Source organism: Antedon bifida, chromosome 6 (assembly GCF_963402885.1).
Source record: "Antedon bifida chromosome 6, ecAntBifi1.1, whole genome shotgun sequence".
Lineage (NCBI taxonomy): Eukaryota > Metazoa > Echinodermata > Crinoidea > Comatulida > Antedonidae > Antedon > Antedon bifida.
Window position 1 is genome coordinate 1,080,635 of NC_136231.1, and position 72,089 is coordinate 1,152,723.

General features: G+C 32.3%; 4 protein-coding genes across 6 annotated transcripts in view; 2 read left to right on the plus strand and 2 right to left on the minus strand.

The window, feature by feature from the left end:
* Window positions 1-901: 901 nt before the first annotated feature.
* On the minus strand, window positions 902-33,338 carry LOC144845063 (protein sidekick-1-like). 2 transcript variants are annotated; one of them, XM_078702197.1, is made up of 18 exons: window positions 33,305-33,338; window positions 14,966-15,045; window positions 13,138-13,413; window positions 12,372-12,495; window positions 11,941-12,086; window positions 11,306-11,466; window positions 10,984-11,134; window positions 10,504-10,580; window positions 9,914-10,040; window positions 8,113-8,211; window positions 7,555-7,696; window positions 6,922-7,079; window positions 6,338-6,463; window positions 5,830-5,994; window positions 5,182-5,451; window positions 4,543-4,893; window positions 3,618-3,751; window positions 902-3,135 (listed from the first exon to the last, which is right to left on the minus strand). In XM_078702197.1, the coding sequence occupies exons 2-18, from the start codon at window positions 15,027-15,029 to the stop codon at window positions 2,350-2,352; spliced, it is 3,357 nt and encodes a 1,118-aa protein (XP_078558323.1). In that variant the 5' UTR covers window positions 15,030-15,045; window positions 33,305-33,338; the 3' UTR covers window positions 902-2,349. The 2 variants fall into 2 exon arrangements, with proteins under 2 accessions (XP_078558323.1, XP_078558322.1); XM_078702196.1 differs by lacking the exon at window positions 33,305-33,338 and adding an exon at window positions 31,810-32,067.
* A 29-nt stretch (window positions 33,339-33,367) lies between these two features.
* On the plus strand, window positions 33,368-39,225 carry LOC144845105 (tartrate-resistant acid phosphatase type 5-like). The gene is made up of 6 exons (XM_078702256.1): window positions 33,368-33,548; window positions 35,414-35,634; window positions 35,815-35,939; window positions 36,538-36,741; window positions 37,259-37,406; window positions 38,264-39,225. The coding sequence occupies exons 1-6, from the start codon at window positions 33,494-33,496 to the stop codon at window positions 38,507-38,509; spliced, it is 999 nt and encodes a 332-aa protein (XP_078558382.1). The 5' UTR covers window positions 33,368-33,493; the 3' UTR covers window positions 38,510-39,225.
* An 89-nt stretch (window positions 39,226-39,314) lies between these two features.
* On the minus strand, window positions 39,315-47,663 carry LOC144845094 (mitochondrial enolase superfamily member 1-like). 2 transcript variants are annotated; one of them, XM_078702239.1, is made up of 14 exons: window positions 47,503-47,663; window positions 46,663-46,771; window positions 46,060-46,175; window positions 45,645-45,731; window positions 45,103-45,129; window positions 44,604-44,644; window positions 44,076-44,146; window positions 43,887-43,969; window positions 43,442-43,564; window positions 42,686-42,820; window positions 42,218-42,389; window positions 41,406-41,505; window positions 41,061-41,142; window positions 39,315-39,874 (listed from the first exon to the last, which is right to left on the minus strand). In XM_078702239.1, exons 1-14 carry the CDS (start codon window positions 47,581-47,583, stop codon window positions 39,767-39,769), a joined length of 1,335 nt encoding a protein of 444 aa, XP_078558365.1. In that variant the 5' UTR covers window positions 47,584-47,663; the 3' UTR covers window positions 39,315-39,766. The 2 variants fall into 2 exon arrangements, with proteins under 2 accessions (XP_078558365.1, XP_078558366.1); XM_078702240.1 differs by lacking the exons at window positions 46,663-46,771; window positions 47,503-47,663 and having other exon boundaries at window positions 45,645-45,727; window positions 46,060-46,102.
* Window positions 47,664-62,060: 14,397 nt separating this feature from the next.
* Window positions 62,061-72,089, plus strand: part of LOC144845108 (thiopurine S-methyltransferase-like) — a 10,869-nt gene continuing 840 nt past the window's right edge. The window contains exons 1-7 of the mRNA XM_078702259.1: window positions 62,061-62,211; window positions 66,932-67,234; window positions 67,633-67,725; window positions 68,326-68,458; window positions 69,500-69,630; window positions 69,839-69,969; window positions 70,625-71,878. Of these exons, the coding sequence (XP_078558385.1) occupies window positions 66,975-67,234; window positions 67,633-67,725; window positions 68,326-68,458; window positions 69,500-69,630; window positions 69,839-69,969; window positions 70,625-70,737 (861 nt within the window). The 5' untranslated portion in view covers window positions 62,061-62,211; window positions 66,932-66,974 and the 3' untranslated portion in view covers window positions 70,738-71,878. The remainder of the gene's footprint in view (window positions 62,212-66,931; window positions 67,235-67,632; window positions 67,726-68,325; window positions 68,459-69,499; window positions 69,631-69,838; window positions 69,970-70,624; window positions 71,879-72,089) is intronic.

A 72,089-nucleotide genomic window follows, 5' to 3' on the forward strand; every position in this document is an offset into this window, starting at 1 on the left:
ATAATAATTGGATTTTAAAAAGGTCGAAATTTGGGTGATTTTTCAAAAATTCCCTGTACTATAGTACATGGATTTTCTCGAAAAATGACCAAATTTCGACCTTTTTATTTTTTGATATAAAGTGGTCCAATTACACTTTAAGATGATGATATGGCACTATACGTGCACATATAGCAATATTAGTGCATAATAATTGGATTTTAAAAAGGTCGAAATTTGGGTGATTTTTCAAAAATTCCCTGTACTATAGTACATGGATTTTCTCGAAAAATGACCAAATTTCGACCTTTTTATTTTTTGATATAAAGTGGTCCAATTACACTTTAAGATGATGATATGGCACTATACGTGCACATATAGCAATATTAGTGCATAATAATTGGATTTTAAAAAGGTCGAAATTTGGGTGATTTTTAAAAAAATCCCTGTACTATAGTACAGGGATTTTCTCGAAAAATGACCAAATTTCGACCTTTTTATTTTTTGATATAAAGTGGTCCAATTACACTTTAAGATGATAATATGACATTATACGTGCACATATAGCAATATTAGAGCATAATAATTAACTTTTAAAAAGGTCGAAATTTGGGTGATTTTTTGAAAAATGACCAAATTTCGACCTTTTTTATTTCATAAGGTCGAAATTTCCCTGTACTATAGTTTAGTGAATTTGTCAAAATTTGGGCAAATGTGGACGCTTTTATTTTTGGACAAAACTTTGTTATAAGACACCATAAGATAATCATAACACCATACATGCAAATATAGTATTTTATAGTAACTTATTTTTAAATGTAACCAATTAAGTAAAAAATGAAAGGGTCGAAATTTCCGTCTTATTTTTAACAAATTTTCATCAATAAAATCAATAAGAAAAATTGCAAACAATTTTTGAGAATACTTTTTAATACTGATTTTATTGTCACAAAAATTATACTATGAATTTGTCTGAAAATACCGTAAACACCTTAACCTACCTACAAGTCAAACTTACGCCTTTACGAACAATCGTTTTAAACAATTAATATTAACATATATGGAATGTATTACGAAATCATGTAATATAGACAATTTATGGGGAAAAAGCATAGAACATATAAAAATATAAATATTTACAAAATAATTTATTTATAATTCTAATTTGTTTCCCCAGATCATTGTTATTTACAATATCTATGCTTCAAGATCTATTTTGTCTTAATATTTAATTTGTGTAATTTCAGATTACCTTGTTCATTATAATAATAGCAATAAAATGAAATACAGTATACGAATGTGTTCTACATAATATTGGCCTACATATAAATGTATGTGTACATATTCTTTATGTAAACATTCACATCAAATTTCAACAAATATATTATTATATACTTAGTACTGAAATAAAAAAAAATTGCAATGTAAAATAGAATATAAATTTGTATTTAATCTTAGCATGGTGTTGATGCACAATATACATTTTAAACTACAAAAACAATATTTTTTTAAGGTAATATGCCTAAAATCTTAACAGAAAATAAATTTAAATTTTACATTTTGCTAGCTGCAGATATTCTTCAATTACTAACACAAAACTAAACATAAAAAATATCCTTTTGACACTAAGACTAAACACACACATTGAATATAATACCTGCTTTGTTTAATCCTTTGCATTGTTCCAAATCTTTTAATCGTATATTTGCCATCATATATATATACCTTTTGTCTTTAAAATATACAAAATATACATATATATGTTCTGCTGCAATGGAATGAAATCTTCGCTAATTAGTAAATTGCATGCATAAATCATTTTGAAGATTAGCTGACACATTTTTGCTTGTTGATAAGTTAAATGCTCAATTATTTCGGGGAGTGATTACATGTCAGGTTTGAGGTTGCTTGGGATTTCCCAATTATTCTTAAAAATTCATTTTTTCAGACAATACGCGCCGGCCGACTGGGTGGAAACATCCCTAATTCGTTATCACACTCCTCAAATTATCACGCCCATGAGGCATTAAAATATGTAGATCCAGTGTAATATAGGTAAAGAAGGTGAACACAGGTCAAATGTCAGCAAGTGTATTTATTAGAGGGTAAATAAGGTAAAGGTCCCGTATTCAATTCTGAATATGAGCTCATTTGACAAGCCTCGGCATTATGTGGTAGGGTGGCCAGTTCCCTTCCACGCCACCTTATCCTCCCTAGTATTTTCAATCAGGTATTCATTTACAGCTGAGTAGACTGGGAGTTGTCAGGAATTGAACCCGGGTCTCTCTGTATGACAGTCAAGTGTCCTCACCACTTGACTACACAACTCCATATTAGGGAGCAAAATACCCTCTAGTTGGTAGAATTGTTTCATTCTTGTATGGTGCTAGGAATATTATCAAGAAATTTGGATAAAATCTCCATTTGTGAATAATCATCAATTTCACTGGCTGTATCGGTGAAGTCATCGGCCAACGTATTTGAAACTGTGTGCGGAAATCTACCATCATTTGTTATGTAATCCCCACTGATTGGCTCACTGTTGCGGTCTTGCACAAGCGCATTGGACTTATCCACATACCCTAACACGTTATTATCGCTATTAAAATAATGTATTTCCTTTGCCTTTGTACTAGGTACGTACCCGCTATCTTCATTGGCAAATGGTCGAGTTGAGTTCATGCTGGTTGGTGAAATGGGAACCATTTTGGTATATTGATCAATGTTTGAAGTATCATCAGGCATGGAAAAAACCAACTCCACTTTTGATCCTCTCTTTACAAGATGCTGATATGGTATCTCACCTTCCACAACGTTTCCTTCATAATTCTTGTTAAAATACTCCTGTCGCGTATTGTCTGAAGGAGTTGCACCACTTTTGCACAGCATTTCTTTTTCTGTCTTTTTCTGTTCTTGTGGATAAAATGCATCATCGTCGTCAAGTTCTTTAAAGGAATGTGATTTACCGACAGTATGCTCTTTGTCATCTTGTTCTTGCGTTTTCTCTTCTATTTGAAAAACGGAATTTGACATATCATGGAATCCTTGATCAGAGCTTGTTGTGCTTCCGATTGAGCTTTTGTTAATTGGTCTCTTCTTAAGTTCATCAAATATCTCTTTTTCTCTTGGAGGAGGGGACAACTTTGGATCAATCACCTTAAAGTATAAAACATTATTATCAATTTTACAAAATTTAAAAGTTCTATATACATATCCATTTTACCATAATAAAATACTAATTATGCAAGTATATCATTAATTAAAATTATTACTTTTAAAATAAATATTTATTATACAGTATATATGAAGATTACGAATAAAGCTAATTATTATTAAAGTTGCATCATTATTTACATTTTAGCATGTATTGAGTAGATAAACCATATATGGCACATTTGTAACTATTTGTACACTGACGTTTTTAGGCTCTGTCTACACTATCAAACTTTATGTGACAACAAAATGTCATGTGCCCATATATGGACATCATGATGTTATATCACTACCATATTTTAGCATATAACTACCATATTTTAGCATATCAATACACTTTTTTTGTCAAACTAATTTGATAGTGTAGTCATGAGAGCTGTAGAATAGACTCCAAGTGTAAATAAGTGTTTAAATAGTATACTTACAATATGTAAGATTTTTGGATCAGGCCATGGTTTAAAATATTTAGCGTGGTATTTATGTTTATAGATGTAGACAACAAGGACAAACGTCAATATTATGACACCTGGTATCAGGATGACTGTAGAGATTCCTGGAACTAAAAAAAGAATTGTTAAATATAGTAAACAGATGATGTATTTTCAATTAGGCTAGATTAATTAGATTGAAATTGAGTTGATTTACAGTCGGATATTTTGATACGCACATTCTAATGGAACTGCTAAATTACATAATATACCAAAGATATAATATATAAAACACAGGACTAGTTTGTACTATACTGTATACATAATGTACATTTAATAATAATAAATCCAAAGGCAAAATTGCTGAAAAAAACTGTGGGTATCAGTGGCTGGATCTCAATAGAGATACACATAAAATAAGCACTGAAAAAATGACAATGCTGTGGGTATCAGTGGCTGGATCTCAATGGAGATACAAAATAAAATAAGCAAAAAGCTAAATCAAAACGATAAAGTAAAACAGCCAGAATTAGCAGAGCTTTCGAGCAACACTAGTCCTTCATCAGTGCAATTACTAATAATAAGGAAATCTTATATTATTTTTGATGATAAAGTCGCAGATTTAACAATTGGAAATTGGTTCCAAAGTAATGGAGCAGTAAAAGTAAATGACAGTTAACCCAAGATTTGGATGAAAATATCGAGCAAACATAACAATTTAAAAACTCAATTAAATTAAAAAGTCAATAAAACTGTATTTTTTGTCAATAGTTTGTCTACTAACTAACAAAGTTTTAAGTTGTCATTTGTCCTGTTTATATTGCACAGGTAAACAAGCCTGTGTACAACTGACTGGTAAAAACCTGTGAATGACACAGGTTGCTAAACATTTACAAACTTGTGTCAATCAATGTATACTTACAAGGACTATTGTTACTACTGCTACTACTATTACTACTACTAGCTTCAGCATGTGGAGTGGAAGTACACAGGATACTTTCATAACAAATTTTTGCAGGTCCCCTGATCTCGTCTCCATTTTCATCCTTATTAACTGCCTTAACACTGAATGTATACTGGAGATTTTTTGTATTACATTTAACATCCACATCTAATGACCTAGACATAGTTCTACGTTCCTCCTCTTCATCATTCTCTTTTCCATATGCGACTACATAATGGTCAATTTTAGGTCCATTTGGATGCGTTGGTTCGCTCCAATGTAACTCATTTGTGTCTTTCAAAAACTTTACATCTTGAGGTTGTCCTGGAACTGAAAACATATAAAAACACTCAAAATGTTACATAATAAACAAATCAGATATTTGTGACACTTTACATCAAAAGCCCATCAACCAACAGTATCATAGGCAAGTTTGATAATAATATCACCTCACATTTATCACATGTGATTTCTGTATCGTGGAAGGTTAGGTTATAGGTTATGAAACAGCTGTCACATGTTCTGTCATAGATGCTCTATCACAGAATTTTCTTATGATGCTAGACAAATATAAATACAATGCCAAAATCAGCTGAATAAATTGATATAAATATTTACCTCCTATCAATGTTGTGATATAAACTTTTGCTTCTTCGCCACACGGTTTAACCAAACTCTCGCTGCATGCAGACACGCTCACCTCATACACTGTGTATCCAAAGAGGTTTTGAAAAACAATGTTTGTGTCTGTGGTATTCTTAACCTCCAATGTTTGGTTCAATTTAACAAGATAGTGAATTAATCCATTTTTTTCAGATGGTGCATCCCAAACAATTGTAAAACTGTTGTTAGTTGAGTTCTGTTTGATATTCTTCGGAACACTAGGAGCTGAAAATAAAAACAAATAAGAAAAACCTTTAAATTTAAATATTATGTCAAAGAAAATTGAACTTTCATCTGTAAGGCCTGCCTCATCTGGTATATATTGTTTTTAATATTCATAAACTATTTATTATCGATTAATTCTGACTACACACATAACCACAAGGGATTTTATTTATGTGCTATACTTACTATAGGGAAACATTTCTTAAATTTTACAAATAATTAATTTGTCCTCAATTTGAATTATATTCTTAAATCCAAGCATAGTATTTAACACTGATTTGCATAAACACAGGTGTACCATGAAGTCAGGATAGTGCTATCAATAATACTTTTTTAATGTGAAAATTAATAAATTTGATTACGGTAAAATTAACTTACTTCCCTGGCTTGTTTTCTTGGTAACATGAACACTGCTAGGCCCCTCTCCTTCGTTGTTACTTACTGTCATCCACACCTTGTATTCAGAGAAGGGTTTGAGGTTTGCAAGGTTATAACTTTGTTGTTTGGAATTCAGAGATAGAAAATTAACATCACCATTTGGATCTAACATCAAAATACAAAACAAAACATAGAATAATTCTTACAAAATGTGAACAATTTATTTTTATTTTCTTCATTTTTCAGTTTATTATTATTTCCAACTAGCATACAGTTACCATCAATCTACAACTATGTAGGTAAAAAATACATTTGAATCGACATTATGATTAATAAATTTAATTTTGGAAGCAGATTAGTTTAGAACAGAAGGCGTTTCATAATCAAATTATCAATATATTCATTGAATTCAGAAAAAAATGTTCATTTATTTGCACAACTATTCCATCATTTCCAGGCTCATTTTTAAATATTTGATTACCATAATAATGGTATGTAAAATACTTACATTCTTGGTAGTGAATGTTATAGTCCATTACACATTCTGGTTTCTTTGGTGGAGTCCATGAAATACTTAGTAAAGTTGAATTCATCTTTTCTGGTTGTACTGATATTGAAGTTACATCACCTGGAACTATAACCACAATAATGACATAATTTTAAAACAAAATAATTACAGTGGCACTATAGGCTGGTGGTTAAATTTCTTGCTTACAAATCCTGGGTCCAAATCCTAGTCGCAATACACACATCAGGATTGTTGTAGTCAAAACAGCACACTACCTACTGTAAGCCTAGTAAATAAGGACTTATTATGCTCAACTGCTACTGCTGCCTATTCCTATTATTAGTCAACAATTTTATACCGGCCGACTGTACATGCAAGCAGGAAACATGTAAATAGTGATGGGTCTGAATTATAGGGCGCCTGTATAATATCAAGCAAAAGGTCAGAGTTCAGGTGTACTTTGGGGAAGACTACCCATTTATATTTTACTTTTCTACAATTTGCCAGACAGACAGTTTTTTACAAAAGAAAAAATAAAATGGTTAATTCACTTAAGTTGTTGAATTGAAAAAAAAATAGTATACCAGATTGCTTTGTCGATTCATTTAATATAGAAAATTCCCCATCGCCATGTTCATTTCTTGCTTTCACTTTGAACTCGTAAATGGTGCAGGCTTCAAGATCTTTTACATTGTACGATATCTTTTCCGTAGAATTAGAATCAATTGTTACATTTTCAGGACTATAAAAAAAAATGTATTTAATTTCAGTCATGAGGTACTGGGTATGATCAACTAACGTTCTTAGCCACACATTCTTAGAAAGTACCGATGAAGAAGTCTATCTGTACGGCGACTTTACAAAGATTTGAAGTGACAGGCTGTGGAAGTACTGTAGTTAGCTTCATCATTTTCACTAATTATTATTACTGTTCATACTTTTATTATGAAATTATTCTGTAAAAATCTTCATTATAGCAGCCTAATTTGTTTATTTTAAATATCAGTTGTTTATGTTAGACACACTGCCTGCGTATACCATAAATAATATCTGAGATAACATATGACAGACCATTGCAATATAAACATTTAGATATTATAACATGTTTGTGTAATTTGCATATTATAGTAGTATCTAATCAGATTTACTTCCATGTTGTTACTTAATGCTCTATGCAGTCATTATGTTATAAAAACAAATAAATGAACTGTGCTTACGACACTTTGCTATCAATTTTTCTCCATTCCAGTACGTAAGTATTAAGATTCAAACTTCCAGGTTTACGCGGGAACTTCCAACTGACATGTACTTCACTTGTGGACACGGCCGTGGCTTCAAGCTTGCGTGGTTTTCCTGGTTCTACAAAAGTTTACAGAAATAACAGTCATTATTAATAACAGATTTATGCAACCAATATGAAAAAAAAAATCAATTTTAGAGCAAAAGATGGAATAGTAGAACTTACAGTAAATACAAAGCTGTATCATCCATAGATGGATCCAATAACAATTCAAAAGATTGGACATATAGTAGGTTCACTTCAGCACTTAATAAATACACAATTTTTGGGGCCCTTCCCCCACCCCCACGCACCACACAAACAGATTTTGAAATGTCAATTTTATATCAACAGTATGCTAAATCTGTGCTCCCAAAAAAATCACTACCATCTTATTGTCATCAACACTAAATACTTTTGGACTATTTAATCATGAGGTACTAACTCCTGCCAAAAATCTGGCCAAGTCATCAAATTACATACAGTATATACTTACCACTCGAATGATTAGTTATCTGCTTTTTAATAACTTTTGTTTTTCCATAAGAATTAAATGCAACAACACTAACGTAAAACTGTTCAAACATTGAAATTTCTGTAGGAAAACAAAATAAAGGGTTAAACATGTTTGGCAATTATTGGCAATGACAATTAAGACTAATTATGATTAATAGATTATGGAGTGAGAGAGTCAAATGGTTGAGTAGTTAAGGCAGGATCAGTGTCGTTTACAGTACCCTAGAGCCAATAATATTGGCATGGATTTGAGCTCCTAGTCTTCTATGATAAGGACTATAAACTGTAGGTCCATTGCACCCTGTGTGCCCCAGAACCCAGTTCATCATTCAAGACGAGTAGGGGGTTACCCTGTGAACTGGTTTTATCTATATATAAATTTATGTAAGGGCAAAATTCGGTAAATCGCGCGTTATTTCTAGAATGTTTACTCGATGGTATATAAAGTTGGTTCATACTTTCGATACTGATTTTAACCACCTGATGTAACCCTGTTTACTAATTAAATTGAGGTTTGAGGTTGATAATTAGGTTCAACGATTTGCCCCAAATAGGGGTGTTTTCTGATTGTGGTATACACTGTCTAATGCATGTCCATCTTGAAAAATACCCGCATACAATAATACGAGGATGCTTCGCATTTTCCTATCTCCTCCTACGATAATTGTTTTTAATGGCTGAAAACCGGTTGAACAGCTCAAGTATAGCATCATAATGTTGAAGCCGATTTTCTTTAAAAAATACTATTTTGATAGACCTAATATACGTTTATACAAATGTATTGATTTGCAATGACTTGAACATTCCAAATTATTTGGTTAAACCATGGTTGCATACCTCTATGGTTTAACACAAGTAGGTAAATTTATGGGCCCTTGGAGAATAAACATAAATAGTATTGTAAAGCTATACTGTAAATAGGTATTAACCACTTTTGATCGCCATTTGAATCGCAAATTTCTTATTGTGAGTGTTGGTACTGTTAGATATAATATAAACAAATATACTAATAAACTTTATTACTGTGAGTGTGGGTAGCCCCTACTTTTAGATTATAAACACATAATAATATAATACTTTATTACTGACAGCTGCTTCTCAACGTTTGTTAATTAATTAATAATTACAAAAAATATAAACGTCGTAGTGGTGTATCGTTACATGTACTTTACTATTTCAATCGACTATGACAGTGACAGTTTTAACAAAGTATTAAATCGGAAATGTTTTACTCTATTTAGTGGTATATTATTTATAGGCCTATAAAAAAATATTTCGGTACTGAGTTGATAATAAAGAAATATAAAGAATAATTTAATATATATATTAAAAAATTGTTCCTCTTTGTACCTATCCTCATCTCCAACCCTCGACCCTAATGTTAGATATAAAACACAAATTTGGTTTGTTTAAGTCCAAATCAAAAGTTTCTTTTCGGAAGTAATTCCCAGGGTGCTAATTTTGGTTGACTACATAAATCATTGTGTCTATTTATTTGTTTCTGTAAACGACAATGTTTTAAAGTCCTGCGGTACGTACATTTGAAATCGCCAGTTTTTAACTCTGAAATTACTATGTATTCGAGAACCATCTGTGGGCACGACCTAGATGGTACGCGAGCGAAGCGAGCGTACCATCTAGTTATGTAAATTATGGCATTTGATGAAATAAATGTTTGTTGAATTGAATTAAATTGTTATCGTTATCGAAGAGTAAAGAAATTAGTGTAGTGCAAGGTGTTTTTTTTCCTTGTTACTATGAAGTGTTCAGCATTTACTTACTCTTTATGGTCTTATTAACAGAACTTGCAGAAACATTATGTTGTTCTCTAATTGTTTCAGAATCATTCTGCCAGAGAGTTACTTGGTAACCTTTAAGTTCACCATTCAGTTCATCTTCTGAAAATGTCTAAACACAAAACAAAATTGTTCATAATTGAAATTTATTGTTAAAATTATCATAATCTGAATACCAGTGACACCACAAACACACTGAAATTATACTCTTTTCACACCTACAAAATTTAACAACTTGTAACAACCAAGTTTGCATAGTGTGAAAACAATTTTGTGGAAAATCACTCGGGAGAAAAACACATCGATGAGAGGCCTGTTTTTTATTCCGAGATATCCCAAGTTTTTACTGCGCATGCATGTATTGCCCTGGTATTAAACTGACCAATCATAGTAACCAAATAGCGTGCAATTATGCTTACTTCCGAAATTTCTCAGGGTTCGCGTATGTGTGCATGAAAAACGTGTAATAAATCATTAGATCACCATTACAAGCTGTAACAATGTATGTAGATGTAAAAAGTGTATTAGTATAGTATATTTAACCTCTAAGCAGTCAATATCTGTATAATATTTACCGTCCATTGCACCAGGATGTTTCTTGTCAAAGTATAATTTTTTTCAGTTACACTAAAATGAACATGACCTTCAGGTTCTAGTTGAATAAGGAAGATATTTATTAGTTTAGTAAACAAATATAGTAAAAATTAAATTTCTGATTTAATTGAGACATTATGCAAATGAGCACCAATAGGATAGTTGAGCACTAACTCTTTCTACTAAATATCCTTACACAAATTACAAATAGGTTGCAGGTACGTTTGGGCTTGCTATATATTCAACTATAAGCACAAATCTCAGTAGTCTAAGGGCCTGTTTCTGCTATGTATACAGTGCTGAATAAACTAATTATTTTAAAATAGATTTCATAATATAAATCAAAACATTTCTGCAGGTCATAATGGCATAACTAACTCGTCAAAGTGACAAGGTCAAATCATTATATTATTATATAGATATTATATAGATACATATATATATCATGTACATTAACTTACCACCATCCAGTGTTTTAGCTGAATACGTTGGTCCCCAATCACTCCAATCATTATGGTTATATTTTGAACGCGCTTGTAGTTTGTACCGAGTGTTGGGCTGAAGTTTAATAATAGTGATGGGCTTATTATAACGATTATCATCATCTGAATCCTGAAAAAGCAATTATGAGAGAGAAAATAAACAGAAATGTTGTGAATATCATGAATTTAGGTTTTGAAAACGAAAAATACAAAGAAAATAGTTTTAAGATTTGACTTAAATATTTGAGGATTGATCTTTATCTGATTTACAGGATTCATCAAAGGATAAATAAATTCTTACCTCTTTCCAGTTTTCACAGTCATCACTCTTGCAGTAGCGAATTTGGTAACGTAAGCTGTTCTTATAGTGACCAGCATCTGGCTGTAGTTGAACAGTAATTCTCATTGACGTATTAGTTAACGTATCTACCTTCTTAATACTTGGCATACGAGGGATGGAAGCTAAAGCAAATAATAATAATAATATATTTAATAAATTATGTTATAAAAATAATGTGTGAACGGAAGATTGATTACATTTATTTTTATTTTATTTAACCTTATATACGGTGACCCTAAACAGCGTATGCTGACAATCAAGGGACCCTCATGATGACTTTTGATAAGTGTGTGGGACAGTGGCTGTGTATTTAGTACACCGGGGTAACCCCTACTTGTCTCAAAAGATGTAGTAGGTTAATTAAAGTACACATAAGCCAGATGCGTACACTGGACGGTTTATAGTCCTTATCCGAGAAAACTCGTTCTACCACCAGAACCATGGAGCAAGTGAGCCTCGAATCCTTGCCGATGTTATGGTAGGTATTACAGTTCCACTGTCTGAACCGCTTGGCCGCTGACTAACGTTATTTTTAAATATTCATTCATTTGTGATCTGCTGATAGTTTATTATATGCAAGTAATAATCTCATTTACCTTTGTAAGAGTCAAACTTAATTTGGGTTGAGGCTTCACCAAGCTTATTGGTAACGGTTACCCTGATACGATGGGGAATTCCTGGATTGTTTGAATTAATGTTACACCTAAATTCACCAACTTTTTCAGGGCAGGTTCTCCAAGACCTTGAGAAAAAAACAATACAGAAAATGTACATGTTACTATTATAATTGATAAGATGCTAATATAGCTTATCGTACCACCTTTCTGTTTATTACAGTATTTTATTAATATAAAAATGACATGCTTGTTGCTATATAATCAAATGTTTATTAATAATTATCTAGTCTAGTTATAAAATAAATCTATGTTAATAGTTTGAACACATACAATTTCCAATACACTCTTAATTTGGCTGGCATGTAAATTAATAATATTGTAATAAACAAAATTAAACAGTTGGTACTTACTTTTGGTATTCATATTCAAATTTATACGCATCTTTTAAATTTGTGTTCTCGGTTTTTGACCACTCACACCAATAATCAATTATGTTTGTTGAAAAACAGTTGAGTGTTGGTTTAGTTGGTGTCGCTGTATATAAAGAATATTATTTTGTAAGAAATGCAAAATTAAATATATCAGTTGGCGTCCCAGATGACATTAGTGTCATTTGCTTTTGGTATCATTAATTGGGTCCCTATTTTAAACGGAGTGCTACAGGATTTTGAGCTATTAAGAAATTGGACAATTAACATTTTTTTTAGATAACTTTTTTTTATCCAGTTTTTTCAAAGTGAATATTAAAATGGCATATTCAAAAAAATGTAAACAAAATTATTTTTTAGGGGGACAATATATCTATAGGATAAATAGACAATAAATATAGGCCATGCATTTTGCAGTTTAAAAAAATAATTCACTTCACAAAAATAATGATGTCAACAAATCTAGTGAGGCATGTGACAAGAACTAAGATGTTTAGAAGGTTTAAATATTAAAGCTGATCCAGCTAGAAATCTAAATAAAAATTGCAAAATACAATTTGGTACTAAGGTTAGAAACATTTATGAACCTTTTGTACTTTGGTGGAATAAAAATGTCTTGATTTTAAATCAAACAAATATTAACATACAGTAAAAAAAACTTGTTATTGTAACAAGACATTTTGGAATCAGGAGAGGACAAAAATACAAAATATTTATTATGATTTTAAAATCAAAAAATAAATCTTACTTCCTATATGTAGACTTGTTGCATGCCATAACGAATTAGGTAAGTAACAATGGTATTGATCTTTATCGTTTGTCATCGCTAATTTCTGTAACCTTAGCATAGCCACTGAGTCTGATATGATATCTATCTGCGATGGGTCTATTCTATCAGTATCTTTATCGAAACTAGTCGTCCATATGATATCTCTTGAGGTATACGTGGTTGAATTATCTAACGTACAAGTAATATTTAAATCTGATCCAGCAGGTAGGGTAGGGTACATCGGTGATGTGGTCACTAAAAAATAAAATTTATTGTTACTAGTTATGTTTATATATAAATTGTATTTATAATATATCAGCCAATCGCATCAAGCTATCCAGGTTAGGCATTATCACGCAGACTGTGGTCCGTTAGACTAACAAGCTCCAGATTGATATCAATATAATTATACATCTCTGTATAAGTAAAATAAATTATACAAAAATATGCATTTTTTAACATGACGTCTCCCTGGTATCGGGTTTTTTTTTTATTATTACTACTTTTTTTTTCCTTTATTATTCTATTATTTTTTTTCTAAGAATCAATTTATAGAGGTAAAATTGTGCTGTACAGATGTAACAATAATAATAAGGTTTAATTTATATAGCGCAAAATGCAGGGTGTCTCTAAGCGCTGAACAGAAAATGTAAATAAAAAACAGAATTAATTAATGTTGAAAGTGCAAATTAAAAAGAGGTATATTATTCTAATTAAAAATTTAATTTTTAAAAACAAAAAAGCTATAAAAGGCCATTTATAAATATTTTATTAATTCTTCCTCATGGCATCTACAACAAAGAAAATTACAATATTCAAGTTTTTTTCATGAACAAAAATGTCTTTCACGAATATTCATTTAAGGAGAATCAATTATGGGTGTAAAGTTTGTTAAAAACCTGGCAATTATTTCTTGGTTCATTTTATGAGTCTTATCTGCCATCTTATCCAGTTTCAAACAAAATAATTTCCTTTTTAAATGCGATTGTGTGATATTGGTTCCTGTTATGACAACCCAACACACCTTTTATTTCTGGGTTCACTGGACCTTCAATTGATTTTGCATCTTATAGATCTAAAATTTTCTTTAAACTAAAATGATTTCCTTTTACTATTATTTCTTGTTTTTACATTCTTTCCTGATGACAGGTACAGTATTACATTGTTTCAAAACAAAGGTTAACATATACCTGTTTTACAAAAACTTTGATCCAATCAAATCAATTCTTTACATTGTTTTTTTTCTGTAGTAATGGTAAATTTGGTTACAGTTAAGGTGATCTGACCATTGTTCGGTATTTGATAAATTTCACGTAGACAGTTTTTCCATGGTTTTTACCAAAATTTTAACTGCGACTATGATTGAAGGGCATAGGTCAACTCTTGGTTTTTACCCAAGTCACAATTTCAGATTGGACTTTTTAGCCTGTATCGTTAGTTTTACCAAGACCATGGTAAGGTTGTAGGCAGGCTGGTAATTTTATTGAATATTAAACTTTACTTGGCCAATTCAGCCAGCAACCCTGTTAATTTTACCAAATTAAATCCAGTGCGATCAATGTTTTAATCTTTTAGATAACTGATTTCCTGTTTTTTTAAAATAAAATTTACTTCCTTTAAAGGGTTATTCACACCTTCTGTGGTCTGGCATAGCACATCATTTTAATGCATCACATGACCATGCGCATATGAAGAGCTCATAGCTGTGTGAGTGTCATAAAATGTATCATTGAGATGCAATTTTACAGTGTGAAAGACGATTAAAGGAAGAAAAAGTATTGTTTAAAAAAATGTGAGTTAAGTTTACCTGCACGAGCATTACTATGGTACGCCTGAATGAATAAGCTTGCAAGTATATAGATTATGTTCATGTTTATTAATTTTAATCTGTGGAGAAGAAAAAGAAAACATTTTACCACTAATTCAAAAAGAAAAAATACATACTTATCTATCCAGGAAAATCTACATCACAATATTGCCAAGAAGATCAGAATGATATAATATAAGTATGACAATACCGATGTCGATGGCAACATATGACAACAAAAAAGCATCATGTAACATGCAGTGGCGGATCCAGCATCTTGAAATAGGGAGGGCCCTGGGCCTAAAATGGCAAATTTTAGGTCCCAAACTGATATTAGTGTCATATCTTTTGCATTACAAATTGCAAAAATTTAGGTGGGGGGGGGGGGGGAGGCCGGCTGGGCCCTCTTTGAATCTGTCTCTGTGTAAATATGAAACTGAGTCTATCACTGACACTCAGAAAAACCTCTGTCATGGAACATGATTGATGGCATATGTATATAATATACATTATTTTATGTATTTCTTTTTTGTTAATCTTTCTCGTTTTCATGTTTGTATCTTTCTCAATTGTAAGAGTTGAGGACCCCTCATTAAACAAAGTTGAATAAAAAAAATACAAAAAAGGCATAAAAAATAAAGATAATTGATACACATGATTTAATATAAATTTACAAGTACTGTATAAATTAAGTCTTTAAAAAAATACAAATTTATCTAAAGATTATTATTTACCAAAAAAAGACACTTTGAATCGTGGTATGGACATCATCAATCATCGTGCACTCTAATGTATTAATTTATGTCATTTAGAAATATTCATGAATTATTCAGGGTTTTTGTCACAATAATTGGTGGAAAAAACATAATGCTGTTGTGATGATGACTGTGATGCTCAATATGTGTAACAAAGATCAATATGGTGTTGATGTCATTATACATTCATATTCTGAATTATATGGGAGTTTTCGCAGAAACACGTAAACGTTAACTTTATCAAATGACGTCAATATTCTACTCATTTCATAACAACGTAGTTCAGCAAACAGTTGAGTTATGTACTTTTTGCACTTTAACGGGAGTGTATGACAAAACGCATGTGTCGCGCATGCAACATACACCGCTGGTATTAAAATAAATCATGGAATACCTTGGGTCTACAGACTAGGCCTAGCTAGGCATGTTTAATCATGCATATTGTTTAGCTTAATTAAAAACATAACTTCTGCGAAAAATCCCTATTGTCATTTTTAACAACTTGTCTTGATCGCTATCAAAGCATAAAGAAAAAAACAAACAAAAATAATAAACTGAATCTGCTATATGTCAATCAACAAAATCATTCAATTATCCTCAAATGTTTTTAATCTCTCAATGGGCTGAAATTTCACATCACTTTTTAAAATGTTTAAATTGTTTGTCGCATGATTTGGTGGTTTTTTCCTTTTCTCGTCGCACTAACCAAATTCATATTAAAGCTCTGTCTACACTATCAAACTTTATGTGACAAAAAAATGTGATGTGCCCATATATGGACATGATGATGTTCCATCACAACAAAATCTCTACAGAAATATATAAATAAGAAGAATACAAATAAAGATATTTTTCCCCCATTTTTTTCATTTTTTTTTGGTCGGGAAGATCATGGTACCATCGCTCATCTGCAATAGTGATAATAAGACTCAAATTCAAGGTTTCCAGGTAATGCAACAATTATCAGTGCTTCCTTAATATATTATTACAAGATTGTTTATTCCTAATCAAAGATCGCTGGTAATTAATATCTAGTAGCATTATATTAGAAGGATCTTAATAATGTAGCAATAAGCATTTGGTAATAAAGTTTATGTCATTAATCTTTTGTTGAAGTTTTCCTCGAAAGTCAAACCGTATTTGTGCGGTCCATTTTTATCACTCCAACAAGACATATTGATTACACTTGGTTAAATATTAACAACATGTATTTATACCAAGTAGTACTTTATATATTTTTCCAATAATTAAATCTACGAGATATGTTGAAGAAAGATACACAAACAACTTAGAGGAGGACATTAAGAAACAGAGATTATTAAAGATGAGAGTGATGAATTTTATGGTTTGGACTAAATTGATGTCTGGCGACTTATGGTACGATAGATGATAAAACAAATATTTAATAAACTTCGGTGAAAAGCATGCAACTCTCTAATTTCTTGATCTTATGGCTTAATATTATTAAGATGAATATATATTATTATATAAAACAAATAATGAATGTTTTATATTTGTGGAATGGTACAAATAATATCATTCGGTGAAAAATTTTAAGTGACAAAAAATGTGATGTGCTCATATATGGACATGATGATGTCATATCACTACCATATTTGGGCACATCACACTTTTTTTGTCAAATTAGTTTGATAGTGTAGGCAAAGCTTTAGTCTCATAAGTGTTATGAGAATAATAACAAAAAGCTCAATTACAACAAGAAAATAAATAAAAACCATTTATTTTGGCATTAATTTTCAATAACTGCATTACAGAATAAAAAGTAATTTCAATTCATATTTTCCTTTTAGCTTAATTAAATGAAGGAGAATGAATCTTCTAAACTATTTATAATGACAGAATACGTATATCTATCCTTTCATATTTGTGCATTAGGTGTAGGCTTTCAGTATAATCTTTTATTTTAAGGATAACAAATTAAAATCATGTTTATTGTACATAGCTACAAAAAGAAATGTTATTTGATACAGTATGCTAAATATCAGTGATTACATTTCTGGAATACATACTGTACATGTCATTTTATGTAATGATGTCATAGGGCCTGTTTCTGCTGCAACTGCTCAAAATACGGTATAACATACGGTATTTTTTATACCGTATTTTTTAGTACCCCGTTTCTGCTAACAATACTTCTTGGGTGGTCGTGTTAAAATTCATCCTTTTTGCCCAAATTGCCATTAATTTTTTAGGTCGATAATTAAAGTAAAGTTTTACGCCTCACTTTCAACAGCCTAGCCCTAGTGATAGAGATGCTGTGAGAGCACAGCTATGGCCAGATCTCCCAATATCCGGGCCAAAACATCGTAATGGGTAATTCATTCCCTCCCCGAGTTATTGTCTTTTGCAATGTTGTACTGCTTTCGCAGGCTCTTCAATTTTGAGTTTACTTGCTTTGGAGTCTATTCCGTACTCCTGCTTTATTTCTTTATAAATGTGGTTGTCCCTTTTATTACCTTTTAGTTGGCCGGACATTTTATCCACAAATTTTGTGGGGAAAATACAGTATACAAAATATGGTATTTTTTTTATGAGGGCAGTTTCTGCTGCCAAAAAAATACGGTATATGAATTATTTGATGAATTATTTGTACCATTTCACTCATAAACATTCATTATTTGTACCATTTCACGCATAAACATTCATTATTTGTATTATATACCGACATATCTCTATAATTTAGGTATACCATTTTTCTGCTCTGTAATTAAATTTTAAAAGTTTCTAATTAAATTTTTATATTAACGGCCTACGTGTTGTCGGGTGTCATCTGGACTGTTGAGATGGTTAGCGAGTTCCATGCCAAAGTTTAAGAAGAACATAAACATAAATAAGGGGATGTGACATATAATGTTTTTTTTTCTCTGTGACGTAGGTGACAGAGAAACAATAATAATGATTAATTGGAAAAATATGGTATTTCCATTCATGTGGCCTCATTTCACAATATTGTTGTTGGTGTACAGTACGTACACGTCCGTAACATCAACACAAATCATCAATCATCATCAATAATAAGTCCCTAATGACTTAAAAATGGCCTTGACTAGAGGATCCTCTAAACATATTTAATGACATGATTTCATAGTGAAAGTTAATATTATTTCTTTATTATCTTTTTGTTGATTATAATTTGTATTATTAATATTATATTAACTTTATTATTAATAATGAAGAGCAATCGTAACTGTATCTTTATAATCAGTAATAGTTCGCTGCTAAATAAATTGACTTTATTAAATAAATTTTTATATTAATGAATTATAGTGTCGTCTTGCGTCTTGAGGAAGAGTCAAAGTCAAATAATCTTCAACACTATAAAAAATAGGCTTTTATATATTTACTAACATTTTATAAATTAACATATTTTCTATGTATCTTTCTATGTATTTACTTTTTTATAATTATGGTTTTGTTTTTGTCTGTAATTGGAAAGCATATCACAATTTTCTTTAGAGTTAAGGGACAACTTCACCTTGAACCATATTTTAACAACGTATATTAGGAATGTACATATGATTTCAGGACAATCGCAAGATTTACTATATTGCCGTGCGCGCTCGCCGTAGAGCCGCCACCGTAAATTGCTGTGACATCACAAGTGTATGGCAAAATCTGCCTCATGAGTTTTCACTGTTGTTAACATACAAGAGATAGGTACCGTCATTTCAATTGCTAATTTGACCTGTAAATTTGCCAAAATGTTTAGTCTGGTATTTTGAAGAAACACTTCATTATCAAGAAATCAAGAAATATTTATTTACGATTTATTTGAAAAGTGTGTTTACTAGAAATGTTCGGGCTTTGCAATTTAAGGCGACGGCTGTACGTCTATCGTGCACGCTGATATCGTAAATCTCGCGATTGTTCTGAAATCGTATGTACATCCTAATACGTTGTTAAAATATGGTTCTCGGTAAAGTTGCCCTTTAACTGTGGCAAAGTCTAAAAGATTATGCTATATCAAATAACTTTCAGAAAAGACTAATCATCAGCCAAGTACGTAACACACTCTAATCTATTTAAATTAATTGGGCCAGGGTACTAAATGTTGAGATTAAATAACAATAATAGACCATTAACATACATTGCCAACAACACTAAATAATGAATTAAACATCTGGCTTTTAACATTATATACCTAAAGAACATGAATACTAGATTAAACCATATAAGTAATTTCTCCATGATTTAACTAGGTTCATGAAAAACAGATGCATAAACATTGAAACTCATCAACTGTTCAAATATCAATCTTAATTAAAATGTTCAATATATTTGGTCAAGAAACTAATTAGGCCAAGATAAAACAAAAAGAAGCTTCTCATCCTTATGCGTATCACCAAGACACCTTCTCAAAAAACTTCAATCGCACGGCGCCCTACACGGCACCCTGCACGGCGCTCTACACGGCACCCTGCACGGCGTCTTGCATGGCACCCTACACGGCACCCTGCACGGCATGTATTGCAGGTGCAGACAAAACCAATAGATTTGAACTGCCCTTTTCATTAATTAATTGGGTGAGGCCTTTTTAAAAAATATAAATATCAAATATTTGAGTTTTTTTATGGATTTTGTACACTTTAAAAAACAATCCAGATTTGAAGTTTGTGAAAATGACTGTTCAGAAAGAGGTGGGACAAATGAAAATGTTATCAGGGCCATACTCACCAGAGTAGTAACTGTTGCATCAAAAGATCTCAAAACTTTCTTTCGCTATTTTAAAATTTTACATATAAAAAGGGGAACCGCAGAGCTGTGCAGGCCTTAATACATTACATTGGACGGTAGACCATTAAAACTTCTATCTCTAATTCTCTGAGGGTCCCAAATGATCAGCAATTGCTGGATGGATCACCCTCATTAAATATGGTTCAAATAAATAAATAAAATAAAGCAATTTCCAGAACTTTGAGCCTTAATTTTCTCATAAGCCTCAACCACAGTGGATAGTGAGGTAATAATAAGGAAGGCTCGATTTATGAGTAGAATAAAATGTTCTTATTTAGTCAATTCTGGCTATTAAGATATCCATCAATAGATACTGTAGATAGATACAAGGTATGAATTGATTTACGAGTAAGTTAAAATGCTTTTAGTCAATTCTGGCTAAAGACATCCATTATCAAGAGATGGAATGTTCATTTTAGGTGTTGGATATGAACCAAATTGCGTAACCTCTACCACAAAATTAAAAAGATGGAAAAAGAAAGAGGGTTCTCCCAATTCATTTTAAAAATTAACAACTTTAATAGTTAAGTGGATTATGAATAAAACTGAACAATATTTAGCTGAACAATTTAAATAATTTTTCTTAGTCAAACATACTCATTAAAAAAAATGTTGACCAACCTTAGAAATTTTAAAGATGAATAAGAGACATGAAGAACCTTCAGAAGAAGTATACTAGTACTACAACCTGAACAATTTTACTAGGATGACAATATTCTGTAATGTAATGTATACTTTATAGAGAAACAGACCAGCCAATAAGAAGTGATTCTTGTACATTATTTAATTATTCTATCATCAGATAAACGATAACGCATATTTGATTCAAACTATTGGATAAAAAGAGTCACATGGTATATTTATATATATATATATATATATTCATAGAATAAGAGCGTGTACGGTGTTCTGGCTGGCGGGTTTGCAAGTACTTGATTTTTAGTAGTTTTCCGACTGGTAGTAGTGGATGGTGGTAGGTGGTTGTGATGGTGGTGGTTCGTGCCAGTGTACGAATGTTTCTTATATAGGTGGGAGGAAAATACAGATGGGGAAAAAACGTGGGCAAAACCAGAGGAAATGACTTATGGGCAAATAGACAAATATAAAATTACCAAGGCTTTTTACAAAAAAGAAAATTTCAATTTACATGGTAAATTGATTTATTATTGTGTAGGCCTACACAAATATTTATAAGTTGAATGCGGGGGATGAGTTGAAAGATTGAAAATATCCCATCCCCCTGTCCCTTCTCACTAAAAAAAATAAAAATTCAACATGCATTCAACATTCAAGTATTTGTTTTATAAACTTTTATTCAATTAATCTGATTCTTCCATCATGAATCATAAAGGCAGGCAGAAGGCGGAGCTATTAAAAACGTGCGATAGGAGCATTTATAGAAATGTTACTGCGCAGAGCTGTGCACTACAAATTAATATGGCATGTGATACAAAATTAATACCAATCAAATGGTAGAATATACAAAAGGATATCAAAATGACTTTTTTTTAAAGATAAGTTGAATTCTAATTACAAATAGAACAAAAAAATTCTAAGACCCGTGTATCAATTAATTTATAATTATTAATAAAGTTTGTGTTTTCGAAAACTAAATCTGAAGGAAGCTGCAAAAAATAAAGCAAAAAAGAAAACTGGAGCTCTAGAGGTTACTGGCAGACCCTGGAGATAATTAATATCAAAGGAACTTGTTTCCTTATGTTTTTTTTGTTTGTACTATTATATTCCAAATACGAGTAAATTAAAAGTGCAAACAAATAAAAGCATGATTCATTTTCTTCATCAAAAGAATGTAACATTCAATTCAGATCCAGGATTAGGTAGGGAATTAGGAGAGGGAAATAGGGATTAGGAGAGGGGAAGGAGATTAGGAGAGGGGAAGGAGATTAGGAGAGGGGAAGGGATTAGGGGAAGGAGGTTAGGAGAGGGGAAGGGGATTAGGGATGGGGAAGATTAGGGGAAGGGGTTAGAGAGGGGAAGGGATTAAGGGAGGGGGATTAGGAGAGGGGAGGGGATTAGGGATGGGGAAGATGATTAGGGGAAGGGGGTTAGGAGAGAAGAAGGGGATAGAGGGATTTATCCTACCCATCCTACACTTATTTTTTAATACTTTGCCTCTGGAATATATAATTATAATCTATCAAAAGTCTTGCATAAAATATACCAACTGCTTAAAGCCCCCTTCCCTACGTTTTTTAGATCTAATTTAAGATCACAAACTATATTTAATGTAAAAATAATACTATATGGTCCTATTGCGATAACTTTTTTCGTCTTTAAACGGTTAAAAATGTGAAAAATAAGTCGATTCTAATAATTATAGCGGCCCGCTATAAATCCCAAAATGCATTGCGCGCGGATTGATATTTTTGTTTTTCACCTGTAATTCGCCCACGTTTCGATCGATCGTGAGGCCAAAACAAATGGAAGACTCCTAACTTTTCAGCGAAAATACCGGGTTTTCCCCAATTTGTATCAACGGAGTCTGGCAAAAATAGAAAGACAATTAATGCAGCAACTATACAACGTCAGGCTAGGTATATAGCTAGCGTACAATGTTCGTACGTTAACCGATGTTTACCAGCTAGGCCTACAAAACTAAGCCTAGCTAGGCTGGGCCTAAGACCGTCCATGAGAGGTCGATCGCCGCGAGCTACTTAGGTAGTGCATAGTTTTACTTTTTCACTTTTTATCATAATTTACCATAAAACGTACATTTAAGACAAGGAATGACATGGTTTAATGTTTTTAAAGTGATATATATGTATTATTTTCCAAAAAACGTCCAAAATTGCAGGGAAGGGGTCTTTAAATTTTAAATTACTGAATGAATGTGGGTGTTACTTGATTAAAAAGCAGACTTAGAAGAGAGAATGATGTGTATGAATAAATGATGGAGGATCCATTAATCTGAGAGTGATTACAGGATGTCACAGTCGTGATTACAAAAAACAACTTGGCTTTAATCAAAAGATGAAACTTACGCAAGTTCACCTATTGATTAATTAACGTATGATTTCATGTATAAATCAAGAATGTTAATTTAATTTCTCGGAATCGTTTAAACTATTGTAGGTCATATTTAAATAATGGACGAAAAATTAAACATTAATTACAGTACTGAAATAAATTAATGGTTTGTTTTTCGCACAAGTCACGTACACTGTTGTGGTTGAAACAAAATATCTGGTGTCACTGTCTTGTCTTGGCTCTGTTCTCACTCACAGGCAAATTGCTGCTACTGTAGATGGCTGCGTCGGGAATTAACAAAGGGTTGAGGTATATCCGACAAAATTATATTTATTGATGCCGTTCTTTCTCGTTATTGTATATTTTTCTGTAGAAATGGCGGTGAAATTAAATTCTAAAAATTATATTATAGATTAGTGTATAATCTGTCTCTCATACAGCATGAGCTGTTTTGACAGAAAATCATATCGGCATGATAATAGTATATCCCTGTATACTGACAATATCAGTCGTCCTGGATGTCCGGGTTCGGGAGAGTTCACAAAATTTAATTATCTCTCTTGATTGTTTCCAATAAATTATAACTAAAATATATGGTAATCAAGGAAGATGATTACTTAGTACAACAACAGTACAATTCTAATTAATTATCAATAAAATAATGTGGTTAATTTCTTGTGAAGAATGAAATGCAAAAATACAAAATCCCTCACGAATAAAAATAACATTAACTACTGACGTTAACTGTATCATCCATAACTTTGGCACTATGGCATTCTAACATCATTTTAACCCAAATTCTTTACTGACTTTTCATCTATAATTAATTGGAATATTCTACTATGACAAAGATGACATATCTCCCTAATAATTACTGTAACGGTAAACACTGGAGTTTAGTGCTTTTTCTTTCTTTTTTTTTTTTTATATATCGGGGGGGGGGGGGGAGGTCATGGTTGGGGGAATTAAGTGTATTTATTTCAGAACACACAAAGGTAGAGCTCAATAAAATAAAACAAAGCAATACAAGATGAACTATAATGACTTGTATATTTCACAATACAACCTTGTTTACCAACTAAAACAATGATCTACTGTTCTTTACATTTTAAAAGAAATAAACTGATAACAATATTACATTGTTGTGGTTTTGTGGGAGAAGGAAGTTTTATGTTTTTCTTCTAATAAGATTTTTATTTCCTAATCTTCTTGATACAGGCTTGCTTTATTTAGAGCTAAATCTTTTTTGCAAATAGTACTGAATATGTATGTTTATTGTTTTTGTTGCATAGATTATATAATACTTCACAATGTCACAGTAATTTAATGTCCTTTATGTTTCTATGAACACATTTTGATATTCTATCATTTTTCTTTATCAACATCTCCAAGTTCAGCAAGTCATTCAAATAGATTGGTATGGACATTCTCCTGGTCGGGTGATACTCCAATTTAGCAAAAGTATAATTTTTAGATTTGTTTGAAGGGACAGATACACCTGTGGCACCTCTTTAAAGACTGAATCAATGCGATAATAGCATTAATATTGTAGACCTACCTATATTAAAGTCATTTGATTTTTTTTTCTCAGTAAAGCCGTGGACAGGGAAGTGGGAACAACTTCCTACTATTAAGTCTTAAATGTTAAGTTGTAAAACCTTCATATTATGGCAACATCTGTATTCACCCATTTTGGTTTTGTGAATTTCCTGGGTCATATCATCTTATTGGTTCTTTACTTTTTTGTTAATTTATCCATTTATACTCTTCATTATCCAGACTTTAAAATCAAGGCCTATATAAACAATCGATTACTATGATCCAAATTGTTTTACCAGTCTTAATATGGGGAGATTAGATGTAAATCCTGCTCTGTAAATTATTTACTAAACTCTAAAATAAATAATGGCATTGGTGTACCACCAATATATTGCTCATCAACAGATGTAATTTGCTTTCTTTCTAGGTTTTGATGACTTAATAAGCCTCTTTTTCACCAAGCCAAGTTCCGGCCTAACCAACACAGTTATGGTTTCCTGGTTACCACCTGGTGCCCTGCTACTGCTGTATGAGTACAGTAGTAATTATGACAGACCATGTCTGTAATTCTACTTCAAAGTTTCATAAGGTATTTGTTGGGCCTTTCACGAGTAGCCTTATCATTTTAATACAGGACTCACCCCAGTTACTTTTCAACAACCATCCCTAGATTTGCTACATCTTGAACACTTCACCATGTGAGAATCACTGTTACATTTCTCTATCCTGTTAGGCGACACCATCACTGACAATTGCGGGCAAGTGACTTTACTCGCGAATGATTTTTTATTGGTTCATCAAATCTTTTTATATTGCAAAGTGATACTGCAGGTTACATATTATTATATTGAATATAATATTCATTTATACCGGAATATGAATTCCGCAATAATAATATTTTTGCGGAAATCATATTCCGGTATAAATATTGTAGTCCTGTTGCTGGTACAAAATACATGAAAAATAGCTATAGAGTTACATTTAGGTAAAATAACAAAGTCCTTCTGGTTCTCTAAAGGCCAACTCGGACAAAAACTTGTTTAAAGTTCTCCCAATGCCAAACAATTACGCCTGACGTTATCTTATTTGACTTAGACAGCACCAAAGAATCAAGACGTTTTGTCGAGTCTCATCGTACGATGCTGTCCGAGGCTTTGATAAAACTATATAATTATTATAGTTTAAAATTCAATACGAACATGTTCCATACCTACATACATACTAAATTGCCTTGGCAATCATTAAATTCTAGTTAATTTAATCAATTTGGCCAACTTTATAAAATATCTTAATAGATTTTAATTTAAATTTTTTTTTCTCTTTCCACCAATATGATGCATCACTCGGTATAATTGTGTGTCGCTGATGCAACATGTAATTTCCGAATAAAGTGCATAATTGATTTATTTATGAACATTCAATCATGACTCATTATTTGAAGTTACGTTTTTTCATGACGAAAACGAGTACTTAATTCATCCATCAATCCATATAACAGTTCAACAAAACAATTTTCTACACTAAGTAGGATATAGGTTTGCTATTGTTATTTCTTTAAAATACTACAATTTAATTTTAAAATCAGACTGTCCATCATACTAGTTGGTCCTTTTTGTTTACCAAATCAAATTTACTCCTGCATACCAGAATCGGTGACAATTTAGTTTCAAACGAAGCATTAGCTATTCTGAACACTTTGCTGTTACGACGCTAATTATAATGACATTGCTTGCGATACAAACTCCATGGATCTGAACATACCCTTAATGGAGTGCTGTGGTATGAGAGGGATGAAGCAACTCATGTCTGGTTGTGGGAGATATCAAGAAATGTGGTAAACAAAAATATAGCTACTGTATTATATTTTTTTAGATGCTTCTAAGAATGATGAATAAGTGTATATCCTGTTGAAGTGGTAAACTTGAAACCTGGCCAACTGTACTGGCCCGTTTATGACAACCCTGGTTCAAATCAAAAAGTAACGTGCAGAGTTGATCAAGGTCAGTTGTTATTATAAAAAAAACTCAGACACACCTTAGCTTGTTATTGTGCTAATAAACTACCACATTCTATGAACAAGCAAAAGATCGGAAATATCTATTAATAACTGTTTGATTGTTTGCATACACCCATTTTTTCTTTTCGTCAAACCCCCTTAATCTACCCTATCCATCTGTGTGTTTACAGGCGGAAGTTTTTTGCTGATTGCTAGCGTGCTACATGGGAGTAGAGGTGCTATTTATCATGAATTTACAAGAGTACCATGTTCCGGTCATCTAGGTGTGTCATTTAACTTAATTTAACTTTTAAAAAATGGGGGCATGTGACACAAATACTGAGTGTCCTAACTTCCCCCACCCCATATGGCCGATCCTGGGTTCGGCCCTGCAGAAGGACTTAAAACTGGAGATCTAGTGTACACTACTTCTGCCTAGTATACACTTTATAGAACCATGTTTCTTGACTATTAATTGTTTAAAACTTTGTATAAAAAAAGGAAATATGTCACTTCAGTACGATTGGTGAATACCGCAGGTTACAAATGGGTCATGATTTTTATTACAATAATAAATCTTTATACTAATACCAAGAAATATTTTACCAAAATATGTGGAACTTTATAGTACCTGTAAAAATATTTACAATGTCATGAACGCAAATGTTATTATTATCTAAATCCTGGTAAATCCCGTCATAAAAATTGATATGAATTGTATAATCATACCATACTGTCATTGATCTCATAAAAATTATAACAAAAGCTCTCAAATTGCAGAATGGTTAATAACACTTTTATACACTAGGTTTTATTCTATTTTCTAATATAGTGTTTTACTGTATATATTACTTTTTCACATGACATCAACTCAATTGTAGAATGTTTTGAATTTTGTTTAGTATTACCTAATCTAATCACAATACTAATCGACATTTTAAGTACGATATGCTCTCGTAAAAATATATGGTCAATACAATACTACAGTAAAATGTTTTTGCTGCATATCATCAATATACAAAATATGGTACATACAATTCAATGACCCCGTTTCTGCTGAAACTATTTTGTGGGAGGACTTGCTTGTGCCAATTATGTTTTGAAAGCAGCATAAATGGTGTAAGAATGGAATATACTCTATAATAACCAAAACGATCGAGATAAATATCAGTATATATATGGTAAAATTTTTATGAAATCCCATTTCTGCTGCCACAAAAAAATACTGTTTCCTACTTCTTAATGTTTGCTAAAAGTAATTAAGTTAGTTTAATGGTACTATTTGTAATAGGTTGTTTATTAACTTATCAAAACATTTTCCAGGATAGGACTTAATTTAAGATATTGAACTGAATTTAATAAGTAATTTGTAATAGGTTGTTTATTAACTATAGGATAGGATAGGATAGGACTGTTTTTTTCATTTAAGATTTTGAATTGAATTTTATAAGTAGTATCAATTTATAAATTAAATGGCTAATTGAATTAAATGTACAAATAGCTAATTTGATAAACTATTGAATTCATACAAAGGTACTAACACACCCGAGGAGTATTCTTGCCACTTGATTGGTTAATACGCATCACATGTGCTGTTCGATATTAGTTCTACCTAACAGGAAAGTGTTATTAATGGTGATAACTAATGGTTCTAATGCATGTTTAGCTTTTATTTTAAAAAAATGTTCTCATGTACGAAAAACAAAATAGGAAGTGAGGCAGAGCCGAGTTAAAGATGTATTGTCACCCAAAAATAAAAATCAATAAAATCAGATTTTAAATAGGCTCCTGTAGAAAAAAAAAATCAATAAAAAATAATTATTTCAATTATAAAAATAGAAAAGTAATGGTTAGTTTTAACCAAAAGTCATTATCTGATGGACAATTTAGGTATTTTTTGCTTTAAATTAAATTTTTTTCAGGAAAATAATTTTTTTTCTTTTCGATCCAGTTTTTGGTCAAAGTGAATTAAACTATTATGTGAAATTAAAATGGAAAAAATTTGTTAGGGGGACAATATATCTTTGAATAGAGCAGTTTTCTTTCAACCCATGAAATATTCTCACCATTCAACTTTACATTAATTGTTTGTATATAGTGTTGGTGGTAAGAGGACAGATTTGTTCCTTGTGAAAGTAGTGTATAGTTTCCATATTTTTTAGGGGGACAATATATCTTTGAATAGAGCAGTTTTCTTTCAACCCATGAAATACTCTCACCATTCAACTTTACATTAATTGTTTGTATAGTGTGTTGGTGGTAAGAGGACAGATTTGTTCCTTGTGAAAGTAGTGTATAGTTTTCACAAAGAAAAGATGGTAAGAGATAGGAAGAAAGTCCTTGAACTTAATATCTTGCATGTCACAATCATTTCCTTAATAACTTTTTTTTTCAATGAAATTACTCATTAAATTTAACAACAAATGTAGTTAAATTATAAGAGCATTTATGGCAATAATATTAAATGTCAACTAATATAATTTTAATGATTAAAGTGCATGACATTGTAAAAAGGAAACATTTAATTATGAACGAGAGAAGATATATAAGTAAGACTCAAAAGATGATAGCTTACACATCTGTGCTATTATCCGAGTCTCTGGGGAATGTTGCATCATGTATGTCACTGTATGGGATAATACTTAATGTGAATTGTTGATATAATGTTGCTATCACAATACACTGTTTACGATAATTCAACATACACTAATTTTGTACGGTGTATTTTGGACCAAAATAAACTGTAGGACCAACATACAGCTACTTCACAAAAGTAAAATACCAACTTAACTTGGGCTAAAAATGAAGACAAGATCGTCGAAACAAGGGCACCTTGAGTGGTTAGTTTTTAACAAACTGCACCCAGTGGTATTGTTAGTTTTCCTGGAAGTCAAGACATCATTGTCTGTCTTCTTTTTTTATATAGATGTGCATGGATTTCCAAGGATCTGATGTCATACAGTACTACATTATAGACATGTCTCGCCTAGTTTCCCAACAACTAGCCCAGTTCCAATAATTAAAAAACAAGCCTACTAAGGGGTACAGGTACTCAGACCTGACTCTCTTGATATTTCAAGTCATCCTCCCAATTTATCCGCTAAAAATACATTGCTCCAACCATGGAGAAATAAGTTAGGAACTTATTTCTCCATGCTCCAACTAATGTTTTCTTTCTTTCCCATCCAAATACAGGATGGATAAATGATTTTGTAATGTCTTTTGCTAATATACTAAGTCTCATTTGAGGTAGAGGAGTTGAGTCATGAGTTACAACCCTGACACTAGGTCAGGATTGAACCCTGGACCTTGGGATTAGTAGGCAAGCACATTAACCACCAAGCTATAGTACCACAACAATTTAAAGAAAAAAATATTAATTATTAATAATACATTTTTTTGGTAAAGCCAGTTATTTTCATAAACTTTTTAATTTTGCTATTACGTGCAAGCAATAACAATAACACAAATTTAAAAACACAAAATGTCTAAAATTAGAATAAAACTGTGCTCTTTTTTCTTTTTTCACATATTATACAGTTTATTTTTGCAGAAAATTATTATGTAAAATCTGAAATAATCGTTGGAAAACAAACATCGCGGTTTCAATATTTTTATAGTGTAAATTTAAGAATTTTGTAGCTCAAGATTGTCGTCTCTAAATAAACATATTAAGTCTTTTATGTAAAAACAGTAAATAGTTTTGATTTTTTAGTGATTTGAAGATATGAAATTTGGTAATCAATCATTTATTGATAGGCCGCTGGATTTTTTTCTCAATTTTTATCCATTTGATGTATTTTTACTAATTTCATTAGTATGTATCATAGGATACCAAGGCATCTTCCACAGATTCAGCGTAATCATATGGTTTGTTGAACTGTGAATTGCAAGTTTGGTAGGCTACTTTATTTTTTTATTTAAATGATTTGAAAAGTAATGACTTAAAGTAAGCAATTGAACATTGTGACTAAAAGCATGGATCCCACTGGGACATGACGCAAGGACATTAGTTGAATACAACGTGAAGATCTTCCAAACATTCATGTATGATAATGGCTTGCGTTGCATGTCTGTCCTTGGAAACTAATGCCTTATTGTAACATAAATTGACACATTGTGACTAAAGCTTGGTTATCACTATGGGTCTGTTTCTGGTGCATAACGCCGAATAAACCGTTTAGTTCAAAATAGATTAAAAATGTAGTTTTTATATCGACTGCATTTCTGCTCCTAAATAACCGTTTAAATCAGTGGATGGTCTTTGATGGAAATCGTTAGAAGTACCTAAAATGCAAATGGTACTGGTGGTCAATTCAAATGTTATTACAGTACATAAGGTCAGCAGCTGTCAATCAAATAACCGTTGCGTTGCAGCTAAAAGTTGCACAGCAATACTGGTTAAATGGCGTTCTGACACCGCATCGATTGGGTGCTTTTTTTAACCGTAGGCTGCCATTTAAGCGGTTGTAATAACATGCCGAAAGTTTATTTTATCGCAAACAAAATAAGACGCGATCGATTTCAAATGCAGCAGTGGTGTAAAAGTGTCAGTGAATTAAACTCTACTAAAGTAGGCCTAATGAGTCTCAGTAGGGAAGAGTATTCACTCTTCTCTGGTCTTAAGCTCTGTCTACACTATCAAACTAGTTTGACAAAAAAAGTGTGATGGTCCCAAATATAGAAGTGATAATATGACATCATCATCATATACATATATGGGCACATCACATGTTTTTGTCACATAAAGTTTGATAGTGTAGACAGAGCGTTAGATTTAGTAAATAAGAAATAACTTTCTTTGAACTCACCGTACTGACGCCATGGTTATATAACTTCTTGGTAGGCCAACTTAGGCCTACCTAAGAAAGAAGCAAAGCCTAGCTAGGCCGGTGCCTACGCGTGCTTTTCAAGTAAACAATCGAGCTGACACTGGAGTCCGTTATTGATTGAGTCTTGACTTTTGACTTCCTGAACTGGTCTGGAAGAAAGCTTTGGATATAGCCTAAGGCTAAATGACACAGGTGGTCAATTTTGGTATTTATAAATTAACATGGAAATCTGAAGTTTAAAGTCCGACATGCGTTATATATAACACAAAACATCAAATGACTGACAATACAGGCCTAGGCCTACTACCACCGAACATAAAAATTGAGAGAAGACTCAGAACGGAAAGAGAAGAGAGGAAGTTTTAGTTTCTCTAGAGGGCGCATGAGATTATACCATTATTTATTCCGGTGCACCACATCCTGCGCATACTTTGTGCCAACAAAAATTACTGTGATCGTAAACCTCGCGAAATTAACCTCTTCTTCAAGTTTTAGCAGGTTTAAATTTCTTATCAGGACCCGCTGACGTTGAAAGGATGTTATACGTGATCTCTTATTATTTTTGCGCATGGGATTATTCCATTTTTGGAAAGTGCATAACGAAAAGAAATACACCGTAAATCTATTGGAAATCTATCTAAAATCTATTGGTTGCTCTCCTTTAAAACGGAGGAACACTCTCGTAACAACTTATATATACAGATACAACAGGTTAATAATGGTTCACAATTACATAAACCGAAAATAAAGCCACACCGTATAGGATATTTCAAAGGATCAACTAAAATGGACACTTTATAGATATTCTGGACTTACAAATGTCACTTAAGAATGGCCACAATCGCGTCAATACTTTTTTTTCTGAATATTTACAGAATTGTTTGACGTTAAGACTTAGGCACAGCAAAATTCTTGTCATTAAAATAAAAAAACAACTAAAAAACCAACGTTACAATTTCCATAAAGGTGTGCATCTGAACGTGATAGTAATTTCTACCGTCGTCGTAACGAAGATGACCGGGAGATAGGTTGGGAGGGGTGGTGGAGACATAAATGTCAGACAGATGTATCTTACCAGTACTTTCTATAAAAATCCTATACAATGGGTAAGTAGCTATACACACTGCATTGCACTTCGAAAATGGAACAGTGTAAACAGTTCGCAGAGGTTGGTTATATTTATTGTATAAATCAAAGTAAACAAAGCGCTAGAAAGTTTTTAGAAATTCTGCTAAGTAAGTAGACCGTATTAAACCCATTATTCCCATTAAAACGCCCCGAGGCCCTACCATGTTGAGTCACTAGTACGGTAGGTATAGCCCTACATGGCTAATATGGTTTTAGCACAATAGGGTTTCTTATACAATGGGCTGCTAGGCCTGCACACCACCGTGTGAGGGCCAATTCCCAATAGAGCAGGCTATGACGTATTTCCGTATTTCTCCATATCTCGAGTACACTAATCGATCGATACCTAATACTCTCAGGGTTACGTCACGTGGAAACGATTTGTTTTTTTTTGTTCAGCTCATGTGACCCGGAACAGTTACAGTGGACATTTCAGTATTGTCTTCATAAAATGAATATCTTTTGAACGTAGTTTGTGCTGTAGAAGCTCAGAGTATTATATAGACAATAATTCAGTGGTTGACAATTCTTAAACATGTTGTCCCGGTCATATTTATGTTCAAATATAGTATTCCTTGTCATTTCAAGCGGTAAGTACACAGTGTATGTCTACAAGTTCTAAGTACGAGTGGGGCTAATGCATTACAACGAAGTTCGAAAATTGAACGCTGCGTTACATTAAGAGTTACGTCACATCTTGTTACGTCATTGCTATATATCAGGCGAGCACATTATTCTCCCGTTAGCGAGTTAGTATTGAATTCGTCCGTAGGCATACTTGTCAAATTCAAATTTGTGTCGCCTGTCAGAAAACTATTCTAAACTAAAAAGCCATCGCTATACTGTACTGTACCATTTATATTATCATCGTTATGATTTCAATTCAATTTACTTTATTTCGTCCTCAGTAAAAAGGAAAATATATTGAGTGTATTTCATAGAATATAAAAATATATAAAACATATGTCAAACATTAGGTTAAAACATATAAAACCATGGAGTTATTATTTACTCCATGATAGAACACAAAATGGTACTGTAGGCCTATACAGATAAAAAAAAAAGATTAAGTCACAATTAATTAGGCTTATGTTATGTCAAAAATAGGAAAATATAATATAACTTACTAGCTTGGATTCACAGTTTAATCTATATCTCGAGCTCCTTAGGAGTAAGTGTGTGTTGGAACACTGAATTTTTATTTTTCAATGATAATTTTTTTTTTTAACTCTTCCATAGGCCTACGTGTTTTGTTTTTTTTAGTCCGGGTGAATGACATTCTCGCCTCACTGATTTTACTTTATTATTACGCAACAGCCATTACAGCGAACTGTGTACTGAATAGCCTACATTAAGTCACAAGATATATAAATATGTATATAAATAATAATTGCATAATACTAGAGGGTGAGCTCGTTTCGCTCGCTCCCCCTCTAGGAATGATAATGTTCTTCTTGTACGTTTTCTGTCGGTTACCATTATTGAAAATGCTTGACATTCGTAAAACTAAACTATTCTGTTTCACAGTGTCTTAGATGTTTAATAACATTTTAAAGTATAGTCTTTATTATTTGGTAGGGCCCTTATAGGGCGGAGGTGGGGAGGCGGAGTTCAAGGGATATATGTTACATTTTTTAGTTTTAATAATATGGTAACATTTATAATCAAATGAAATCCTCTAATTGCATAATATACTGCGTGAATAATTTTGCAGCCCACTAATATAAATAATTAACAGGATTCATTTAAATTCAAAAGCTTTCCAGTTGGTTTAAAAGATAGACAAAATGATTGACAGTATCAGGGCCGTAGCCAGCATGATTTTTTTAATTTTCACCACCCACTCCAATTCCCCAGCACAGATCGTCATATTTTATTTATTTTTCATTATATTTATTAAGTATATTTTCCTCGTCTGTTTTATACATCTCGCTACGGCCTTGTACAGTATAGTCTTAATCTTGTATCCTCATTATATACCATGTGTAGGCTATATTAATCAAATTAATTTTCTATAACTCCGATACCCCATATAGATCCTGTTTCTCTGGGATATCCATAATTAAAAAGAGCGCTTTTGAACAGCAATGTGATTCTGAGTTATGTATTTTTCAGACGGTAAGCCTGAGTTGGTGATTAGAGCTTACCACGTCCTATAACCATTGTTTAAAGTTTAAATTTTCGCATGTTTAACAAATTATAAGAATCAATAATTGTTTATTATATTATATAGAGAACCACTAAACCGCCCAGTGATAAACTGGAAAATAATCATTATTTAAACGGTTAAGATGAGGAAATCTGTGAGAGTGCGAAACTGGGATTCGAGCCCCGACATATTAAGGCAGACATCCTATATACCACCAGTCGGGCTTTCGTGGCATCGTTCAGAGTGAATAGTGACTCTTGTTATAATATCATTTCATTGTTATTTCTTTCTCATTTTTGACTTTAGTGGCATCATGGGACAAACTTTACACCAATGATTCGCTTAGATTTCTGGTGTTAGCGGACTGGGGTGGCTTACCAATATCTCCATATTATACTCCGATTGAGGTCTCTGTAGCTACAGTTATGGGTGATATTGCTACAAATTATAAGTCACGATTTGTGCTAGCGCTGGGAGATAACTTCTACTTCAATGGTGTAGAGAACGAGCATGATCACCGATTCAAGGTACATTTTCCATATGAATGCTATTGTGAGAATTACTAAAGACAGGGGCGGGTCTGGGTGGGGGCTGGTTTGTATATTTTTAGTAAGTTAAATATAAAGAGGCGCCTGATGCCCCTCCTTTTTCATTCGTTTTCATTTTGCATTTTGTTAATTGTAAAAGACTTTTAAATTTGTTTTTAGGACACCTTTGAAAATGTATACACAGCACCATCACTCGATATACCATGGTATATTATTGGTGGCAACCATGACCACGTTGGTAACATTACAGGACAAATAGAGTACACAAACATATCACCAAGATGGTAAGGCTCAAACCTGGTTATTGGTTCGGTACTGTATCTAGATTTCCCAATATAAATTGTGTTTCACGTGTATCGCCCAGTAGGCCTATCTTATATCATAACCTAACCCATAACCTAACCTTAATTCAGACACCACGTGTGACGCACATGGGATGCTGTGTTACTTACGGGATTGTCGTATATTAGGAGATAAATCACTGATAATCGGGTACACAAGACTGTTAAATTGAAAAATTGGATTGGAACATCAGATAGAGGTAGCCTACTCACAATTGAGATCGAATCACTGTAAAAGTTTCCCAAAGGTACAGCCACATCTACAACTACTAATGCCTTAGACGAATGGTTTTCAGAATTTTTTTTTCTCAACAACGATTTTCAAATCGGTACTATAACTGACCAAAACGATTTAAAAACTGTTTTTCAGCCAATGCGTGTGTGCCTCTGATCACGGAGGATGTAACATTCATGTTCTGATAGGCATATTGGTGCCATGCCCTTGCTCTGATCATGGTCAAAAGAACTTTCTCCATGCTCTAATAGAACTTGGAGACCGGTTTATCAATAAGGGAAACGAATAATTATAATTTTTTTTTAGGAATTTCCCATCCCTGTACTACACACTAAAGTTTGACATACCAAATACAAAATCATCAATCTTAATAGTGATGATTGATACTGTCGTGTTATGTGGTAACACCGATACGCTGTTTCCTGGATCAGCGCCTACAGGGCCAGAGGATCCCCAGGCAGCTGAAGAGCAATGGGCCTGGATTGAACAACAATTAAACAATTCGCAAAAGTAAGTGCTTTACTCCTAAAACAAACAATACAAAGTTTTCATCTTGTATCTGCCTGCCTTAATGCGTGGTTCCCACTAGAGACGCAACACAATGACGTAACGTAACAACGTAAGCGATTTGACCAATCACTTTTTTCGATGTGTCGCTTGTCATTGGTCAACTCGCTTGCGTTGCGTTTACGTCCTTGCGTTGCGTCCTAGTGGAAACCAAACTTTACGAACTGAAATAGTACAACGCTTTTTGTGACATGATGGGTAAATAGGTCCCTATCGTTTATCCATGATATTTATAAAGCCTATGTTGTATGACTCATTTACTATTACAAACTCTGTGTTAGATATTTTTGGTTTCGATCTTTCTTTTATTTTTTATTTTTTGCTTCTTGTAACGTTGTTCATTCTCCTTTAAAAAAAATACACTCATCCAACAAAACGGTTTAAGACAGGCTATGTGCCAATATTTGGGGTTTTTTTTTAGAAGTTGAACATACAAGTTCCTTCCTTGTTTCTTTTTCAGTTTTGAATATGTGATAGTTGCCGGTCATTTCCCTGTATGGTCTGTTGCACATCATGGTCCCACCGAGTGCCTGGTATCACGACTACAACCACTCTTAAACAAGTACCGAGTTAATGCATATTTCTGTGGACATGATCATAATTTACAAGTATGACGTCACGTTTCTAAATAAACCGCAAAATATATTAGTTTTCGCCTTCAATGGTATCTTAAGCTCTGTCTATACTATCAAACTTTATGTCACAACAAAATATAGTGTGCCCATATCGACATGATGATGTCATATCACTACCATAATTAAGCATGTCACTACCATATTTGGGAACATCACACTTTTTTTTGTCAAACTAGTAAACTAATGCCGAATAAACAAAATCTATAAATATGATCGAATCAAGCAGATTTTGTATATATTTCTATATCTGAGAAAAATAAACTAAAAATAAAGCAAAAACCAAGGAATTACATTCTATGTAGTCAAAACGTATGGCATGCCATGAAAAGAATAAGAGATATTTTAGTTACTAAGATGCAAGTTTGATGATCGCTATAGCTAATGCTTAAATTAGTAATTTCATATACATAGAAAATGGCTCATTAGTACTTAGGAGTTCATCAAATCAGAATGGAAATAGAATAATTATTTATGAGTTGTTTATGTTAACTCGTATCGTTTGATCATTATTTTAATTTTCCGTAACGCTTCCTGATTGCATTCAGTCCTATCTGCTGAATCTATTTATTCTTTAAAGCTCTGTGTACACTATGAAACTAGTTTGACAACAAAATGATGTGTGAAAATATGGTAGTGATACGACATCATCATGTCCATATATGGGCACATCACATTATTTTGTCACATAAAGTTTAATAGTGTAGACGAGCTTTACTGTATTTAATTTGTTTGTTCATTAATATTTATTAACATGATTCATATCTAATTGTAAACCTAGATTTAATTAAAATGAATTGAACCATTACTAATTAAAATTATTTTAATTTCAGTATCTTAAGGAGGACAATTCAACAGTGAAATATTTTGTGATTGGTTCAGCCAATTTTGTAGATCCAGCCAAGCCGCATATGGATGATGTACCACCTAACTCGCTGAAATTTTTCTATTCACAACCAGTAGGTGGATTTGCGTATCTAACAGCAACGTCACAGAATATAACACTGACTTTTGCAGATGGACATGAAGGAAAGGACATCTACCAAAACATCATCCTACCTAGATCTAAGAATTTTTAAACATTAAAAATACTTTTTTAAACAATATTTTATATCAAATAGTTGATTGAGGTGATTACTTTAATTCACGATAGGCCTAGGTATTTTATATATAATATATATTTGCGCACCGCTCCTTTAGGCAGTTATATTTAAGAGAAAGGAATAATTTGGAAAGAGTTACCAAGCCGTACCTTATAGTTTACTACGGTTAAAAAAATGGGTTTTTGGAAACTCGGACTGGGCATGCTCAGACAACAAAGCATGTCTGGGAGAAGAGAGTCTATGAGATGTATGTATACAGTAGTCTAGTCTGTCTGTTCATTAATCGTTTGGCTCTCAACGTAGGCATTTCTCATTAAATAATGGTCTCTTCAAGTTCTATGGTAAATAGTTTTGGCGAATGGTGTGTGTATAGATGAAGAATTATTTGATTAGTCACTACAACCTTTTACTTGGGGAGTAACGCCCCTACCTCGGAATATGCACAGTACTATAATAGTTTAGGATTATATTTTTGTTCTATACATCAGTAGGCCATGGACTTTGTTCTGAAATAAAAGTTGATTGTTCGATTTAATTGACTAATAAGCTAAATCAACTACAGAGGGAAACCTCACTCCTTATTATTATTCATTGATAACCAAAAAAATATTGTTGTTTTTAATATTAATATGTTAATTTAGAATATAAACATAATTACAATAGTATGATTTAACGTGTGCACATTTTGTGAATGATTTTATACTATGTAGAATTTTGTGTAATATTTTTATAGAAAATGCTATTAAAATACCAAAAAACATTAAGTCATAAATCATTTTGTTAGCATATTTTAATGTATGTATTATACTTCAATAATCCAATGTATACTGTATTTTTATATATTGTAATAAAATAATGATCTTTTTCCATTCTTCAAATTAATGTGCTATTTAAAAGAGTCAAAGGCCTACTATACTAATAATAAAAACTGTAACTGTTTTAGAATTATGCAACTTAAAAGGTAGTTGTAACCTAGACTTGAAACCGGTCTTTGATTTTGATAAATTAAAAAAATAAATTTAATCAAATATAACATTAAAATATTGTATTACTGTAGAAGAATAATTAATTATAATTATTATTTAAATATTGTATTTCTCTCTCAGTAGTGTTCCTTTAAAAATTTACATTTATATGTCTATTCCTCAATTTCACTTCTTTAAACACTGCCAATTACTATTCTCTTGATTCTAAAATGCCAAAATTGATTGACTTTTTTCAACTACAAACAACTTAAAGTTTAAATTTTCCTGACTGAAATAACTCGGCCCAAATCTTGCCATTAGGATATTCATATTCTTCTATACACTTAGCTGTAAGTTCTGAAGAGTACCCAGGCTCCTACAATTTCAAACAAAATGTTAGTTTTATTAAACATTAACTAATACAAACATTGTGGTTTTTATATAGCGCCAACCATAAAATTCTGAAGAGTAACCAGGCTCCTACAATTTCAAACAAAATGTTAGTTTTATTAAACATTAACTAATACAAACATTGTGGTTTTTATATAGCGCCAACCATAAAATTCTGAAGAGTAACCAGGCTCCTACAATTTCAAACAAAATGTTAGTTTTATTAAACATTATCTAATACAAACATGGATTTTATATAGCGCCACCATAAAGTTGGTGATTTTTTGTGATTCCAGCTCTAGTATAGGTATGACACGCCATGTGTGCCAAAAGCTTAATTAACATCTAGAACCTAAACTGCTGTGCGGTTTGACACATGGGACAGCAATTCTTGATGTAATGATTCTTGGTACTATGTCTACAAAATATGTGACAGTTTGTGACAATGGAATTTATTTAAGGTTAAACATTTATGATGCACTGTATCTTGTCTATGATTTTAGATACAGTGCACCAAGGCTAGTTTCTTAGTGGTTAGATGAAATCATTTGGAGATAAACAAAACTTTTACACACAGCTCAAAAACACACAGAATGATGAACACAGGTGAGACGCGCAATGTCTAACACCGCATTTAACACTAGCATTTAATAAGTTGAAATGAAATCATGATTGAAAATCTTTTAGATGAAAACAAAGTGTTAATAGTGCTACTACTGTATAATACAAATTCACCTCGTGTGTAATGTATTTGTAAATTAATTTTTTTTAATTCCTGGCTTTAAATCTTTTATGATATAAATGAAACCATGAAACAAATGTATTTACTACTGCATACATGAACTAAAAACGTTTTTAAACTTCAAACAAAACTGTCAATCAACCTTTACCAGTCAACAGAGCCAAAATTACCTATTATCAATATTTTGTATCCTTAATACAATATATCAAACTTGAAAAAAAGTGAGGAAAACCATTATGATTCTGAAAATTCCTGAAGTAAATACAGTTTGAAATATTGTTTTATATTTATCATATATAAAACTTATTAGTTGACTGTTTGGATTCTGTGTCCTGTTTAAATAGATCTTAATGGCGGTATTTAAACTAATATCATTCTAGTTTTATTTTTTCGTACAAACAAATACCAGTTGTGGATATTAAAAACTTACCTTAGGTGGTAAATAGTTTGTTCCTTTCATTTTCACTGGATAAACAAATTTGTCACGTAGATGTTCAACAAATTCTATGACTCTAAAATAGTAAAACAAATCAAAAATCTTTTATTGTTTATAAACTATAAAACATTCCTCATCCATGAGGTCAATCTTGGGCAAGCAACTTTTTTTAAACTGGTTCTACAAGACTTTTAAATCTATTGATTTTTTATGACTTGCAGGTTAAAAAATGTAACAAATATGTTACTTATAAGTTTGAGTTCTATTTCAATTATTATAATAAAGCATGTTGTGTCAATGGAATAAGTTTCAAAATTATATGAAACGGTAGAAATTCACCTATTCTCCATCGTTCCTGAAACACAACAGAAGTCAAACATACTGATGTGGTGAACAAGCTCACAAAGTAGGACACCGCCAGCATGAGGACAAACAGGGACTACAAGAAAATGAAAACAATGTATTAAGCTCTGTCTACACTATCAAACTAGTTTGACAAAAAAGTATTATGTGCCCAAATATGGCAGTGATATGCTAAACTAGTGTAGTGATGTGCTTAAATATGGTTGTGATATGACATCATCATCATCATTTTGTCACATAGAGTTTGATAGTGTATACTGAGCTTTAGCATGTACTGTAGGACTTAAATTCCTCTATGGTATTAGAAGCATTAGGACAGTATCACCACAAAATAATACACATCTTGATAAGTAATCAATCAACTATGGAAACATTACTATAAAAATGTGTAAAAAACTCAATTAAAGGTCAATTTCTGACAAACTAGGAGCTATGTTGTCAGTCATTGTACACAATTTTGTAGATTCTAGGTTGGATTCTGTTAATTACAGATGTACGCTTTTTTCAAAATCTCTATCAAAATTTAGTGAGATGATGACAGCTTGCGATAATAGATGATCATTTTGAGTCCTAGATCCCTATTATTTGTTTTAAGGAATTCTATTCTATTCACAAAATTTTTCTGCAGTTAAAACAAATATCAAACTACAACATTATTATTACAACTTTATAAAATAAACTGGCAGAGAGTTTTAAAGGAACAAGTACAATTCACATGCATCCCATTAAACTTAAACTATGTATCATCAAATGAAAAACAAAACAAAACAAAAAAAAACTGTTCTTACTGTCAAACTTTTTAGCCATCAAAAGTATTGCAATGAGTTCATTGACACTGCCAACACGACAGCTATCAATTTGCAGGAATTGTAAGGAACCAGCTTGTAACATCTGCTTAAAGATCACTCTATTCTGACACATCTCACCAGTGGCAACTCCAATGCCAAAAGGATTTAAGGCCTAGACAGTGACAACCAGATGTTATTGGGGCATATCGATGTTAGTTGTCAAAACAATTTACATTTTCTTAAATACATTTCCTTCTCATTTGAATGATCCAGCTTAACACAAGGAATGTTTTTCCCACTTTTTGAAATGTAATTCAACAAGCCAGGCCACAAAATACTAAAGACATTATCTTAAAAATATATAGATTTACTTACTTTTATCACATTTATATTTAAACTAGGATCACAGATGCCTGCTTTCCAAATTTGATTAATTTAATAACACATATTTTTAAATGTTAAATTTACCTTTGCAATAGTCGCATGCCCAAGTATGTCATCTGGAGACGTAGGCTCCTCAATCCAGAGTGGCTTAAACTGAGCAAGTTCTTTCATCCAAGAAATGGCATCAGGAACATCCCACCTTTGGTTACAGTCCATCATCTGAAATGTGAAAAAAAAACATTTAAATTAATCTATAAAATTCTGCGCTGTTGATACTTTTCATATACCTAATAATAACTTGGGTGTCGGAGAGAGTGTAATAATATTGGACTAGCATAGGTATGAGTTTGAGCCTATCTGTACCATACTGATTGCATCCTTAGGCAAGATGCTCTACTCTCATTACCATGTCCTTCGGATGGGATGTAAAGCTGTTGGTCCTGTGTACATATAGTGCATGTTAAAGAACTAATTTGAATTTCCTCAGTTTCCAGTTAAGCTTGAGGACCAGAATAAATATTATTGTAAACAAGCACTGGCAGTATTTGGATGGACATTTCGGACATAATGTTGTTGTGAAGGGTAGAATGAGAAACAATTTTACTGGAAAATGTTCTTTAAAAAATAGCCCACATCACAGTATAAATATAAAAAAAAATTGTTTTGATTTTTAAATGCAATCAACCAAAAAATAACACGGAATCCAATGGCAGCAACGATGGCTTATACATACAATCATGTCTATGTTTATACTTCTGATGGTCTCTAGTTTGAAAGAACACTTGCTTATACTACATTAAATACTAATACTACTAATTATAGAATTTCTACAACATTTACAAGTGCATTCTGCCATCCAATTTCTTCACGCATAATTGTTGCTCTTCTTTTGTCATCTTCCAAATTTGCTCCTATTTTCATTTTGAATCTTGTCCAACCTTCTGATAGAGCTTTTCTACATTTCTGCAAAACAAGGTAGCTTTTTAAAAATAAGTTTCACTTAAGCTAAGTAAATTTTCAAGGCTCAATGCAATTTTTGGGGAAACTGTACTTTTTCATAAGGTTTATCGCAGAAAGCTTGAAATAGTATTCAATTGCTATCTGCAATAAACCTTGTAGAGACAGATGAATGATTATAGACTCTTTGGATCAATTCAAACAACTCAAACATTTAATTAGTAAGGATGAATAGGATATTTGTAGGATGAATAGGATAGGATGAATAAGATAGGATGAATAGGATAGGATGAATAGGATAGGATGAATAGGATAGATTATTGCTTACTTCTCTTAGTGTTTCATCTGAGTAACCTAGCCAAGCAGTGGAGGTTGTGTATGCTGGGTAACCATTCTCACATACATACTTTTCTATACAAAAATAAATGTATATAAAATATTTGAATTACACTGAAATTTGTAAATAAAAAAAGGATAGCAACAAATTGTGAAATGAGGATAACTATAAACTTGTTACCTCTTTTCAGCTTTGTTGATTGCTGCTGTTGCAGTATTTCAGTTGCTTCTTCTTTTGTTACAACATCAGTTCTAAATTAGTATAATTATGAATCATTAAGTAGCTATACTGTGTTGAGGAATCTTGTAAGAAAGCCGTTCCAAATTTACTGGACCACATAGCACAATGAATTAACATAACGTAACCAGTGGCGTAACTCAGAGGGCTTCGGGCCCCTGGATGAGGAACCCTAACCCTCCAACGCTGGAGGCCTCGGGCATTTTTCGACATATTTTAATGTTGTTTTTTTCTCTGGGCACTGCTCAGGGGCCCCATAAGCTCCAGGGCCCCTGGGTTTAGCCAGTGAGCGATCATAGCCGTTACACCACTAAACGTAACAGAAAATCTCCCTATTGGTAATAGGTAGTATAATAATAGTACAATATAGTACAAAGTTTGTAGCTTATATTTGTTAAACAAGGAATACTAATAATGTTCATTTTCCAAAACATTGTGAACTCTAAAAATGATGTCCAAATAATAACTTACATATAACGAAAATCTACACAGGAAACAAGTTGTTCAGGTGTCTAGAAACAATATTTAAACAAAATATTTTTATAATATTCACAATTATTTGAATATTTTAATTTAAATATTTAAAATATGAATATTTATAATATGACAAAACCAGTGTTTTGGCAGACGGTTAAATATTTTATTACTTTTTAAGGAAGGAGAAATACCCATATATATATATTTATACAGGTAAACAGGTAAACTATGCATGAATTAAGCTCTCTCTACACTATCAAACTTTATGTGACAAAAAATGTGATGTGCCCTTATATGGACATAACGATGTCATATCACTTCCATATTTGGGCACACCACACTTTTTTTGTCAAACTAGTTTGATAGTGTAGACAGACCTTAAGCAACATGACCTTTTTTATTAGAATGTTTAGTAAAGTTAATAAAGTGGGTTATAATAAAATAAAGTGAATATTTAACATAAAGGACAAACAGATGTAATAAAGGTACTTACCATGTCTGTTAGAAGTTTCCATAAAGGCTGAATTTAAAAAAAAAAAAAAAAAACTTAGTTTAGCTTTTACTTAGACTTCATTGTTAACCATCAAGGAATTACATCATGATTAATCTATTACCACGGTTTATAAGCATTTGGTGCCACGTAAATTGTATGAAAACCATAAAATAGGAAAAACATGTATCTTGTGGGTCCCATCTCATCCAACTACAAATGAAGGCGCTTTTTGTATTTTTAGTATCAATTAAACATTATCAATTAAAATATTTTAATTTTTGTTTATATATACTTAGACAAATTGCCAAGGATAACCATAAGCAAATTCATTCACTATCCTTCTTAAAGGTAGCAATCCTGTTCACAAGACAAACATATACACAAAGATACTCTACATAAACAAAGTATTAATACAAGTCTTTGGGAGTGGAGTTGTAATTGTCATTAGACATTACACTGACAGGACTTGAACCCAAGACCCTTGGATTGGTGGCCAAGCATCATAACCACCAACCAACTCCACTCTGTAATGATAAGCTTACCTTTTTTTCTCGTTTGGCATAGAGATCCCATATTGCATTGAGAATCGCAGCACAAGCTAAGTGTATCACTCCCTTTTCTGGACCTATCTAAAAAAATCAGAAATAAAATTAGGTAATTTTTAATACTTCCAGTATATTGCTGATGAGTTAGAGAGGAGAGAGGCTGTTTATACTATGATAACGGTCGACGATAAATAGATAAACAAACATTTTTCTTACATGCAACAAAAGAAATTCGACATGTTTTTATTCTAGAACTATAGAATAACCATTTATGCTGTCTTTGATAAAAATAATATTTTTTAAAATCCAAATGAACAATAAAATCGTTTTATCGTCACGATATTATTGCTCAACTAATCAACTAATTGCACCCTCACATTAGTATACAGTAAACATCTTAATTGTACTCAACCCATCTTAATTGAGATTCACTAGTTAAGGTTCTCCAGAAACTTCCAAAATCTGCAACAATCTTGTTGAAATCTTTACCAACAACAAATGGTACCAGTGCCTTCACTGCCTGGCATACTGCAATAAAGAAATTCATGTTTATTCAAATTTGCACATTTCTACAGATCTATGTGAGTGTTAGAAAGAGTAGAAGTAAATCGACATTTTAAAAAAGAGTAATAAATAATACATAAAAATGACTCACACATAAAAACTATGAGAGCAGGCAGCCTATACAAGTACTCCTCTTTGCCTCCTTTTTTTCACTTAAGGTAGGCATCACTTAAGGAAAGCATGACAATGGATTGTCCAGATTTATATGGCAACATCTAAAGCTCTGTGTATACTATCAAACTAGTTTGACAAAAAAGTGTGATGTGCCCAAATATGGTTGTGATATTTCCAAATATGACATCATTATGTCTATATATGGGCACATCACATTTTTTGTCACATAAAGTTTAATAGTGTAGACAGAGCTTAAAGCATTGTTTGACACAAAATGTTTTTGACACATAAAGTTTGATAGTGTAGACAGAGCTTAAGACTATATAATTGTACTTACTAACTTCAGTTCCTCTTCCACAAGTAAATGTTGGTCCATGTCCAGTTAATCCGTCATTCACATTCGTTCCAATTATCACATATGCACAGGAATAATCTGGGTCTGTATGCTGAGAAACAATACTTTCAAATAGGAATTTACTGTAAGCACTTGTTAATTGTATGACCCACTATATGACCACCGGAAGAGGTGCGTCATTTGTCCGATGTACCTTATGAATACCATGACGCACCCCTGCGTCAAAAAAGTGACTTACCTTTAAGTAACCATGACGCACCCATTTTTAAGCTCAATTTACCATGTTGTTCATGATATGGTGGGTGGTAAAGTGACGGACATTGACACACCATTGTTCATTTAATGTGACGTACCATTTAAGATAATTTTGATGCACCCCTGCGTTAATAATTATTTGTAAATGACGCACCCATGACGCACCGGGGGGTTGTATAGTGGGCCATACAATTGAAAAGTGCATTAAATTTATAAAAAATATAATATAATAAAATATCAATTTAATATGACACTATAATAGGCCTACATTATACATACAGACTAACAATACAATGCAATGCAAACACATTCATATTCATTCCATTAAATAAGCTAAAGGGGAAATTATTATGTGATATATAGGCATATATTAGGTCTGGCGGCAATACAATTAATTACTGTACTACTACTATTAATAGGCCTCTACTAGCCTAGGCCTATCTAAATTAGGCTAGAGGCCTATTCTTTTAAGAAAGAAGGTGAGGCTCAGTTCAGTCAGCCAGCAGTAGCATTTAGCAAGCAAGGCTAGAGGCTAGCAAAAGTAGGGTGACTTGTAAACATCTTTACCATTGCGTCTGATCCATGACCTTCAAGAGATGTCGGAAAACGAATATCTTTCACTTCTAAGGATGATATTAGAACAGTCATTATGTTGATATGCAATATAATATAATTGAATGTTAGGCCTAGGCCAAGCAAGGCTAGGTACTGCAAAATCTAAAACACTGCTACTATGCTCACCCAAGCGGAGCGAAGTCCACGTGACATCTTTCGTTGCACGTACCTGGATGGTGGATAAACTTTGCTTAACTTATCTTTGTGCTCTGAAATCTGATTGGTTACATGTTTTCAGTTCAGTCGACTTTACGTGAGGGTACAAAATAACAAAACAGATTTAATTTGCATTGTTGCTTATTAATTATACTGTATTTTATATTGTTGTTAATTTAGATGTCTTGTTCAAGTTAAGGCATTACTAATCAATCAGTGAATTTTTATTATTGAAAGTCTAGTTCTGTGTGAGTTAAATTTAAATCAGTGATTTGATTTGTTTGGTTATATAATGTTTTTAATTGTGTGTAGCTTAAGTTTCCAAGTTCGACTGCACCACCTATTAAGTGTGTTGCCACTGATCTAAAAGTGATTGTTTTTATGTATTTATTTATAACGAAGGAAATGTTACACTTTGACGAGCTAAAATGTAAATGTGTGATATATCAACAAAATATTTTACATTCAAGAATAAAACATAAAGTTGTTTAAGATAATGTTTAAGTAATAAATAACTATTGGTAAAAATTCCGTATTGGGTATATATTTAGAGTACTTAATAAAACGAAGCGTTTTTTATTTATTTTTTTTTTATTTAACCTTATTTACAGAGAGGGTGACCCTAAACATGATGAGTTATGATGAGTTATTTGTGTATACTAGAGTACACTGGGGTAACCCCCTATTCGTTTCTAAAGGTGTACTAGGTTATTTAAAGTACACATGAGCCTGATGTGTACACTGTACAGTACGGTTTATAGTCCTTATGTCGTAATGAGTTGAAATTTTACTAATTTTCCACAATTCTCCTTGCCTGATATTATATTTTTAAATTATCATTACCATATGTCATAGGGCCTAAAAAGAGGCTGATTAAAATTAGTTTTACCCTAGAGAAAATGAGGTACCGTACCACAGTAAACAAATTCTGGTTTGGGGAAGTTAGTGTTAGCAGCTCCTGTCAAGAAGAAGCAGTAGAACTGGGTTAGTTTTACTTGGTTCTCACTAGAGACGCAACAGAAGGACATAACGTAACGTAATGAGTTGATCAATCACAAGCGATGAAACATTCGCTATGTCGCTTGTCATTGGTCAACTTGCTTGCGTTGTTGCGTCTACGTTCTTGCGTTGCGTCCTAGTGGGAATCAAGCTTTACGTTACAGAAACAGCACAATTAGGTTAAACGGTGCAGACGACTCAACCTCGTTTGCCTTATTGCGCCATCTAGAGAACGATGAGCCATTTCCTTTGAATGTATTTTTAGTCGCGTGCAAACGCGACTTTACATTTCACTATGTCGGTCGGTCGGTTAGTCGGTAAACACTAACTCAAATTTGCGACTGCAGCCATGTATATGGCCTTGTTTTCTAATGTTTAAAAAGTGAATATATACCGTGATGGTGGTATACCTACTGGGCTTAAAAAAGGATTGATTTAGAGAGGTCAATTTTCACCCCGAGCACATCACCTCCTTCGACATCTGTGGTAAAATTAAGATAGAAGTCTACTATTTGTTCCAAACCCATTCAATTGAATATAAAATACAAAACATGCGTATACTTTTCCTTGAAGTATCTTATTTAACGTCCTTATTTAAATTTCTTGTTTATTTCATTAACCTGCCGTCTTGATGTTTATCAATTCTCACGCCTACAAAATCGTTTAACTTTATGTTTTAAATCCACGGTATTAAAACAAAATTCCCGTTAGACGTCATGATATACCGCGTGGTAACCAGATGGTATAGCATTCGGAAGGAGATTTTAACAATAGTGCCGATTACATTTTGTTCCGATAGTGATCCATTGATCTATTCCGGATTCATTCCCCACTCGATAATTACTAGGTCGCAGTATACCGGATATCCGTCGATTTTTAAATGAACCTGAACATGTTTTTTTTTTTTGCAGGGAGGGAATAGTAGATTGCAATTGTTACTTTTCTCCAATTATTTGTGTATGACATATCAACAGTGGCGTAACGACTATGAGCGCTCACTTGCTACTAAACGCAGGAGCTTATGGGGTCCCTTGCAGTACCCAGAGGAAACAGGCAATAAAATATGTCGAAAAAGGCTAAAAACGCCCGAGGCCTCCAGCGTTGGAGGGCCACTTAGGGTTCCCAAATCAGGGGCCTCAGGCCTCTAAGTTACGCCACTGCATATCAATAACTAGTGCCACTATTCCACGTGGGGAAAAATTAATTGATAGCTATCATAATGGTAGGACGAGTCTCCAACTCCTCATCTCAGAATCCACTGTAAATTATTTATTAAACTTAGTCCTAACACTTGACGAAGCCTATACTGAATGGTATTGGCCTACCAATGTCGAGGAACACTTTAGGTTTACCGCAATATCTATGTGACAAAAATATGTGATATGTCCATATATGGACATGATGATGTCATATTACTACCATATTTGCCTTGGACACTAGTTTGATAGTGTAGACGTCTGAATTTATTTGTCAGTGTCTGTGTTGAGATTCGAACCAGCGACCTATCGTATACATAGCGGTCTTCCGTTATCATGGTTTGGGTTTAGTCTTCACAAAGTTAATTTAAAAATGGATATTGCACTACAATTTTGCTACATCTGTGACTACTGTAAAGTGACAGTATGTGCCGTTTTAGTCTAATTCTGCAATTCAGATTAAAAGTTCATATGGCGTGATCTGTTCATTTAGTCGTATAATTCGTATGGTAATGTAGGTAGAGGTCTAGAAATAATTAAGTAGTTTATTATGAACCCCGGATTTATATAGGCCTACGGGTCATAAGGATATGAAGGATTAAACACAACGTATGATTCTGCTTTGATAAGACAATAAGTGAGTGATCGGCCTAGTAAAATAACTGAACACCACACGTGGTCCCGGTTAAAAATGGTGACTTCATGTACGGAGACCCCATTTTGGTTGTCACCAGATGGTCGTCTTCGTCACCATCATCGCAAGATGCCATTGCCTTGTTGTTCTTGCACAATCCATCCTAACATCTATGGCGTCATCAACCTGATCGACGGCATACTTGTGAAAATGAACCGAATAGTACCCAGGTACTTATATACCAACGTTTATCTATTATAGGCCTATGCTCTATCGTTTGCATTGTATTTTCAACAAGTGGGTCCCCCTGATCACTAGATCATAATAGGGACTACGTTTATGCTTGGTTCCCGCAAGACGCAACGCAAGGACGTAACGCAACGTAAGGGATTTGACCAATCACAAGCGATGGATTTATTCGACTGTCGCTTGTCATTGGTCAACACGCTTGCGTTGCGTTTACGTCCTTGCGTTGCGTCATAGTGGGAACCAAGCTTTAGAGCTTTCAAACAAAACGTACACGTACCACGTTGTTTGCACAACATTCGGTCTAATAATATGGACATCAGGTCCAGTACACTTATTCATTGTAACAAGTTAGCAAAGGACGTGTTTATGTTACACCTTTATCCTTGTTTATCACATCGGATCAAGACCTTGATTTGTTGTGTTTTTTTGTGATATTCACAGTACCCTGGTTAGCCTTCTTTCATTGACGTCAATCAATGCCACAGAACCACAAAGGATAACATTTGGTATACCACAGAATCGTGTCCAATTTCTGTAGGCCTAAAAACAACATTCATAACAACACCTCCTACACATTGTTATAATGTACAATCAATTTTATTGTCTTTATGAAGTAGGCCCTATTGTGTTTTTTTTATTTATACAATATTATATTTCTTTCATTGGCTGTCCAACTGTACCGTCTGTTGACGAATAAATGTAGATATGAGTTTAACCATGGACAAACATTTTCAGGGGGGAAATGGCAAAAGCATTCATAGGAGCTATCAGACTCTTAACTCGCTAAAAACATGACCACAGCCACATTACAAATCCAAAATTATGTTTGTATTTTAAAACAAGAATCCAGCAACATTTTACATTCCTTCAAAAGATTAAATGTGGTCTTTGCTATCTGATTTGTTAATAATAACTTAACTAAGTTACAAAACTGGTAACGTTACAAAGTATCGCTGTTATTGCTGCATACAGCAGACATACACTGTTGTTAAGATCACATCCGATGACTTCACACTTTATAGCATGCACACTACAAGGCCCCTTAAAAGTACATATTAAATTCTAAGAACTAGCAAAATTGTGAGGGGGAGTAGGGCCATCGTCCGATACTAGAGGGAACTGAACTATTCATCGGAACCGCGACAAAACAAGGTATAATTAGTTGATTATTCCTCACTTGATATTATATACAGTTTTTAAAGGTGGGTTGTGCGGTACGAATAAAGTACAAAGAGAACGGAAGACCCTGACAGGTACTTAAGTGTGAGGACGCCTGTGTCGTCCCCGGTGAGACCCGGGTCAGATTCCCGTTTTGTAATCTGGGGACGATGTTCCGGAAAAGCAGTTAATGTGAGTAATTGGTGGGTTAACTTAATCAACCTTATAATCTCTAAATCTGTACAAAAGTTGAATTGTCACTAATCTTTGCGTTAGCGATGCTGTAATATAATAAAAATGTCGCTGACCCCGAGGCTTGTTACGTAACTGTATTATCAACTATTCCTTTCTGAGTGAATAGTTTGTATATTTTTAATGGATTTGGAAATACAGTGAAAAGTATTGTAGTTTACCATTGAAAGCTCTTCCCCTGAATAATGTTTTACAGGATTACAAAATAAAACCATTATATTACCAAATAAATTTATTCTTCTGACTTTCTCGTCAATGTACACTCCTCTATAGGAATTTAATTGTCGTGCATATACATAAACAAGATGATGCTACGCAGAGCAGAAAGCTTATATGCACCCTTAAAACAAATGTTGATAATAACAAGGTCATATAAATGGCTGCAGTCGCGTGCTCAAGTTAGTGTTTACCGACCAACCGACCGACATAGTGAGTTGTAGAGTCGCGTTGCACAAGACTAAAAAAGCTTAAAGATTAATTAATAAAGGAATTACTACAGTAGTCAGGCATTTTTAAAGCGTATCAGCAACAATAATATAACAAGCAATACTTCGTGAATGAAATGAAGAAATGAAAAATAGTAAACAAAATTGTTTTCAACAAAGACCTATATAATATTAATAAATGTCTACACATCTAATTAAATCCAGTCTCATACTATAAATAGTATTTAATTTAAGTGTACGTCTACAAGAATCTATTCTGAATTTTCATTTGCTTTACGTGAAAATAATGTGAAGCGTATTTTGCAAACAAGGCATGAGCAATTACCGACAAAGGTCCTACTTTCGTGTCCCTATTGTTGTTTATTATAAACATTATTTAATACCATTACAGTATCATAAAATGTACCGTTGTCAATAGAAACTGAAATAGACCTAAATTATTTATTTGGGGGATTTTCATAAAATGGCCAATTGAAGTCTCTTTATTGTGATCATCACGTGTAAATAGAATGTAGTTTCTTTTTGTATTAACAAGACCAGACATATTAATTTTTCCTATGCGTACTATGCATTTCCCCATATATTGAGATATACACAAGATATGTCCAACAACTATTACATCATCATTTCGTATCGCACATACTCGATACTCCAGGGAAATGGTTGCGTGAGAGATATGTCGTTCAATCACTGCATGTAGTAACCCATTATAAATATTATGTATGTTTTTTTTTATTCATTTAAAAGGTTTGGTTTACTTACACGTTACTGTGGGTTATTTCCAGAATGATATTGAAATGGGGGATTCTTGATAAATTAAATAAAAATATAAATAAATAAATTCAATGCTTAATAAAAAAATTAAAAAAACAATAACAGTATGCCAAACATTACGCAGCGAAATATATGTAGCCTAAATCTCATTGGCTCTCACCAGACGCAACATAAGGACGTAAGACGCAACGCAAGCGAATTGACCAATCACGACGCGACAGTTGGACTAAACCATCGTTTGTGATAGGCCAGTCAATTGCGTTGCGTCTAGTGGTAACTTCATTCAATCATTTTGGTCGAACACAATGACAATAACACTATACAAGAAAAATGTATGAGAACAAGATTACAAGTAATATACTAGAAATGAAAGTTAAAACCTTATATTAAAAGCAGAAAACATGATATCAAAGATTAACATTCAAATAAAAGTTTTTAAAAGAATTTAGAAGAAATTAATTAAAAAGAATTAACTTAAAGATTTTGACCAGGACAGCCCAAAAACCAACAACAGGTTTAGGCCCTATTTCTGCTGGGATCCTTACAAACAGTTATTTCAAATTTATTCATTTAAAGGGGCTTTGCGTCTAAAGCTTTTTTGCTTACAGCTTAGCCCCATTCACAACTTTGATTGTCTTATTTTTTTCTATTTTTCTTGTGTTTTTTAAAGTTGTTTCATTGCAGGACCATATTGAAAAACAGAAATTTTGTGATCTTTTCTTTTCTGAATTATTTTATCCTGCCTAAATATGTTTTAATAAAATAAAATAAATAATAACTTCAAATAATTTTGTATTTAATAATATTCAAAAATATAATTATTTTTTATGTATACTTTTAGTCTGAGATTGTGAATAAAGTTATATATAAATATATATAAAAAAGGTAAATGACATAATTTCCAAAAATACTTTATGGATAATTGAGGATTGGATATTTATGCGTTTAACCTCACGGATGAATGAGCCGCACATTTAGTTTACGTGCGTGATAACACTTTTCCTTTGACGCCAGATTTTCGAAATGAGTCGGTCGTCCGCTTCCGACATTCTCTACAGTTCCTGCCACTTTATAAATAGTACGAATATATTTTTTTATGCGGATGACAAAATAAATCAAATTAGAAATTTCAGAGAGATACCGCACCATCAAACCCTTCACACAATGTATCGATGTATGATGTATTGATTAAACTCGCAGATAATCAAAGAAAAGCGTCACAAACGAATCACAGTCTTCTCTTTGATAATAACTCGTTACGCGTTTTTAAACGCGCTTAAACTTTTTTTAAAACGTTTACTGTAAATTTCTTGAATATAGGTTTCATTGGTTAAGGGCCTAAATATCTTTCAAAATAAATTTCCCAAATACTACATTTATATATATTTGCATAATTTAACCAAAAAAAATATTTCGTCAACTCAGGAAAGAGTGAAGTAAGTATTTTACTCTTCCCTGGTCAAATATACGATTTTTAAAAAACCTAAGCAAATATTTGTACGGTATGTTTCTTAAATATTGATGCCCAAGTCCGTTCTATATGAACTGGTTTGATAAAAAAAAAATAATAACACTAATTTGGGTGTCTAGAAAACTTAATCTATAAAACTCTTAGATATCTTAGTTTTTTAGAGAGTGTTCCTAAATAGGAGTTAACTGCAATGTTAAAACATTGCAACATTGTTCGTTTCACAAGAAAGTGTCCCCTTAATAGGGGTAAGGGTATCCCAAAGGAGAGATTCTGTATCTTGAGTAAAAAGATTGATAAATGCATGAACGAACACACCGTTCAAAATAGCCTAATCGCCGCAACAAAATAAACTGATTAACTTAAAATGAGTACAAAGTTTGACAGTCTAAAGCGCTGTCTACACTATCAATCTAGTTTGACAAAAAGTGTGATGTGCCCAAACATGGTATTGATATTCCTTAATATGGTAGTGATATGACATCACATCACATTTTGTTGTCACATAAAGTTTGATAGGCCTTAATACAAAATCATACATTCACCTCGGGGGACAAGTGATCATATCATAAAACTGAACCTATTGTTAACACAAACTATAACCCTTCACAATGGTCCACTGTCTGCTTTCGGATTTTCAATTCGGGGTCTTTTGAAGAGACACACTGTACTTTGATTTTTGTCGGGCAATTACAGTAATTACGATGGATTTAAAAACCTGTTGATTCGGCACGGTTAACAACAGCTTAAGCAACATCGGAGTTTTGAATAAGAACAATAAACGCAACCGGAAACGTCGCTACTGCCGTATAAATTATATTTTAACGAATGAAATCACAACAATAATTGCAATGTCTAGTTTATTAAGCGTTGGTACTGGTCTTCCTAAGCCAATAAAAAACACTGTTTTATCAGGGAGATCTCCCTGGTTTAATAGAACGACTGTTGATACACTGTAGCCAATGTATGGAGATGGTGAGGATGGTTATTGAAGGATCTACATGATTAAGTAAGTAATTAAATTACAATAATAATTTATACTGATTTTACAATGATAGAAATAATATTATTATTATGCATAGGCATATATCTGGTATACCGTAAATGCAATAACTGGTGATATTTTGTATAACTAAGTTAGCATTTAAGGTCTTGACAATTTCACAGAGGAACGGTAGAATCTTAATAATTGACATTTCCAGAATTGTATGTTTTATGATAAACACTGTTAAAAAGCATTTTTTTTTTTAACATAACCCAAAACGGAGTCTTAGAGACTACCACCTCTTTTATGTGTATGATGATGATGTGGTCGATCTCTTTGATCGTGATTATTTGGAGTCTTTTCAAGTTTTGAAAATAGTTAACTGATAGAGAGTACATTAGCTATTCTAGCAAATCCGATCAGATGCTTCCAAAAACATATGACTGCTTGCTTATAGATTTTTAGGTTTAAAGATGTATTGTCCCCCTAAAAAAATAATTCTTAAACATTTTTTTTTAATATTCCAGATTAATGTAACACAATAGTTATCCACATTGACCAAAAATTGGATCGAAAAAAAAATTATTTACCTGAAAAAAATGTGATTTAAAGCAAAAAATAGTCAAATTGGATGCCAGCCAATGGATTTTTGGTTGAATTTAACCATTTATTTTGTCATTTTATAAGTGAAAACATTATTTTTTTTCGTTTTTTTTTTATTGAAAGTGATTAACTTTATTAAAACTACAAAACAATATATTGAAAGTCTGATTTAATTAATTTTCATTTTTCATGTTTTTGGGGGACAATACATCTTTAAGTCCTAGATTTACTAAAATCAGATCAGATGAAACTCTAATCCTACATCAGACATCCTCTGTGATCATACGTATAGGCTGATCGAATTTGGAGAGTGTTTGGCGGTGTTACACATGGATTCACACGTTATTTCCCACCAGTAATTAATAACTTGGCTCGACCAGACTGCAAGCAGTATTTTAGATAATTTATATGAGTAACCATTCTGCATGAAATTAATCGGTTCCTCTTATTACCCAACCAACTAAACATGTTTAATTATTACAAAGTGCCGACAATTTTAGGCCCACGCGCTTATATTTTGCATACACACTATCATTTATATTATACCAAAGAAACATTTCTTAAAACGTTCTTTTTTTTCTTTCGAAAAAAAAAATAAATTTAAGTTAAAATAAGTTCTTCAAGCCATACTTTGGTTATAGGCAAATTTTAGATTTAATGATAAAATGTTGTTGAAAATGTTTACCAACTTGAAAATAAATATACAAAACGGTTTCTTAATGTTTTCAATGTATACACTTTGGTGGAAAGTGAAAATTCGCTGAACGCCTGGAAGTTTTATAAAAATTAAAATCCATTTCAGCAATTATAGGCCTATATAACGTCAGAAAAACTTCTTCACGTTTTATAAACCAGAACTGGATTATACAGATTTATTCCAAACTTCAATCATGGAAGGCACGAGCCGGAATCTCATCCCCAACTCTCAACAAAAAGTTGGTAAAAGAGGCACCGTATATTTATGTGCCGCAAATCAGATATCCAGTCTTTTTACGCCTGTTAAATGTTCTTCTTTGAGCCGACTTAACGAAGCATGACACACTCGCAAAGTGCGGTTGAGATACAAACAGCCGGTAAAAATATTGCGTGTCACATCAATTGCTAGGCTTCAGGGTGTTTGAACGTACCCTAAAGGAGAGTGACAAACCGCGGAAAACTTGAATTACAGAAAAAGGATTGAGATAAAGGTAGGATATTGCTCATTGTCATTTTCTCGTGGTTTAACCCAACGAGGATTACCTTTAATTGCTTCCGTTAAATAATAACCAGATAATTAATGTAGTTTTATATTATACTTATTTGGCATTATTGATAAGATTTCTGAGTATTTTCATTTGTCATTTGTCATGTTGTAGCTAATTTGTCTTAATGAATTTAGCTTTTTACTAGTTTTCAGTTAAAGTTCAACATTGACATCAAAGTAATTAAAAACATAAGTAACTAAACGAAACTAAAAACTATTTTGACATTTTTACGGTATGTCAATTTAAAATTCAACAAACATTTATTTCATAAAATGTCATGTAATACATAGCATAATATGAGGATTAATCTAGAGGTAAACTTGTATCAATTGGCCTTTTAACATGGTTACAAACAATAACAACAAGGGAGAATATGTATTGCTATAGAGGGTACCAATTTACACAACAAAATCAATTAATTTTAAATTCATTTTAATTTAGTCTTTCAAATCACAATACATTAAAACAAATTACAAACAGAAACAAAGCTATAAAATCGTTGTATAGTATAATTTGGAAAAACAATACATAGCCTAAACTAACAATAAACTGTACAAAATAAAATAAAAAATATTTTTATGTTACAAATAATAACAGCCATTTAATTAACAGAAACTTGAATCATTTAAAAAGCCATGATAAACAATTGTATTTAAATTTTATTTATTTAGGAACTAAAAATATTCGATACTAAATATGAACCAGTGATTTGCCTGTCATAATGAGATTAGAATAGGGTGGGATATGACCGCATAATTTATTTCGATAAATAGATTTAGAGATAAACAGAAATGTTCTAATGCTAAATCCTAGATTTATGCTTTCAATTGATTCTAGATTGTGAGATTGTATTAATATGAAACGAACCATAATTAGAAATAAAAAAAGATGTATCAAGGGCGCCTGTGTTCTTTATAATTATAGATGACATGCAAACTGAATGTAACAATGTTAAATAGCGTTTTCCTTGTCCAATCACACTCAGGGTGGTAACTTATCTGCTGTTGGTTATTTCGCGAAGTCATTCTGTAGTAACTGGATTTGTGCCAGAGATTTAACACATCCATTTCTCCTCATTTTGACATTCTTTATTTCCGTCATGCTTTGTAAAAAAAGAAAGATACTTCTTGAATATTAAACAGTGTGTCATATTAATAGCCTAGTCATGTAAACGACGACGTCAATGTTAACGTTATGTAGGCCTACGGTGAGTATAAGTAAGGCAATGTTCCTTCTCTTATCAGTGTGTCCAGTTTATTATCTGAGACTCGTCAATGTAGTATTTGATAGTGTTGTTGTTATTATTGTTGTTGTTGTTGCTGATGTTGCCTTTTATTTGTTGTTGTTGTTTGTTGCTGTTATTATTGATGTTGCCTTTGTTGTTGTTGTTGATGTTGCCTTTGTTGTTGTTGTTGTTATTGATGGTGTTGCCTTTGTTGTTTCTGATGTTGCCTTTGTTGTTGATTATGTTGCAATTGTTGTTTATGTTGCCTTTGTTGCCTTTGTTGTTGTTGATGTTGCCTTTGTTGCCTTTGTTGTTGTTGATGTTGATGTTGCCTTTGTTGTTATTGTTGTTGTTGTTGATGTTGCATTTGTTATTGATGATGTTGCCTTTGTTGTTGTTGTTGCCTTTGTTGTTGTTATTGTTTTTGTTGTTGATGTTGCATTTGTTGTTGTTATTGATGATGATGTTGCCTTTGTTGTTGTTGCCTTTGTTGTTGATGTTGCCTTTGTTGATGTTATTGTTGTTGTTGATGTTGCCTTTGTTGTTGATGATGATGTTGCCTTTGTTGTTGTTGATGTTGAATTGTTTTGTTATGCGAACGCATTTGAACTAGTCTGTATATATTATCAAGACAATCAAAGTATGTTGGCAAAAAGGAATAATAAAAAAGATTGTAAGAGAAGTGTCGGTCCATTTATATAACAAATACATTTTTGTTCTCCTCAGTTGTTTATACTGATGATAGCTTTTTTTTTGACAATGACATTTTTAGTTAAAACATCGTTCTCTTTATTTAAACAAGAAATGAACAGATTTACTTTGCTATGTTAATGTAAGAGTGTTTACTTCAGATTTACACTGGATGGTTGTTTACCCAACTTCAAAAGACAGATTATCCCTTCAATTCAATACTTTTGAGGCCACATGGATTGGAAAGGTTGAATTGTGGTAACAATTTGCTTTACCTGTGTTGTATTTACGACTGATAACCATATAAATAGATAGGCATTGTTCGTCGTTCGATAGTTTCAGTGACATAATAATATTATATTACGTAACTTATTCTGTGTAAATTCATTATTATTTGTTTAAATCAAAAGTTCAGACAAGAATATGAGATATAAAATTCTTGAATATTTGTTTACATGACCCCAAAGTACTACAATTAATGTTTATGACGTTATTCAATATTCCACGTAGAAAATACAAAGTAGACCTATAAACTGAATGTCAAAAGACTAAAACGTGTCACGTGTTATAACTAGTATAGCTAATTTACTCTACATCTTGGCAAAGATTTTGTTCAATAAAGATTTCGTGTCGGCGGCTCTTTAGAAGATTACCTTGGAAATATTTTTTTTAACTGTCAAAATTGGATTTTTAGAAAGTAGGTTTACTAAATACATTATCTTAACCAGACCTACTCTTTTTTTTTTAAATAAAAAATGGAATTATTGTGTTTTATTTTTATCATTTATACCGATTTTCAACTTCTGTTCAAAACCAAGATTAGATTGGCGTCGTACCAATGTCTGTTTTTCTGTTTGTTATTTCAAGATTTAGCAAAAAGTTGTAGAAACAACTAAAGGTAATACAGTATTTGTAGGGTGGCGATTGAGATAGTGGTCTGTGTTTTTACAAACATTTATTATTACAGATTATCATTTATTTGGTATATCTTGTCTTACTAAAGTTGAATTTGTGGGGGTGTATGTAATGTTACTTTAAATATTGTTTCTAAAACATACAGTAAATCTAATTATAGTACAAGATGCTTAGTATTAACTAAATATTAATATACAGCATTTTAGAAAATGAAACCCAGTCTAAAGAAACAAATATAAATCTTAATTGCGTTCTTTTACCATAGTCTAGTGATTATATTATACTTAAACGAAAGCTTCAGATTAAGAACTATAATCCGACTGTCTGGAATAATCACGTCAATAGTTTATCCATCTATATACAAATTTTATTACAGGAAATTGCCTTAACTCGCTCGCGGAAATTCTGGCAATGGAACGGAATTATCAATAATAATAATCGATATAACAAATTAATTGCATTATTCGATAAGAATACGTTGAAAGTATATAGGTAATATTATGCACTTTCAATTGCACTTATGCGGCATTACTGCGAAAAGAGCAGATAAAACTTCTGCGAACGCTTGCGAACTAAACTGCGTATTGATAATTGCCGCGCCGCCTACGCCAAATTTAAAAATTAGGGTAGTCACGAAGGTAATTTACTACACTGCTTGGTTTATATGTTTCGTCACATTGGTTCTTACCTATTATTGTGTTGAACTATAATTAGAAATACAATCAAAGTATAAGTCCCTAATTCCTAAACGAACCGGACATGTTTTGCTTGAAGAAACTTTAATTTATTTCCACAATATAACAACATATAATAGGCTATACACTAACATTATGATATCATGGTTAGTTAATAGATAAACTTGTATATAAATACAACGAAAAAAAGTAGTTCAGTAATGCGGCGTTTTTAAGTTTTACCCACCCAAAAACTTAGCAATAGCAAAAGCTCTGTCTACACTATCAAACTACTTTGACAAAAAACGTGTGATGTGCCCAAATATAGTGATATTCTCAAATATGGTAGTGGTATGACATCATCATGTTTAAACAGAAATTATTTCAAAATTATTTAATGAAGTTAAACTGATATGAAAATAGTAAAACATTGATCTGTTTACATTTATTCAAAATGTATAAATATACAATATATAAATATAAATAAATTTACAAATAAACGATCACAACTATAAATAACAATGCATTACCACAAAATGTTGGGTTATTGTTTTAAACCACAAGAGTCATTTCATATTATATGATATAATTTAAATATAATCATGATTGAAATTTAACAGTTACCACATAATTATATACTGAAGGTTTTCATGGGGGTGGAAGATAGTACCTGGAAATGTATCACTATCAAACACAGATCAACTCAAGGTGACTACTGTTGTTCCACTCTAACGCCTCCCCATACGCAGTGATTCACCCGACGTTTTCCGAATTCGACCGAAAGGACTAACGGAAGTACTGCTTCCTCGTCTGAAAATAGTTATGTCTAGAGAGTACTAGAGTAAACCACCATGCGTATGTATGTTATCACCTTAAAACCGGTACATTGCAATTAGTGTTCAGTCGTGTGCAAGGCCTCATTCGAGTAATACATCTTTGCCAATTTAAGTCTATAGTCATATTCAAGATAGGAAAGTTTAACAAGGATACCTGGTAAGTGTTGTCCATTATTATCTAGTACCTTATTTTCTATGGAGTTCCTAATCTCTAACTTCATATATCGCATTTTCACTTATAGGCTTGAGACTTGAAAGGTGCTTAAATAATATGATATTATTATTGTTGATACAGTTATTTCTGTCAATATAATCAAGTAGGTCTATTTTGTATTCATTGTAAACTCACTACACATAAAATACCCGCTATTCCTATATCTACAGCTGTAGCGTTATACTAGGCCTACCTGATTTGTTTTGATTTTGTATTTCACTTTATATATTGGGAACTAATAATACTAATTAACTAATACGAAATATAACTGTCAAAAATAAAGTTGACATCTTTATGTATGCTGTAGGAATCAATTGCCAGAAAAGAAGAAGAAAACAAAAATGAGGCTAAAATGGATGCAGTGTTTAAAAATAATGTTTTTGTATTGATTTTTAAAATGACAAGGAACCTCGCATAAGCATATTTAAATTAAAGAAAGAACGTATAGCAAATATACTTATATTTGATGGTACCATGTGACTGAATTAGGCATTTTCGATTCCAAACATTTTCCATGATATTTCCACCAAAACTAGCTGTCGGACCATAACCTGGCTTTTCAGGTGATACATACATATTATAAACATTTAAATTATTAATTATTTTCACTATTCAATAACAGAAAAATAATAAATTTACATTAAACAGTTATATCACATCAACAAATATTAACAGACATTTACAGACTATCAATACGTCTGAGAAACTTGGCAAAATGCCCGAACAGACGATAGACTAGCAAAATAAACAAAATCAAATTTGTAATTTTTAAATTTGCATATGGTATCTGTAGACGTATTCACCAATCAAACTTTAGTGAGATATTTCCTTTAAATACTAAGCATTTGATTTAGGTCAATACATATTTTAGTGACATTTATTTTAAATAGGAGCATTTGTAAATAGCCATATTTGCAACATGTATAATAATACATGATTTCTTTTTTTTTAAATGTGAAAGTTATGACGATAATGGACGATCATAAGAGTCCTGTAGTACCGGGCATATAAACATGTTTGTATAAACATCATTTTGTATTTTGAGGATTGAGGATATCCTTAATGATACATGATGCAGTGGCTCGTTACATACTTATAGCCGTCAATCTGCTAATTCTAATAGGCTTGTACAAACTCTCCAATATAGTATAGACTCCATTGTGGATTTAACTCTTTTCAATATAACTGTGAAGGATTTTCCATTAATTGTGTATACGAAAGGAAAACAATCATTATGTAATACTTTATATAACTATCTAGGTAACCAATCCGTCATGTTCAACTATGTCCAACGTCATACATTGCCAGCGGCAAAAGAGAATCTTCACCCTTAATTTAACATGTCTTCGCAGCCGGTTACCTTTTTCCAAAAATATCGTTCTTTTTGCTTATATTCAACGACGATAGACCAATATATTCATTACATTCCTATAATGTTTATAAAACACGATGTGACGTCAGTGGTGCACGAAAGAGAGACAAGGAGAACGATTTCAATCGATGACGATTATGCTATGACTTTGTGAGTCAACTCGGTATTTTTTGTGGAACACATTGATTTTTTTCCAAAACAAGTGTTACTTTTTTTTAATCGTTTACTTTGATACTTCTTGGCAAAGATGTTGTTAGATAACGAGTTCGGGTCAGCGGCGCTTCAGAAGATCAAATGTTCCAATACGGTATCATTATTATTCTTTTAAAATATCAATTCGAGTCTACCAACGGATTTTCTTTTTGGACGATACCAGTAATAAAATAAATCTTGAATCTAAGTAATCATTAGCAGTCTAACGTTAATACAACACGATATGGTTATACATCGGTTCATTAGGCCTACTTCCCTGACATGATTACAAACATTATCAAGTGACATAATAATCACATGCGTACATTAAAAATAAAAATCACAATAGGGTGTCATGGGAAATGCCTCAAATACAAAATAAATTGCAACGCAAGCCACGATAAAGGAGCCAGCTTTCTGTAACATAATTAGAATTCAGTTAGTCGTTTCTAATTCTTAGAAACATTGATTTGAATCATCAGTTGTGCCAATCAAAAACATAGCAAAAACCGATCATTTTGACCAATCAAAACGCTCAATACTTTAATCAGTATCCGGGTGTGTTTTTTTTTTGGTCATGGTTGATAGATATTAAACAAATTTTACATTAAAAAACAGGGTCAGCATTGATAACGCCCTTAATACATACCTGTGGTATACCTAATATTTTTCCACTATTGTCGAATGTGTTTCAAGTTCTGAGTTCCCATAACAACAGCTTGGTGGTTATGATGCTTGGCTACCACTCCAAGGGTCCTGGGTTCAAGTCCCGTCACATGTCAGGATTTTTTCTAAGGACAAAATTACAACTCCCCTCCCAAAGACTTGTAATAAGACTAAGTTTATGTAGAGCATCTTGTGTATATGTTTGTCTTGTGAACCTCTGAGGGTCCCTAATGATCAGCAATTGCTGGATGGATCACCCTCAATAAATATGGTACCAAAAAAAATCCAATGCATCATTTTAATTTCTTTGAGGTTTTATTCAAGTTACACAAATGCTATGAAATTCTGCCTCATTCAATTTAATCTAAACAAAACATTTATTTATTTATTTATTTATTTATTTATAAACTTATTTTACATGGATGACATTTTCATTAAAAATAATGTTCTTACAAATGGTCCATGATTAAAGAAATGCATGCATAATAATGAACAGTCATAAGTTACAAAAGTTACAAAAACATTTTTTTTTGTTTTAGATTATAGAAAGACATACAAGTACAATTACATTTATTTTTTTTATAACTCAATCCTTAAAATGATTCTCTTTGACAAGGTTTACAGATATACCGCGCCTCTATTAGGCATGTATTTTTTTATAGAAAAAGTGATTTTGCAGATCGTTATTTTCAAGTATTTATCGGTGTCTCACACTCATGTTGCCCTTCCTAATAACAGTGAATTTGTTTGATAAGAAATTAAAGTTACGTGCTTTCTAAAAGCTGGGGTCATACACAAAATATATTCAGTCATCAAAATGTACGCATAGCCGGAAGTGATTGTTTAAGAGATATGTGGGATATGTTGATAAAGTACATTGACTCGCTAACATCATGAAGTATGAATGGAAACACACAGCAGTTATATTAGATAGGCGATCCATTTATAAAAAAAATCATTTAGTAACAATTTAATGGTGTAAATTTAAAGTTCATACACACATAGTTTGTTAGTACGGGGAATTATTATTATTATTTATCATTATTATTTATATTCGTTTTATATGCCTCGCAACTGAATGTAAACCCTAAAGCTTGGTTCCCACTAGAGACAAAATTACAACTCCCCTCCTAAAGCGCAACGCAAATTAGTTGACCAATCACAGCTCATCCGAACTGTCGATTGTGATTGGTCAGTTGATAATTTATTGACGTATAATATATAAAATTAAACAATTTAATCTAGTTATATACAAGCACTTATGAACTTTCACCCGAATATAATATATAATTACATATACATTATAGGCCTAACTTACTGTGTTAACTCACTGCTTCTACATAACGTTACTTTTCATATTAGAAAATTTAAATATTTATGACATGTGATTGAGTAACTTATCAGCGTTCATTCAACTTTATGTCAGATTAAAATGTTAGGCAAGATTTCAAGTTTTTATAGAAATTAACAATTGTAAAACTACAATGGTACCGGAATCAGCTGTTTTGGGGTTTTTTTTTATATGATTTCGTCATTACGATGACTGTAACAGTAATTAAATATTTTAATCTTACACAAATTCGTATACATACTTAAATACAACTGTATTTAAGTATGTAGAGTTTTTAGAAGTCACTTATAGTGTTTCACAAACCATGGAGTAAAATTCCATAACAAGAGAAGAATAACAATCTATAAGGTCTCCTAAATTAAATTGTATTTATCTTTATTTTCAAGCTTATTATTTTTCTATCTTGATGAACTATCAAAGATAGAAATAAATACGGTGTTTTAGGCTAGGTATTAAAATAAAGTTTGTTTGAACTTAGGCAATCTTACTCGGTATTAAGCTTGGTTCCCACCTTGACGCAACGCAAGGACGCAACGCAAGGACGTAAGCGCACATTGCGAACTTGCCGTTGCGCTTACGTAGTCGTTGGTTTCAAGTGGAAAACCAAGATTTAGACCTACCTACCAATGTGGTTTATAAAGAGAAGATATTTCTGTTAACGAATACTGTACTTTAATGCTACAGATACGTATGTTAATGTGCCAAAGTTGAAAATAAATTTACATTAGTATTTTTTCAAAGTTGTGGGTGCACGATTTCCGGAAACATCACAATGACAATTGACACAATCTGTAACCATTCACACGGATTTGAAAGTCGATGGACAATATGTCAAATTCTATTGGCTTTAGTGGGATAAGCTTCATCTGCGTGCTATTCAATCGCGTCAAACTCAAACAATTACAAGTGCTCTTTCTAATTCAAAAGATTACTAAAGCTGTATTTTTAACAATCTTATCCAAATGAACCCAACTCAAGGTAGCATAATAGCCGCAGGTTTATTATTCAGCAGGTTCGTGTAGTATAAGAGCGTAGTGAAATTGTGATTTTAAAACAGATTTGTCGTTTGTTTGTAATTCTAGGAGCCAGTTTGAACATACCAGATACAGCAGCCGACAGTACAGTATGAGCACTGCAGTTATAAGGAATGGTGTAGACCCAAGTAAAACAATGTCGAACAACGCGAAGCGAAGAAAGATGGAGGAGAAATATGCAATCAGTAAAAAGCCATCTGAAAACGGACATAAAACTAATGGCGAAAAAGAGTGCGTTTTGCTGAGGAAAAATCAATTTGGGGATGTTTCGGACGGATTTATGAGTAATGGTGACTGGAAGAAGAGATGGGATAACAAACAGACAAAATTCCATAAAGAAGTATACCACGAGTAAGTATATCTAATTATTATATTATTTAAAATAATGTCAGTAAAAAGGTACACTTTATTCCTTAGACCACGTATTATTTGATTTGTATTTATCAGAAAATCACTTCAAATCTAAAGCTATTTTTATAATCATCTTCGCTTAATTCTTCGACACACGAAGTTTTGGCGGATTGGATTCAGGCGATCCGACAATCAACGACAAATTGCAAATCGAAAGACCTCGTTTAGGAAATATTACTTGTATTTTCAAAACATAACAATACACTATTTTAGTGCTAAGCACAAGATCATTGTATTTATAGTTCTATACATTTCAATAAAGGATATTTACAAAAGCATATCTACTTGTTTTTATAAATAAACTATTTACAATATCCTGTCTTGTTTGATAATTACAGCATACTTCTGAGTTATTATGACGCAATGGTGAATAACAAAACGAAGTGTAGATTTTTTGTTCCGCTTTGTGGAAAATCAGTGGACATGAAATGGTAAGTGAACCAAGACCAGACACTTTTTATTGGTCTGTGGGAATGAAAATGATACTGCATTCAACTTATTCTAGTCCATAATTAAACATTATAGTTAACACTCTTTTGATAAGTTATAGTAATTTTCATTATGACTCGACGAAATACCTTTCCCATGACTTCTAATATATATTAATTCAATTCAATTTATTTATTTCGTCAAGCATTCTGGCTCGAAAATTGTTTTGCTTGTCACGCATATAAAACATAAAAATATGATAAAATGGTTAAAATACAAACAGTACGACACCAAGGTGTAAAATACAAAAGCAACAAAATATTATATCAGAAGTCAGCATCAACTAAAAACAATGCAATTGTTTCGCATTAAATATACAGAGAGAAGTAACTTTAAAAGTTAACTTTCTATAAATATAAATGATCTTTATCAATGCCAGAGTGAGCCTTTTATAGTCGTTCAACAATACTGATTTTTATAGTGAAACGCCCACAATTAAATACTTTTACTTTGTGGTACAATTGCCAGAATTTTCAATTCACTCTGAGATAATGAAAACCATTATGCAAAACTAATTTTATGTATACGTTTATTTATCAAAGGTTATTAGATAAGGGTCATTCTGTCGTAGGATGTGAACTAGTAGAACTTGGAGTACAGCAATTCTTTAGGGAACAAGACATTGAATACACAGTAGAAGAAATTCCAAATATCACAAATGGCAAATTATACAAGGTAGGTTGTTCTGTTTTTATGCAACGACCAAAACGGTTCCAAAGTTATAACCCATGCTAAAACTATTTAAAGTTGAACATCATACCTTTATATTGACTGATAATAAAATTAAACGATATAAAACTCACAGTACAGTAAAATGTAATGAAGTCCTAACTACAACAATCTCATAGAGGAACAATCAAGCTAGCAAATTAATCTCCTGTACTATTACCAGTATGGGAAATCCATTCACGTCCTGCTTAAGTGACCATTCAAAACCACAGACGATGACCACCCCCTTTTAATTTGACCCTATATATTACCAATCCTAGCTAACACCTACACATTTTGAAATTATTTTCTTCGAATAGTCATATCAAGCTACATATGTTTTTATCATTATCTCATTTACTTTATAACAATCCTGATGCATTTATTAGAGGCACTGGTGCATGGGGTTCGGTTTATTGTAAATTTCCACTGGCTAATAAACTAATGCTGATTCATCTACTGCATCAAACTATACTGTATCTCTACATTATGTCATTAACTTTCCAGTATCATAAACAATCTGTAATACAATGTCACATATGTATCACAAGTGGTGCGGCTACGAAGCTCTGTCTACACTATCAAACTAGTTTGATAAAAAAAGTGATATGCCCAGATATGGTAGTGATATGACATCATCATGTGGGCACATCACAATTTTGTCACATAAAGTTTGATAGTGTAGACATAGCTTTATATGTTATAATCAGGTGTCACATGTTATACACACATGACACTGTATTACTGAATTACCTATGATACTTGAAAAACTGTAGATACAGTACCAAGAATCGCCTATATAAGCATGTTTCTAATATTCTAGCTAGATAAATTTATGGTAGATAAACGTTGTGACAATGGGCTCTTCTTTATCCATCTTCTCTAGAGAAACTTTGTCTATCTAAGATTAACTGGTACTAGTTGAACTAAAGTTATTGTTGACATATACTAAATTACAACCAAATGTGTGGGTAAATATTACTACTATAAAACTTTGATTACTTTTAGGGCGTCAAAGACGACATTTGCATCTACACATGTGACTTCTTTAAGATAAATTCAGCAACGACTGGAGGCAAATTTGATTGTATCTGGGACCGTGGATCATTAGCTGCTATTAACCCGTCAGACCGCAATAGGTACGTTTAAATATTTGACTGTCTTGTATGTTAATGGGGTATGATATTTCATCAATAGTACCGTAAACGCATACGTGCAACAATGTCAGCTTTTCAATACACGTTACAATTTGTGACTTTTCACTGACAATTTTATTTGATATGGCTAGTTCTATAGAAGCAGGTTCGGAAAGCTAAAAAAAACAAAGTTATACTATTTCTATTTTAGATATCATGACGTAATTTTGGATTTATTAGAAGAGGATGGTCGTTACTTATTGGATGTATTTGAAGTAGACCACAAAGAGTTTGCCGGGCCACCAAATAACTTTTTAAAAGAAGACATTCACAAACTATTTGGTAACTATACAATATCATGATCTTTATACCTTTCTACTAAAGTTTCCAAAGTTTGCTAGTTTGTTTATTTATAAACTTATTTTACATGGATGACATTTTCATTAAAAATAATGTTCTTACAAATGGTCCATGATTAAAGAAATGCAGTGTACGAAGACCAGCTGACAAACTGCAGAAATATCTTTTTGTGAACTCAGCGAAACAAATAATTTACACTAGTAAACTTTAGTTTGCTGAGCACAAGCAGTTCTCAAACAAGTTGTATAAAGTTTTCTAGTATACTAGGCCTAGCTCGGAAATGTTATCAAACCTGTCTTTAAACTGCAAGTCTGCTCGTGTCTACAAATGTAGACGAGGCTTTAGTCTACACTAGAAACCAAACCTTTGTTTGCAAACTCCGAATTTGTCACTATTTGGAGAAGTTCGTGGTTTCTATCTGACATTATAGTTACTGGATCGTCTGGTATTTTGTCCATCTGTATAGAATAACGTGACTACAAAACTGTTATTTGATTGGCTGAACACCACATTACCCTGACATACGCAGCGCCGCACTGACTAAAACGCGTTCAACCATTACCAAAAGATACTGTTACCTTGTTTTTAGTTTATTTAAATTATTGATTTAAATCTTATTTTGTTTTTGTTTTTCCAGAGGAAAAATGCAATGTTGAAGATCTAAAGAGAAGAAATGCAATGACCAAATGGCAAAAGCAATGGAATGTTGACTACTTTTACGAATGTGTATACATGTTAACGTTTAAGTAGTTCAATCTACAAAACCAAAAAGAAGATTTTTTGTATGTTAAGTTATAAAATGGATACTTTAAATAAGTGAATATTAAAGCCAAGCAGCTAGCGCAGCTGTATCGGGTACAGGTATTGATAACATAGCGGAATAGCAAAAATAGTTGGTAAATTATATTAATTTATGTAACTTCATTTATGAGTGATCAAATTAACGAAGTTTATTATTGATTGATTATTGATGAAAGTATTTACTAAATAAACTAATTTAATAATGATAGTGTTTAACACAAATTGGCCACTGAAGAAAAAAATACAAATATGGAATTCACTAATTTATGGACAGACTATTATTATATATATATTTATGTTTGAATTAAGATGTCCTAAAATGAAACTTTGATGAAAATAGTTGTCGTCTGAAATTTGCCATCTACACACAAGACGTCTACACAGAAATGACGGTAATTACGTGTATTAAACATTGCCTGCATAAAGCATTTGAACTAAAACAGCACGTATGATGTTGCGAATAGCTAAGCAAAACGATGAGTTCTAGGTCTAATGTTAGAACTAATTATTGTACATTCACCCGCGAGATTTCCTGCACTTCATCGTCAAGTACAGAAACCAATTTAAACATAATGTATAATTAATCAAACTAAAAATAGCTTGCATACTTCGCAATGCATATGATATTTAAATCTGTTTTCCACTAGGCAAATTTATTCTCGCGCGAATCGAAAGCATTGACCAATGCGCATTCATATACTCTTTGTGACGCAATAAATTGCCCAACCAATCAGAATGAATATATTCGCCTTGTGGAAAATATGCTTTACGTGTCGGTATTAATAATACGTTAGTTGGATAGTTTGTTTTCGGAGATCTGAACTTTAGAATAGAGAAATGCCATTTGAATCGATTGATGTTTGTAATTAGTATGTAATGTAGATATTGTTAGGAAATTAACAACGAGTCCATTGTAACAGTACTGTGGTTTGAAGCATTTTTTCAACATATATAAATACTAAATGTTTGTCAAACGAGAAAATATGCACTGTATATACCTCGCTCGTGTGGCGATTTTTTTTAATGTTCAAAAGCAGTAAGGAGAGAGGCAGGAAAAACATAGGCCTACCAAATCGATTACTTTAAAGATGTATTGTCCTCCAAAAACATGAAAAATGAAGATTAATTAAATCAGACTTTGAATAGGTTATTTTGTAGTTTTAATCAAGTTAATCACTTCCGTAGAAAAAATGATTAAAAAAAATTATGTTTTCCCTTATAAAATGACTAAATAAATGGTTAAATTCAACCAAAAATCCATTGGCTGGCAGCCAATTTGACTATTTTTTGCTTTAAATTAT

Coding starts and splice junctions, on each gene's coding strand:
- LOC144845063 (XM_078702196.1), bottom strand. Junction 13,414..14,965: donor CCATAGTAATGCTCGTGCAG/GTAAACTTAACT, acceptor TTTATTTTTTAG/TGACCACATCACCGATGTAC. Junction 10,041..10,503: donor ACATCCTGGTGCAATGGACG/GTAAATATTATA, acceptor TTTTGTGTTTAG/ACATTTTCAGAAGATGAACT.
- LOC144845105 (XM_078702256.1), top strand. CDS start 33,494: ATGTTGTCCCGGTCATATTTATGTTCAAATATAGTATTCCTTGTCATT. Junction 35,940..36,537: donor ACAAACATATCACCAAGATG/GTAAGGCTCAAA, acceptor ATTTTTTTTTAG/GAATTTCCCATCCCTGTACT. Junction 37,407..38,263: donor GACATGATCATAATTTACAA/GTATGACGTCAC, acceptor TTTTAATTTCAG/TATCTTAAGGAGGACAATTC.
- LOC144845094 (XM_078702239.1), bottom strand. CDS start 47,583: ATGACTGTTCTAATATCATCCTTAGAAGTGAAAGATATTCGTTTTCCG. Junction 46,176..46,662: donor TGGAAGAGGAACTGAAGTTA/GTAAGTACAATT, acceptor TCTTTATTGCAG/TATGCCAGGCAGTGAAGGCA. Junction 45,130..45,644: donor ATGCCAAACGAGAAAAAAAG/GTAAGCTTATCA, acceptor TTTTAAATTCAG/CCTTTATGGAAACTTCTAAC.